This window comes from Nerophis lumbriciformis, linkage group LG15 (assembly GCF_033978685.3).
Source record: "Nerophis lumbriciformis linkage group LG15, RoL_Nlum_v2.1, whole genome shotgun sequence".
Taxonomy (NCBI): Eukaryota; Metazoa; Chordata; class Actinopteri; order Syngnathiformes; family Syngnathidae; genus Nerophis; species Nerophis lumbriciformis.
Window position 1 is genome coordinate 17,274,978 of NC_084562.2, and position 72,089 is coordinate 17,347,066.

At 39.1% G+C, this 72,089-nt stretch overlaps 2 protein-coding genes across 2 annotated transcripts; both read left to right on the plus strand.

Moving 5' to 3' along the window:
* The first annotated feature begins 3,076 nt into the window (after positions 1–3,076).
* On the plus strand, positions 3,077–31,899 carry e2f8 (E2F transcription factor 8). The gene is made up of 13 exons (XM_061975359.1): positions 3,077–3,233; positions 7,224–7,465; positions 7,561–7,714; positions 11,877–12,191; positions 12,266–12,427; positions 18,101–18,238; positions 19,675–19,890; positions 19,958–20,030; positions 23,421–23,907; positions 25,822–26,091; positions 26,166–26,295; positions 29,229–29,539; positions 30,981–31,899. The coding sequence occupies exons 2-13, from the start codon at positions 7,295–7,297 to the stop codon at positions 31,152–31,154; spliced, it is 2,601 nt and encodes an 866-aa protein (XP_061831343.1). The 5' UTR covers positions 3,077–3,233; positions 7,224–7,294; the 3' UTR covers positions 31,155–31,899.
* A 3,976-nt stretch (positions 31,900–35,875) lies between these two features.
* Positions 35,876–51,195, plus strand: csrp3 (cysteine and glycine-rich protein 3 (cardiac LIM protein)). Its single transcript, XM_061975358.2, has 6 exons — positions 35,876–35,980; positions 39,210–39,321; positions 44,872–45,043; positions 46,892–47,021; positions 50,895–50,988; positions 51,064–51,195. Exons 2-6 carry the CDS (start codon positions 39,210–39,212, stop codon positions 51,126–51,128), a joined length of 573 nt encoding a protein of 190 aa, XP_061831342.1. The 5' UTR covers positions 35,876–35,980; the 3' UTR covers positions 51,129–51,195.
* The last annotated feature ends 20,894 nt before the right edge of the window (positions 51,196–72,089 follow it).

Consider the following 72,089-nt stretch of genomic DNA (forward strand, 5'->3'; position numbering starts at 1 on the left):
ATATATATATATATATATATATATAGTAGCTAAAATAGCGAGAAGGGAGTAGTGAGCTATACTGCAGCATCCCTGCAGGAGAACCTGCAGAGCATGCTGAGCTTTCTAGAAACTGCCGTGAGAAAAAAAAACACGCACTATATACATTGAGGCAACAAAAGCACTAGTGAATGTCCTATTTTTTGTTAGTGAAAAAAAACACTCTTACCCAAAACTTGTCACTTGTTTCGTCCCCTCGTGGAGAAGATGCCTTGCCTGGACGCTGATGTCTCCGGTCTGTGAGCCCGAGCGAGTGGTGCATTCAGGGGCTGTGGGAAGAAATGGGTGGGCAGGGCTGCAAAACGTTTTTCTGATTGCAGTCATGCTGCACTTGGAACTAATCCATGCTTATACCCTGTTCTTTTCAATATAAGGCATTCAAGATCAATTCTTTTAAAGGGCGTGTACGGAATGAAATAAAATGGTTATACTGTGAACAACGAGTATAGAGCTTTTTATAGATTGTTCTGATCTAGATACCAATCTAGCCGAGAGTAATTTGCTAAATTCCGAGGTGTACCTAAAGTAACCATCGGTGTCCCGCACCTTCCCTCTAAAATGACGTCACTCTATGCTCTCGCTCAACATCCTGGAAGAAGCTCGTCCGTTTCCATGGAGACTCCGCGTAAAGCTGGCTTTTGCCGCCACTTAGCGCCCAAACAGAAACACGACAATGGAAACAAAAAAAGAAAATTAATAAACATGTTATATGCGTGTTAATACAGCTTTACGTTCATCGCGTACGTATTGTAAATAATGTAAATAATTCAATGTATATACTCTGATGATTAGCTTGTGTGATGACTGTATTATGTATATAGTGGACCCCGACTTAAACAAGTTGAAAAACTTATTCGGGTGTTACCATTTAGTGGTCAATTGTACGGAATATGTACTTCACTGTGCAATCTACTAATAAAAGTTTCAATCAATCAATCAAAATACTGTCAACAACTCGTGATCTGATCGGCTATATCCATACTTGCCAACCCTCCCGGATTTTCCGGGAGACTCCCGAAATTCAGCGCCTCTCCCAAAAACCTCCCGGGACAAATTTTCTCCCGAAATTCAGGCGGAGCTGGAGACCACGCCCCCTCCAGCTCCATGCGGACCTTGAGTGACGTGTTGACAGCCTGTTCTCACGTCCGCTTTCCCACAATATAAACAGCGTGCCTGCCCAATCACGTTATAACTGTAGAATGATCGAGGGCGAGTTCTTGGTTTCTTATGTGGGTTTATTGTAAGGCAGTTTCATTAACGTCCTCCCAGCGCGGTAACAACACACAACAACAACAGCAGTCAAGTTTTCGTCTACCGTAAAGCAGTTTGTCTGCCGTAAACAGCAATGTTGTGACACTTTTAAACAGGACAATACTGCCATCTACTGTACATGCATATGTGACCCACCCATAATGTGTCACATTTTTGTGTTGATTTATTTATTTTATTTTGTGGTTTGAATTCGTTTTTGGAGCTGTCATTACACATTTATCAGTATTCACATTGGTCAGTAGGGGGAAGTAGGGCGTTTCTTCCCAATTGAATGCTATCACCTGCAGACCGGAAGTGTCTTGTCATTCTGATGAGAGCGACCAGTCTGTGAACAATTTAAACGTCCTGTGTGCTTTTTCCTCCTGTATAACAGGTTAGTTTTGGTGAATCAACTCACTGAATAATATCCAGGTGATCTTTATAAGTTTAAGTACACATTCTGATGGTGGAGCCTAACTCTAAAGTGTTTGTGAGTTGTAGTTTGTATTTGTGAATGAATCCAGTGCACTGCTGCAGTAATCAATACAAAAAGGTGACGTGAGTGCGCAATGTTTGTATAGGAACTTCTGATCCTAATTCAGACTCCCAAATTAGAGCTCCCGTTTTCTTATTGATTTTATAATGTATAGTTGTATAATGTGTGTGTTCTGAAATAGTGACAGAGAATAGAACAAGGATGGACAATTCAACCCTTAACTCAACAATGAGTAGATGAGTGTTATGTGTGTGTATATGTGTAAATAAGTGAACACTGAAATTCAAATATTTTTTTTATTTATATAAAATAAAATATATATATATATTTAATAGCTAGAATTCACTGAAAGTCAAGTATTTCTTATATATATATATATATATATATATATATATATATATATATATATATATATATATATATATATATATATATATATATATATATATATATATATATATATATATATATGTCTTAATAAGGTTATCCAAAAAATAGTGCTCGATACCGTAGTAGAGCGCAATATATGTATGTGTGGGAAAAAAATCACAAGACTATTTCATCTCTACAGGCCTGTTTCATGAGGGTTTGATTGAGGAAACCCTCATGAAACAGGCCTGTAGAGATGAAATAGTCTTGTGATTTTTTTCCCACACATACATATATATATATATATATATATATATATATATATATATATATATATATATATATATATATATATATATATATATATATATATTAACCACGCCCCCGACCACGCCCCCCGCCCCCAACCCCCACCTCCCGAAATCGGAGGTCTCAAGGTTGGCAAGTATGGCTATATCGCATCTGTCTGTTAACCAGGCACTAATGTTGATTCAGAAGGCCTCCGGCAGAATTCGCACAGCGCTGGCAACAAGCAAGCTGAATACCGATTGGATAAAAAGCTCTAACTTAAAAACAGCAACACTGGAGCCTAATACGACATGAAGAGAATATGATGAATACTTTTACATATTTATGAAAAGTGCAGCAGAGATAGGCTCCAGTGACCTCCCGCGACCCCGAAAGGGACAAGCGGTAGAAAATGGATGGATGGAATTTAAAAATAAACTTTTATTAATGTATGGTCATGGTTTATGGTAGGCCAGCAGAGACGGCCTTTCCTGGCAAACCACTGGTGAAATCTTAGTAAGTGTAACTTGGGCATGTCCGGTACTTGTCTCTAGTCTTGACCCGCCCCGGGCGGAAGTGTCGTCAGTGCGCATGCTCAGTACGGGAGGGCCTAACGTTGCTACCCACACAACTTTGGAGGCGGCAATTTATTCGGAAGTTCTGTCGCTTAATAGCTGGTTCCCTTTTTTTTGTGTGTAAATTTATATTTCAAACCATCGGAATAATCTGTGGGAATAACTAGTAATGCTTCGCAACACATTTATGTGACCGGTTTCCCTCGCTGACTGTGGTAAGTCTTTAACGAGCTTGTGTATTGTTTTTTAATGAAATAACAATTACAAATTTAAATAACATCATTCGTTTTAATCGGTAACTAATCAAAACATGTCCGCTGTTTTACTCGCTGCTCTACGCGTTCAACAAAACCCTTTTTTTTAATAGCGGTTTGTATCTGGAATAACCGGTTTTACCGCGCGTTGGTGGCACAAATGGCTTTGTTTTCTTCTAGTGAAACACGTCGTTTTGTCTATAAGATTGTGTTAATGTATCCGCAGTATTATTCTGTGAAAAAGTGTAAATGTGTGTGCATTCCGCCACTGTGGACTTCGTTACCCGCCAAGGATTTCAAAAAATACTTACCGACGCGGGACGCCCGGCTCGCTTCCTGTTTGCTGCGCGCTCATTGGCTGGTTGAAACAAAGAGGGCGGGCGCTCTGCCTTGCGAGCCCCATGATTCGACAGATAGCACGTCACTTACCGCCAATATAAAAACTTGTGTTTTGATTTGTTTTTCTTTGATTTGTTTTTTTTTATTTCTCAGTTCGCTATCCTCTCTGGTGACAGTACTATTTTTGATAATATTTATGGCGTATGGTTTATTCCGAATTAAGCCAACAAAGTTAAATGACGTAATTAGTTTGTGCTGAATTATTAACACGTCTCTCTGTATATAGCAAGCCTGTTTAAGTGAAATGTGTGTCAATGCTTAATATATTTTCTAATGGATAATCATGTAAGTTGAGTTGCGTTTGAGTTTATTTGGAACAACATGACACATCACAATTTCCAGTGTCCCTATTCAACATCTTCGAAAAGGAGTAGGAAGAAGCAGAGCTTATTTAATCCTACCCCTTTTCCTTTACATAGCAGTTGCTAAAACTTTTGTTCACTTCCTGTTCTCAATTTTAGTCACAATATACTCCATAAATAATAACAATTAAAAAATACCGTATTTTTCGGACTATAAGTCGCAGTTTTTTTCATATTTTGGCCGGGGGTGAGACTTATACTCAGGAGCGACTTATGTGTGAAATTATTAACACATTACCGTGAAATATCAAATAATATTATTTCGCTCATTCACGTAAGAGACTAGACGTATACGATTTCATGGGATTTAGCGATTAGGAGTGACAGATTGTTTGGTAAACGTATAGCATGTTCTATATGTTATAGTTATTTGAATTAATCTTACCATAATATGTTACGTTAACATACCAGGCACGTTCTCAGTTGGTTATTTATGCCTCATATAACGTACACTTATTCAGCCTGTTGTTCACTATTCTTTATTTATTTTAAATAGCCTTTCAAATGTCTATTCTTGCTGTTGGCTTTCATCAAATAAATTTCCCCCAAAAGTGCGACTTATATATGTTTTTTTCCTTTTTTATTATGCATTTTCGGTCGGTGCGACTTACACTCCGAAAAATACGGTAAATAGTAATTGGTGAAGTAAGTTATATTTCCTATGGTGAGATGAGTAAGATTATCTTGAAATAAATAAATTCAGAAAGTTTTATCATTATTCTTCGTCTTTGTAATTTGTAAACACTTAAAGTTTGAAGAGTTTCTCGAAGTGGATCATATTAGTACATTGTTTGATTTCTTTGCTTAATCCATTCCATAATTTAATTCCACATACTGATATACTGAAGGTCTTAAGTGTTGTACGTGCGTACACATGTTTTAAATTACATTTTTCTCTAAGATTATATTTCTCCTCTTTTGTTGAGAAGAATTGTTGTATATTCTTGGGTAGCAGATTATAGTTTGCTTTGTGTATAATTTGCAAATTCACTATGTCGTGGAATTTCAGTATAAATAAAGGGTTTGTATGTTCTCTATATCCAACATTATGTATTATTCTAACTAAGTACATATAAGAGGAGTATATTGCGATGTGACTGAAAACTGTATCACGATATACGTGTTTTTTATAGGTCAATGTCGAAAATTATTGATATTTTTATGGCCTATCAAAAACAAGGACGAGGAAATAATATATTACGTGTAAATATTATTGCTATCAAGGCAGAAAGGAAAATACATGTCAACGTAACCATGGAAAACCATCAATGTAAACATTCTAAAATCATATGGAACTATTCGCAAAAAATAAGGAATATCCCAGCAGGTACAAGACATTAAAACGAAATTGAGAACTTGTTGAGTTAGGTCTTGACGTTAATCAACTCAAACCTAACGTTGGAACAACATGCTTTTCCGTTAATTTGACCATTGAATTTTAGTAATTTTCCGACCAATATTCTGCAACACAAATACAACGTTGAAACAACATGATTTTGACGACGTGTATTCAATGTCAGGTCGTGACGTTGACTTGACCATTGAAATTTGGTTATTTTCCAACCGACAACGTGGATCCAACATTATATGCTAACGTTGTCTCAATTTACAAATACAACTCTTTTACAAAGTTGTTTTAAAGGACATATAAGCATAATAAACGTTGTATCGATGTCTTGTGCCTGCTGGGATGTGCAAAATGCTTAGCAAAGTGTAACAAAATAGTGCAAAGTGTGAAAATGTAAACATTCAAAAACCGGAGAAGAACCAGGAAGTTTTGGATGTGTAACCTTTGATTTGGTCTGTTATACTTATTTAAGTATGGAAAGTAATTTATGTTGTGCAGTAATATTATTGGTCTAAATTACTATTATTTAAAAGTAGCAAATTTGTTTTATTTTTATATTCCTGGACTTAAGTTCAGACCTGTTTCTGTATACCCGAAAAGGGATCAAACTAGGGCTGCAACTAACGATTAATTTGATAATCGATTAATCTGTCGATTATTACTTCGATTAATCGATTAATAATCGGATAAAATAGACAAACTACATTTCTATCCTATCCAGTATTTTTTTGAAAAAAACAGCATACTGGCACCATACTTATTTTGATTATTGTTTCTCAGCTGTTTGTAAATGTTGCAGTTTATAAATAAAGGTTTATTTTTTTTAAAAATTAATTAAAAAAAAAACCTCTGCGCATAGCATAGATCCAACGAATCGATGACTAAATTAATCGGCAATTATTTTTATAATCGATTTTAATCGATTTCATCGATTAGTTGTTGCAGCCCAAGATCAAACGTGTGTTGAAAAGAAAATAATTCAGCGCGGTTAAGGACTAGGGTCCGTTTTAAAAATCCCAAGACTGCAATACTGTCGCGATAACTTCCTGTTTTGTCGACAATTTCTTCGCTCTCTGCAGCAATCGTTTTTTAGTTTCACTTATCACTCCATGCAGGGAATCAACAGCAGGATTGCGCAGGCAAACTTGATACTGTTACGTGATTGGCTGCTAGCGTGTCCCTCCCGTTGCTCAGTCATCACTTTCTGTTTTGCTAGGTTACCAGAATGCAAGTTTTTGTTTATGCAACCAACCTTGTTTTGTAACACACGGTATGGTCCGGCCAAAATATATATCTGAATATCAAATTTTTATTTAATATGTGTTTATCGTGATATACAGTACAGGCGAAAAGTTTGGACACACCTTCTCATTCAATGTGTTTTCTTTATTTTCATGACTATTTACATTGTAGATTGTCACTGAAGGCATCAAAACTATGAATGAACACATGTGGACTTATGTACTTAACAAAAAAAAGTGAGATAACTGAAAACATGTTTTATATTTTCTTCAAAATAGCCACCCTTTTCTCTGATTACTTTTTTGCACACCCTTGGCATTCTCTCGATGAGCTTCAAGAGGGTTTTCACTTCACAAGTGTCATAGTTTTGATGCCTTCAGTGACAATCTACAATGTAAATAGTCATGAAAATAACAAAAACGCATTGAACTGAGAATGTGTGTCCAAACTTTTGGCCTGTACTGTATATTGATATTGTTTTATCGGCCCAGCCCTCGTATATGTGTACATATTTCACTTACACAGGCTCTAATTGTTTCAATATATAACAATGAAAAAGCATGTAATAAAAATCTATTTTCTTCCCCGTTTTGTTAAAAGGCTGGTGATGGCTTTATAGCCTCTCTGGGTTTGATAAGTCCTTGAGAAGTGGCGAGCACACACAACTTATCATGGGCCCGCTCGCAACTCCAAAAAAAGGAAGAGAAACACGGTCTGTTGATCCATGGACGCCAACATCCAACCTCAAAATGCTCATCAGTGCTGCCAGTCCGGATATCAGGAACCGTGAGATGGAGCTATGTCCAGATCCCAAACTGCAAAAGGTTCCTGATTCAACTCAGGTAAAAACACATTTTAAACAGTTATTTGGATGCAGAATGTTCACAAACAGATGCTGATATGTTCTTCTCACCCGTTTGTCGTCATTTTCCTGTAGGACGTTGGAGACGGAGATGAGTCTGAGAGATTGATCAGCAGAAAGGAAAAAAGTCTGGGTTTGCTCTGTCACAAGTTCCTCGCCCGCTACCCGGATAGCCCTGACCCGACTCACAACATTGACATCTGCCTGGATGACGTGGCCACGGAACTGAGTATGTCAGCTGTAGGGATGGGTACCGAATTTGGTACTATTATAGGTACCGACCCAAGTCTGCCGAGTTCCGATTCGAATCAAATCAAACCGTGCTATATTTAGATACCTTTGTTGCCAGACTCCCCCTAGGTCAGGGGTTGGCAACCCGCGGCTCCGGAGCCGTATGCGGCTCTTTGATCACTCTGATGCGGCTCAGCAGCTTACTTGCTGAACCCCCCAATTTACCCGTGAGACTTCCGGATTTCAGTGCCTCTCGCAGAAAACTCCCGGGATTAATATTCACCGATTTTCACCCTTACGGCTATAATAAGGGCGTGCCATGATGGTACAACATTTGGCGCCCTCTAAAATCTGTATTAACAGCGTGCCAGCCCAACACTTGTTATACAATATACATCTTCTGCTTGAACACGTATTTGACAGCAAGGCATACTTGGTCAACAGCCACACAGGTTACACTGACGGTGGTCATATAAAACAACTTTAACACTCTTACTAATAATGCGCCACACTTTGAACCAAAACCAAACAAGAATGACAAACACATTTCGGGAGAACATCTGCACCTTAACACAACAGAACAAACACCCAGAATCCCATGCAGCCCTGACTCTTCCGGGCTACATTATACACTCCTGCTACCACCAAACCCCGCCCCCACCCCAACCCTGCTCCCTCACACATCAACCCCCCCCCAACCCTCTCTCTCTCTGTGCGTCGGTTGAAGTGGGCGGGGTTTGGTAGCGGGGGGTGTATAATGTATCCCGGAAGAGTTAGGGCTGCATGGGATTCTGGGTATTTATCCTGTTGTGTTTATGTTGTGTTACGGTGCAGATGTTCTCCCGAAATGTGTTTGTCATTCTTGTTTGGTGTGGGTTCACAGTGTGGCGCATTATTAGTAAGAGTGTTAAAGTTTTTTTTTATACCGCCACCGTCAGTGTGACCTGTGTGGTTGTTGACCAAGTATGCCTTGCTGTTACCTACGTGAGCAAGCGGAAACCCCATGCAATGTGTGGCTGATCAGTCACGCTGACTGTAGTGGGTGCTATATGCTGTACCATCACGGCACGCATGACGCTGACAAGCGCCATTCATCTAAAACCCGCATGCCGCACCAGCTTTCAAAGTCCACATAAAGGTGTGGGCAGCGTGTCTGAGACCCCTGGTCATACATAGCACAAAGCAAAAAAAAAATTTGTATGCAGTGTTATTTCATTTAAAATTTCCCAAAAAAATTGCGTCCCATTGTTTTCTATACCGTAATTTGTGAAACTGGTCAAAATGGCTCTTTGACTGGTAAAGGTTGCCGACCCCTGCTCTAGGTAGTGATAACTTTTTCAAAGCAAAAGGAAGTCGCTCAAAAATACAATACGGCTTTACTTTTCAAAATGCGCTAGCTCGATGCGAATTTATGTTGGATTTGTTACTGATTAGTAGGGGTGTAACGGTTCACAAAAAATTCGGGTCGGTACGTACCTCGGTTTAGAGGTCACGGTTCGGTTCATTTTCGGTACAGTAAGAAAACAAGAAAATATAAATTTGTTGGTTATTTATTTACCAAATTTGTAAACAATGGCTTTATCCTTTTAACATTGGGAACACTATAATAATTCTGCCCACGTTAATCAACATTAAACTGCCTCAAGTTGTTGCTCGGATTAAATAAAATGACAAAACTTTTCTTCTACATATAAAAAGTGCAACATTAAACAGTTTCAAGTCAACTCATCATGCTTAATTTATTACAGCGTTTGGGAAGCCTGTAGTGGATTTTTATTATGTAAATGTTATATTTTTATCAACGTGTGATAGCAGGGACCCTGCTATTCAAAACTAGCCTGCTACATTACTAATGATTACACACACACACACACACACCGCAAAATGAGCTAACGTTACGCTAAAAGCTAATTAGCCTTCACCTCAAGCCAGGACTGCGAGCGTGCTGAGCTGCAGTTTGTTTCTAGAAGGTCAACGGGCTCATAGTGATGTTACGAGTAGTTGACTGGGAGGTGTTTATTTTTATTTGGGGAGAGTCCGCTGTCTGATGCTAACCTGCTAAACACCTATCTGCTAACCCCACTGCAGAAGCACTGACTTCATGCGCTCTGAATACGCACTGCTGATTGGCTGTTACCGCCCTGAATACGCACTGCTGATAGGCTGTTACCGCTAAGGTTGTAACCAATCAGATGGTTGTGTGGGTAGGACAATGCTGGGTGCTGTGTAGGAGACAGAGGCAGAAAGCAGAGCAGCTTGTTAAGACTTAACTACTTAATATGTTCGTGTGGAAACTCGTTCGGTTTGCCACCGAACCGGAACCCCGTACCGAAACGGTTCAATACAAATACACGTACCGTTACACCCCTACTGATTAGTGATTTTCAACACCTCCAAATTTGGAAATCAAAACTACAACTAAGATGCACAATATTGTTTAAAGGGGAACATTATGACAATTTCAGAAGGGTTAAAACCATTAAAAATCAGTTCCCAGTGGCTTATTTTATTTTTCGAAGTTTTTTTCAAAATTTTACCCATCACGCAATATCCCTAAAAAAAGCTTCAAAGTGCCTGATTTTAACCATCGTTATATACACCCGTCCATTTTCCTGTGACGTCACACAGTGATGCCGATACAAACAAACATGGCGGAAAGAACAGCAAGCTATAGCGACATTAGCTCGGATTCAAACTCGGATTTCAGCGGCTTAAGCGATTCAACAGATTACGCATTTATTGAAACGGATGGTTGTAGTGTGGAGGCAAGTAGCGAAAACGAAATTGAAGAAGAAACTGAAGCTATTGAGCCATATCGGTTTGAACCGTATGCAAGCGAAACCGACGAAAACGACACGACAGCCAGCGACACGGGAGAAAGCGAGGACGAATTCGGCGATCGCCTTCTAACCAACGATTGGTATGTGTTTGTTTGGCATTAAAGGAAACTAACAACTATGAACTAGGTTTACAGCATTTGAAATACATTTGGCAACAACATGCACTTTGAGAGTGCAGACAGCCCAGTTTTCATCAATTAATATATTCTGTAGACATACCCTCATCTGCGCTCTTTTCCTGAAAGCTGATCTGTCCAGTTTTGGAGTTGATGTCCAATGCAGGCCAGGGAAGCTAGGGTCGATATTCTTCTCTTGATCATCTTCGGTGGCATAAGGGACGGTGTGAGCCAAGACATCCAGGAGGTTTAGCTCGCTCGTCTGCGTGAACAAACTGCCGCCATTGCTTGCCGTGCTACCGAGGTTTTTTGTCCCTGAATTGCTCACACACTCCGGCAGATTCAATGGGGGTCTGGCGGCAGATTTCTTTGACTTTATCGTTGGAAATGCATCTGCTTTGAGTGTCGCAGGATACCCACACATTCTTGCCATCTCTGTCGTAGCATAGCTTTCGTCGGTAAAGTGTGCGGAACAAACGTCCAATTTCTTGCCACTTTCGCATCTTTGGGCCACTGGTGCAACTTGAATCCGTCCCTGTTCGTGTTGTTACACCCTCCGACAACACACCGACGAGGCATGATGTCTCCAAGGTACGGAAAACAGTCGAAAAAACGGAAAATAACAGAGCTGATTTGACTCGGTGTTTGAGAAAATGGCGGATTGCTTCCCGATGTGACGTCACGTTGTGACGTCATCGCTCCGAGAGCGAATAATAGAAAGGCGTTTAATTCGCCAAAATTCACCCATTTAGAGTTCGGAAATCGGTTAAAAAAATATATGGTCTTTTTTCTGCAACATCAAGGTATATATTGACGCTTACATAGGTCTGGTGATAATGTTCCCCTTTAAACACTGTGCAGGCCTGGGCAATTATTATGGCTCGGGGGGGCAAATTTAGAGAAAAAAATGTACACCCCCCCCCAAAAAAAATTGCATTTATTAATATTGAACAAGTACCAAAAATTGGTACTTTCCAGGTACCGGCAATAGGTAGTGTCAATTCAAAAGTGACAGCTACCCACCCCTAGTTAGCAGGGTCTTACAATCCAACTGTATCCAGTCTTGTCATGTGTTCGTTATGGGATCTGAACCGAGGATGTCGTTGTGGCTTGTGCAGCCCTTTTGAGACACTTGTGATTTAGGGCTATATAAATAAACATTGATTGATTGATTGATTAGTTATACTATTATCTGTCTACACAGATGTGGAACGCCGCCGCATTTACGATATCATGAACGTGCTGGAGAGCTTGCACATGGTGAGCCGCTCGGCAAAGAACCGCTACATGTGGCACGGACGGACCAATCTGGCCCAGACGCTGGCCATCCTGAAGCGGGTGGGCGAGGAGCAGAAGTACGGCCAGCAGATGCAGCAGATCCGACAGCGCTTCCTGGATACGGAGTTTGATTTCGACATGGAGGAGAAGGAAAACAAAGAGGCGGCGGACTCGGAAAGTAGCGAGCACGGGCAGAAGGAGCTCTTCTTTGTCGAGCTTCCGGGGGTTGAGTTCAAAGCAGGTGAGAGGTCAAATATCCCCTTTCGCGGTGATGAATTATGATAACTACAACATTGTTTCTGTTTGCCACCCTAGCGTCCGTCAACAGTCGAAAGGACAAATCTCTGAGGGTAATGAGCCAGAAGTTTGTCATGCTCTTCCTGGTCTCCTGTCCTCCTGTGGTCAGCCTGGATGTAGCTGCTAAAATCTTGATCGGAGAGGACCAGGGTGCAGACCAAGACAAGAACAAATTCAAGAGTGAGTAGTTTGTGTGTTGCATGTTGCGGGACTGCAATCTATCTGCGGCGGGGTTTACAGCATGTCGTCTAATTTGCATAATTGGCCATGTCACATGTGCATGTAGTTTTGCGTAGTTGTAGTAAAAACAATACGTGAGAACAAAATACTAATGAATGTTGCTTCTTTTTGTTTTTTATGTCACAAGCCTTTCAGATATGTGTATATATATATACAAACCCCGTTTCCATATAAGTTGGGAAATTGTGTTAGATGTAAATATAAGCGGAATACAATGATTTGTAAATCATTTTCAACCCATATTCAGTTGAATATGCTACAAAGACAACATATTTGATGTTCAAACTGATAAATATTTTTTTGTGTGCAAATAATCATTAACTTTAGAATTTGATGCCAGCAACACGTGACAAAGAAGTTGGGAAAGGTGGCAATAAATACTGATAAAGTTGAGGAATGCTCATCAAACACTTATTTGGAACATCCCACAGGTGAACAGGCAAATTGGGAACAGGTGGGTGCCATGATTGGGTATAAAAGTAGATTCCATGAAATGCTCAGTCATTCACAAATAAGGATGGGGCGAGGATCACCACTTTGTCAACAAATGCGTGAGCAAATTGTTGAACAGTTTAAGAAAAACCTTTCTTAATCAGCTATTGCAAGGAATTTAGGGATTTCACCATCTACGGTCCGTAATATCATCAAAGGGTTCAGAGAATCTGGAGAAATCACCGCACGTAAGCAGCTAAGCCTGTGACCTTCGATCCCTCAGGCTGTACTGCATCAACAAGCGACATCAGTGTGTAAAGGATATCACCACATGGGCTCAGGAACACTTCAGAAACCCACTGTCAGTAACTACAGTTGGTCGCTACATCTGTAAGTGCAAGTTAAAACTCTCCTATGCAAGGCGAAAACCGTTTATCAACAACACCCAGGAACGCCGTCGGCTTCGCTGGGCCTGGGCTCATCTAAGTTGGACTGATACAAAGTGGAAAAGTGTACTGTGGTCTGACGAGTCCACATTTCAAATTGTTTTTGGAAACTGTGGACGTCGTGTCGTCCGGACCAAAGAGGAAAAGAACCATCCGGATTGTTATAGACGCAAAGTTGAAAAGCCAGCATCTGTGATGGTATGGGGGTGTATTAGTGCCCAAGACATGGGTAACTTACACATCTGTGAAGGAACCATTAATGCTGAAAGGTACATACAGGTTTTGGAGCAACATATGTTGCCATCCAAGCAACGTTACCATGGACGCCCCTGCTTATTTCAGTAAGACAATGCCAAGCCAGGTGTTACATCAACGTGGCTTCATAGTAAAAGAGTGCGGGTACTAGACTGGCCTGCCTGTAGTCCAGACCTGTCTCCCATTGAAAATGTGTGGCGCATTATGAAGCCTAAAATACTACAACGGAGATCCCCGGACTGTTGAACAACTTAAGCTGTACATCAAGCAAGAATGGGAAAGAATTCCACCTTAGAAGCTTAAAAAATGTGTCTCCTCAGTTCCCAAACGTTTACTGAGTGTTGTTAAAAGGAAAGGCCATGTAACACAGTGGTAAACATGCCCTTTCCCAACTACTTTGGCATGTGTTGCAGCCATGAAATTCTAAGTTAATTATTATTTGCAAAAAAAAAATAAAGTTTATGAGTTTGAACATCAAATATCTTGTCGTTGTAGTGCATTCAATTGAATATGGGTTGAAAAGGATTTGCAAATCATTGTATTCCGTTTATATTTACATATACCGTATTTTCCGCACTATAAGGCGCACCGGATTATTAGCCGCACCTTCTATGAATTACATATTTCATAATTTTGTCCACCAATAAGCCGCCCCGGACTAAAAGCCGCGCCTACGCTGCGCTAAAGTGAATGTCAAAAAAACGCTGCGCTAAAGTGAATGTCAAAAAAACAGTCAGATAGTTCAGTCAAACTTTAATAATATATTGAAAACCAGCGTTCTAACAACTCTGTCCCAAAATGTACGCAAATGTGCAATCACAAACATAGTAAAATTCAAAATGGTGTAGAGCAATAGTAACATAATGTTGCTCGAACGTTAATGTCACAACACACAAAATAAACATAGCGCTCACCTTCTGAAGTTATTCTTCATTCGTAAATCCTTCGAATTCTTCGTCTTCGGTGTCCGAATTGAAAAGTTGCGCTAGCGTGGGATCCAAAATGGCCGGTTCCGTCTCGTAGAAGTCATCGGGAGTCAGTGTCGCTGTTGTTCTGTGAATCCTGCCTTCCGGAAAGCTCGGACCACAGTTGTGACCGAAATATCTGCCCAAGCATTTACGATCCACTGGCAGATGTTGGCGTATGTCGTCCGAGGCTGTCTGCCCGTCTTAGTGAAGGTGTGTTCGCCTTCGGAGCTGTGTGAAAAAAGCCACCCGGCCTCTTCGCGTAAACTTCCCTTAACCACTCGCTCATCTTTTCTTCATCCATCCATCCCTTCGAGTTAGCTTTTATGATGACGCCGGCTGGAAAGGTCTCTTTTGGCAAGGTCTTCCTTTTGAATATCACCATGAGTGGAAGTTAGCATGGCAAGCTAGAACCACAGTGAAGGATGACTTCTCATTCCCTGTGGAGCGAATATTCACCGTACGTGCTCCCGTTCCACAGTGCGGTTCAGTTGCTGTGAAATACGGTAGTAATCCGTGTGCGGATGGAGAGATTGCGTCTTTTTATGACCCGGATCGTTTAGTAGGAGCCATTTTGTGGTCTTTACAGATGTAAACAGGAAATGAAACGTACGGTGATATCCGCGCGTTTTTTCTTCTTCTTCCGGGGGCGGGTGAAGCGCTTCCTGTTCTATGGGGGCGGGTGCTTTCCTTGGCGGTTGCTTGCGTAGAAGAAGAAGCGCTTCCTGTTCTACCGGGAAAAAAGATGGCGGCTGTTTACCGAAGTTGCGAGACCGAAACTTTATGAAAATGAATCGTAATAAAGCGCACCGGGTTATTAGGCGCACTGTCAGCTTTTGAGAAAAATTGTGGTTTTTAGGTGCGCCTTATAGTGCGGAAAATACGGTAACACAATTTCCCAACTCATATGGAAACGGGGTTTGTATATATATATATATATATATTTATACAATGTTGCCGTTAACGCACTTTTTGTGTCCTTTTATGCATTGAAATTAGAAAGGATGCATTTCCAGAAGTCTATGCGTCCAACAACAATTTTTACAGACTCTGCTTTTCCCATGTCAAAACTCCGGTTTGCATGGTTTTTTTTATCGATTATCGCTTTATGCCTTTGTTTTGTTTATATTTGCCGGTGTTGTGCCAAAATGTGATTGCCTGCCAAAAATTGATTTTCCTTGCTTGACTTCGTCTGTCCACAGCGGATTACTAGGTGTAAGACAAACACTTTATCTTTGTGGTTATTGTAACGCTACGTGTTTGACATTATTTAAGCCTTTGTCGTGTCCGGAAAATGACAGTTTGCCTTTTCTGTGGTATTGATGAGATTGAAAGGATTGTTGTTAGTTCGATGTTGATGTGATAAAACCTCTTTCTTGTTTAGAAGATACATACAATTGTAACTGTTTTTTCTTCGTGCACATAATACATATTTATAAAGTGTTTGGATGTATTCATCCATCCATCCATTTTCTACCGCTTGTCCCCTTTGGGGTCGCTCAGCTGCTTCGGGCGGAAGGCGGGGTACACCCTGGACAAGTTGCCACCTCATCGCAGGGCCAACACAGATAGACAGACAACATTCACACTCACATTCACACACTAGGGCCAATTTAGTGTTGTCAATCAACCTATCCCCAGGTAAAATTTTCATTAAATAATAATAATAATAATGGATTATATTTATATAGCGCTTTTCTAGACACTCAAAGCGCTTCACAGAGAAGTGAGAACCCATCATTCATTCACACCTGGTGGTGGTAAGCTACTTTCATAGCCACAACTGCATTGGAGTAGACTGACGGAAGCGTGGCTGCCAGTTTGCGCCTACCGCCCCTCCGACCACCACCAATCATTTATCATTCATTCACCAGTGTGAGCGGCACTGGGGGAAAGGGTGAAGTGTCCTGCCCAAGGACACAACGGCAGCGATTTGGATGTCAAGAGGCGGGGAGCGAACTTGCAACCCTCAGGTTTCTGGCACGGCCGCTCTACCCACTACGCCATACCGCCCCCAATGTAATATTGCCTGACAAAAAGTGATTCAACGTAATATTTTGATATTTACACGCGCACATTTTACTAGAATACCCTTATGAGCATTACATACATCAAAATCAAGTACCTAGTGTACCGTACTGTTTACTTGTTGAAATACCCTTTATAAAGCTAAAAATCTACCCAAACGACCACTTTGATGCTGCCAAAAATTGATTATAAGTAATATTTTGATACTGACACATCTTATCTCTGCATATTTTACTAGAATACCCTTATGGGCATTACATATATCCAAAATCAAGTACCTACTGTACTGTTTACTTGTTGAAATACCCTTAAAATCAATTTTTGGCAGCAGCAAAGTGGTCGTTAGGGTAGATATTTAGCTTTGTAAAGGGTATTTCAACAATTAAACACTACAGTAGGTACTTGATTGTGATATAAGTAATGCCCGTAAGGGTATTCCAGTCAAATATGCAGAGATAAGATGTGTCAGTGGTCCTCGTCAGCCAGATAACTTTGATTTTGAGGCGGCAGCGGTAAAGTTTAGATCCATGAAGGAAAGAAGAAAGTGAATGAATGTTTATCACTGAATACATTTACCGTATATTTTAGAGTATAGGTCGCTGCGGAGTATAAGTCGCACCGGCTGAAAATGCATAATAAAGAAGGAAAAAAACATATATAAGTCGCACTGGAGTATAAGTCGCATTTTTGGGGGAAATTTATTTGATAAAAGCCAACACCAAGAATAGACATTTGAAAGGCAATTTAAAATAAATAAAGAATAGTGAACAACAGGCTGAATAAGTGTACGTTATATGAGGCATAAATAACCAACTGAGAACGTGCCTGGTATGTTAACGTAACATATTATGGTAAGAGTCATTCAAATAACTATAACCTATAGAACATGCTATACGTTTACCAAACAATCTGTCACTCCTAATCGCTAAATCCCATGAAATCTTATACGTCTGGTCTCTTACGTGAATGAGCTAAATAATATTATTTGATATTTTACGCTAATGTGTTAATAATTTCACACATAAGTCACTCCTGAGTATAAGTCGCACCCCCGGCCAAACTATGAAAAAAACTGCGAATTATAGTCCGAAAAATACGGTACAAATGCATACAAATTTTACATATGCATAAAAAATTAAGTAACGTTTATGACAACTTTTTTTCCAAAACACAATGTAGAATGCAAGATACAACAAGATGATGCATACATTTAACATTGGTTTTCAAAATGGTTACAAAAAAGTGGGAGCCCATTTTTATGACTTGATTTGACATTTTAGAAAATTCCTAGCGCCAACACTGTCACATGTGCATGTAGTTTTGTGTGGTTGTAGTACAAACAAAAAGTGAGCACAAAGTACAAATGGATGTTGCTTTTTTTTGTCACAAACCTTTGAATGCTATATATATATATATATATATATATATATATATATATATATATATACATATATGTATATAATTTTCTATTTGTTTTATGTTTGCAGCTAAAGTGAGACGACTTTATGACATCGCTAATGTGCTGCGGAGCCTGAAGCTTATTGAAAAGGTCCATGTAACAGAAGAAAGAGGGAGGAAACCGGCATTTGAATGGGTCGGCCCAAACGACCTCCCTAAAGTGAAAGGTATAATACGTATTCATGATTGTGATTACATATAGAGTTATGGTAAACTCACGATTGATAACCGCACTCACAGACCGGTGATACTGATTATTTACTGGAGAAGCAAGCTTGTGCGCTAATGGCTGGCTAGCCACCTTAAATGCTACCATGAAAACAAGGGACATTAATGTATTTCCTCGTTATGAACGACATACCCCAATCTAAACTTTCAGTATATAAACACATTACTGTCTACGCAACTAAACGATTTAATTGTGGACATTGAACCTGTGCTCTCAGAACAATGATCATTCATTCATGTGTTTTTACGGTGTGTTCAAAGACCGCTGAACAGAGTAGGATGCCACAACAACAGCCAGAAATAATCATAATAGCTTTGATTTGTTACACACTTTTCATTTAAATTAATATTAAAGTGCTACAGTGTAAACCAATATTTAAAACAATAAGAGCTGAGCCAATAAAACATAAAATACTAAGACGAAAACACTATCAGTGAAGCATAAAAAACGCAAAACATGCAAAATATTGGGTTTTCGAACATCTATTTTTTTTTAGTCATTTAAAAAAATACTTGGTCAAAAGATTTCTGTGCGTGTATGTACTTTCAGAGCACATTCAACAGTTTTGCGATAATAATGATAATTGTGAGAATTTTGGTCACAATAACTGTGATATGAAATGTTCATATTGTTTCATCCCTAACTCAGATGAATAGGACACAAATTTGTCTACAACAGAAAGTGAACCGGACGTTCCTTTAGTTTTTAAAAATACTAAAAAGAAAGCAAATGAACATACAGTCAAATAATAAACAAATGGGTCTTCAGAATCAGAATCAGCTTTATTGTCATTACGCAAGGTAACGAGAGTAAGAAGTGAAGTGAATTACATTTATATAGCGCTTTTTCTCAAATGACTCAAAGCGCTTTACATTGTGAAACCCAATATCTAAGTTACATTTAAACCAGTGTGGGTGGCACTGGGAGCAGGTGGGTAAAGTGTCTTGCCCAAGGACACAACGGCAGTGACGAGGATGGCAGAAGCGGGGATCGAACCTGCAACCCTCAAGTTGATGGCATGGCCGCTCTACCAACCGAGCTATACCGCCCCAGAAGAAGCCAGAACAATAATTAATGTTTCTCCTGCCAAGATAGTTTATTTTTATTGTGTGTCTATTTGATTTTCTTTTTGAAATAAAACTTGATTAAAAGTGTGTGGAAGAAATTTTTGAGCCCATTCAACAATACTGGGATTTTCATATAGTTACATCCCTCAATATAATGCATAGTTGTTAATGTTCTCATCATAACAGAAGGTGCCACCTCTCCCACAATGCAATGTTCTGATTTTGGTGCTCCTACATTTGATATATTTCTTTCTAGATGACTAAATGTCAAATACTGTAACATTTCACCTGACTGTTTTTATTTCAGATATTGTGAGTTCCACTCCCACGTGTCCACCCAATAAGACAAATGTGCTGGAGTCCCGCTCTACTTTAGAAAACTGTGCCAAAAACCTCTTTTCGTCGCCCGGCACTAAGCGAAGCTTCACGCGACACCCGTCTCTAATGAAGCTGGCCAAGAGCATTCAGGATGACCGGCGCAAGATTAGCTCGGCGCCCAGTAGCCCCGCTAAGAGTGCCTTCAGTGAGTACACTTTGTGAAAATGTCTCATGTTTTGATCCGTTGTCTCATTTGTGCTCTTTGCTGTCAGGTGACAACGACTTCCCGAGCAAAATGGCCCAACTTGCTGCTATTTGTAAAATTCAACTTGACCAGGAGTCCGCGTAAGTTCATTCAAAACTGTGTTAAGTGCATGCCACGTTTAATTTGTCATTTTTTTTAACGCTTTTATGTAATTTTAAATTAGAACTATAAATAACGACTATTCTCATTGACGATAATCAACAAATGTTTCATTTACTCAGTGTCTCACAATTACTGTAAGTGTTATTGATGGGCGATATAGATATATATATATGTATATATATATATATATATATATATGTATGTGTATATGTATGCATATATATATATATATATTTATATATATTTGTATGTATAGATATACCGGTATATGTATGTATACATATATATGTATATACTGTATAAGTATGTATATGTACTGTGTATGTGTTTTATATATATATATATATATATATATATATTAGAGATGTCCGATAATATCGGCCTGCCGATATTATCGGCCGATAAATGCGTTAAAATGTAATATCGGAAATTATCGGTATTGTTGTTTTTTTTTATCGGTATCGTTTTTTTTTTTTTAAAGTTTTTTTTTTTGTTTTTTTATTAAATCAACATAAAAAACACAAGATACACTTACAATTAGTGCACCAACCCAAAAAACCTCCCTCCCCCATTTACACTCATTCACACTCATTCACACAAAAGGGTTGTTTCTTTCTGTTATTAATATTCTGGTTCCTACATTATATATCAATATATATCAATACAGTCTGCAAGGGATACAGTCCGTAAGCACACATGATTGTGCGTGCTGCTGGTCCACTAATAGTACTAACCTTTAACAGTTAATTTTACTAAATTTCATTAATTACTAGTTTCTATGTAACTGTTTTTATATTGTTTTACTTTCTTTTTTATTCAAGAAAATGTTTTTAATTTATTTATTTTATTTTATTATTTTTTCTTAAAAGTACCTTATCTTCACCATACCTGGTTGTCCAAATTAGGCATAATTATGTGTTAATTCCACGACTGTATGTATCGGTTGATATCGGTATCGGTAATTAAAGAGTTGGACAATATCGGATATCGGCAAAAAGCCATTATCGAACATCCCTAATATATATATATATATATATACACAGTATATATATATATATATATATATATATATATATATATATATATATACATTGCACATTTTGTAAATTGCTGTCCGTGGGTATATCTGGGATATATTAAAGTTACGTCCACATCGCAGACATGCTGACTATTGGCAATTGCATGCGTTTTGTTTACATCCGGTTTCGGAAGCGCGGTTATCCGTGATCAAAGTATCATTTTGGTGGCTGAGTTTTCACTTGTCAACAGTGCACACATAATAAGCTATATATATATATATCCATTCATACTGTCACGACCTGCCGGTGGTAATGTTTTATGTTCGTGTGGTTTTGTTAATTTGTCTGAAAGCGGATATAGGGGAAGAGGAATGAAGAAGTGTTGTTGTGTGTCCGGGGTAGCACAGAGACAAAAGTGTTTGCACGGAAGGTAAAACCTGTTGGAATTGTGCAGTTTGTTAGCTTAACATTGGCAATAAAAGTTAAAAAAAAAATAGCGTCAGACTTTGTGTGACTTCTTCTGAAGGCTTCAATACATTCTACCAATTGTTTACACGTAAAAAAAAAACACCTTATTTTCAAGGTGTAGCAACTACGATATTGCTCTGGCGGTGCACCACATTCAGTTGCATTAAGGGGAAACCCTATGTATGTGTGTGTTTATATTTATATATATATATACACATACATACATACATACATACATACATACATACATACATACATACATATATATATATATATATATATATACACATACATATACCGTATTTTCCGCACTATAAGGCGCACCGGATTATTAGCCGCACCTTCTATGAATTACATATTTCATAATTTTGTCCACCAATAAGCCGCCCCGGACTAAAAGCCGCGCCTACGCTGCGCTAAAGTGAATGTCAAAAAAACGCTGCGCTAAAGTGAATGTCAAAAAAACAGTCAGATAGTTCAGTCAAACTTTAATAATATATTGAAAACCAGCGTTCTAACAACTCTGTCCCAAAATGTACGCAAATGTGCAATCACAAACATAGTAAAATTCAAAATGGTGTAGAGCAATAAATAGCAACATAATGTTGCTCGAACGTTAATGTCACAACACACAAAATAAACATAGCGCTCACCTTCTGAAGTTATTCTTCATTCGTAAATCCTTCGAATTCTTCGTCTTCGGTGTCCGAATTGAAAAGTTGCGCAAGCGTGGGATCCAAAAATGGCCGGCTCCGCCTCGTCGAAGTCATCGGATTCAGTGTCGCTGTTGTTGTGCAGCAGTTCTGTGAATCCTGCCTTCCGGAAAGCTCGGACCACAGTTGTGACCGAAACTATCTGCCCAGGCATTTACGATCCACTGGCAGATGTTGGCGTATGTCGACCGGCGCTATCTGCCCGTCTTAGTGAAGGTGTGTTCGCCTTCGGAGCTGTGTGAAAAAAGCCACCCGGCCTCTTCGCGTAAACTTCCCTTAACCACTCGCTCATCTTTTCTTCATCCATCCATCCCTTCGAGTTAGCTTTTATGATGACGCCGGCTGGAAAGGTCTCTTTTGGCAAGGTCTTCCTTTTGAATATCACCATGGGAGGAAGTTTCTGGCCATTAGCATGGCAAGCTAGAACCACAGTGAAGGACGACTTATCATTCCCTGTGGTGCGAATATTCACCGTACGTGCTCCCGTTCCACAGGAATATCAGTTGCTGTGAAATACGGTAGTAATCCGTGTGCGGATGGAGAGATTGCGTCTTTTTATGAACCGGATCCTTGTCCTTTGTAGGAGCCATTTTGTGGTCTTTACAGATGTAAACAGGAAATGAAACGTACGGTGATATCCGCGCGTTTTTTCTTCTTCTTCCGGGGGCGGGTGGTTGCTTAAAGCGCTTCCTGTTCTATGGGGGCGGGTGCTTTCCTTGGCGGTTGCTTGCGTAGAAGAAGAAGCGCTTCCTGTTCTACCGGGAAAAAAGATGGCGGCTGTTTACCGAAGTTGCGAGATCGAAACTTTATGAAAATTAATCGTAATAAAGCGCACCGGGTTATAAGGCGCACTGTTAGCTTTTGAGAAAATTTGTGGTTTTTAGGTGCGCCTTATAGTGCGGAAAATACGGTATATATATTTATTTATGTTAGTGGCAGTCAGTCAGTCCGTGAGTTTCTAAGTGCAGTTATCTATCATGCTTTTTTGATCATTTTAATTTAACAGTTATACTAACGGTTTGTTATCATTGTTACCGTTTATCGTTGCATCGCTGGCGTCTACCAAATCAGTATCTTTCATGCCTTAACTTGTTCCTTTAGCAATTCCGCTCCCTGCATCTGGTATAATATATTATTCACTTTGTAATTTTCCGATATTCTATTCCAGAACCGGAGGCAAAGATTCAAAGGCAGTTCCTGCTGAGACCAAAACAATGCTTGTGAGGCTCCAACAGACCACTTCCAGCTCAGGGGAACCGCCTCAGGCATCGAGCTTAAATCCAATCGAGGATATTCACAGCACCCCGCTGGCATCCCAGCCCTCGGGCGGTGTAGCATACATCCCTGCACAATGCTCACCCTTCATCCCCGTCATTTTACCTCAGCAGCAGGGGGGCGGAGCCTACCCCGTCTATTTGCACGCAGCTTCTCTCAGGCCCAACCCTCTGACCAGACCACATCCGACGAGCTATGCCGTACGCTCGATGACTTTCGAAGAGAAGACCGGGCAGAGCCCGACCGGCCCGTTAGCTACCAAGAACCAGTCCACCTTAAAAGTGTTGGACGGGAGCCCTCTTCTGGTCAAACGAGCGTGTTCTGATCCAGCTGCAGAGAGCAGTCCTCCTAAAGCTAAGCGACTCAACTCTAACCTCAAGGTAAAGAAAACAAACAAATATACTTGAATGGATGCCTTACTTGTCAACGGTCCAAAAATCTGTAAAAATACATTCATATTTTACAAATATTTAATTAAGAAATATCGTAAATGCTTTATTATTGGTGGAGCAGCCACTAATAATGATAATTAAAAAGGCTGTTATTCTCAAAATAAAACATGTATTATATATGATTTTATATAGTGTTACCTTGATTCAGATTGCCATATAACTTGGTACATGTAGTCCACAATATGCAAACACAAATGAGGAATTGTTGTATGATTTGGCTGTCTCCATAAGTTTCACATTGCCATGACAGTTGTGCTAATTTTGTAACCCATTTCCTCAGCGTATCAGCATATTGAGAACAAAATAGGCACTGACACTACCCATATCAACATAGGGTTTGTTTGTCGAGAATATATTTTGCCCTGTCAGTAGGAATACCGGTACACATCGACGGGCATATATTTCCCCCGTTATCCTATATGTCAATGTGTCATTGACCGGGCTATTATGCCAAGCATACTAGTTTTGTTAGACATGGTCATAGACTCTATTGGACAATATTGTTTACCGGTACATACCAAATGTCCATTTCTATTACCGTATTTTTCGGACTATAAGTCGCAGTTTTTTTCATAGTTTGGCCGGGTGTGCGACTTATACTAAGGAGCGACTTATGTGTGAAATTATTAACACATTACCGTAAAATATCAAATAATATTATTTAGCTCATTCACGTAAGAGACTAGACGTATAAGATTTCATGGGATTTAGCGATTAGGAGTGACAGATTGTTTGGTAAACGTATAGCATGTTCTATATGTTATAGTTATTTGAATGACTCTTACCATAATATGTTACGTTAACATACCAGGCACGTTCTCAGTTGGTTATTTATGCCTCATATAACGTACACTTATTCAGCCTGTTGTTCACTATTCTTTATTTATTTTAAATTGCCTTTCAAATGTCTATTCTTGGTGTTGGGTTTTATCAAATAAATTTCCCCCCAAAATGCGACTTATACTCCAGTGCGACTTATATATGTTTTTTTCCTTCTTTATTATACATTTTTGGCAGGTGCGAAAAATACGGTAATTACAAGTAATAAGAAAACGTAAATGCCTTACTTACCTGTCAAGGAGGAAATGAGCAACTTTGGCGTCAGATGAAACAATCTTCTTCGCCTTCAATCGTCTCCGTCTTTCAAAGGCATCCCCGATACAAATCCTCGTTTTGTTCCTGGCTTGAGAATACACCATAAGGATTTATTAAGGTCTGACATGTTTAGTAACTTTACCGGTGGCAGTAGCTAGACAAATATGGCGGTGCGTAACTGGCAACCTAGATGTGACACACTCACTGAATTTCTAATTGGTCAAACGGTGGAGAGCGGGGCATCGAAATTAAAACAATAACAAGATTTCGGGGCTGTAAATCAAATTTTGAAATGAGCATATTCCGGCTGAACTACTGTTATCAATTATAGAGGTATTCAATAAGAACATGATTTATTAGTGGTATAGCTCGGTTGGTAGAGCGGCCGTGCCAGCAACTTGAGGGTTGCAAGTTCGATCCCTGCTTCCGTCATCCTAGTCACTGCCGTTGTGTCCTTGGGCAAGACACTTTACCCACCTGCTTCCAGTGCCACCCACACTGCTTTAAATGTAACTTAGATATTGGGTTTCACAATGTAAAGCGCTTTGAGTCACTTGAGAAAAAGCGCTATATAAATGTAATTCACTTCACTATTAATGCCTTTTGACATATCAGGGCCATTTAATGATGACTTCACATGAAATTTCTACATATGGCTCCTTTAAGTAGATCATTCGCATTGTATATAATTTCATCCTAATATTGTATAGTGTAATTTTCCAGTATTTTACATCTTTTATTTTCTAGGACCCTTCCCCAAATCAGTGCGACGTCCTTCAGGCTCGCCCCAAGAGCCGCCGCAGCTTTCAGCTCTCTAGCCGGCCCTCGCAGCGAGCCCTCCACCTGGATCCAGAGTTCATCAACACCCCCGGCGGCTGCGCCCAGGCGGCTCAGACGCTGGAGCAGAGTTTGGAGACCTTCTTGGAAAAGGACGACAAAGCGGCGACCTCTGACAGCGAGGCGGGTTTGACGCCCGTCAGAGCCGTCCCGCTCACACCTGGACAACCTAACGCCGAGGTAAGTCACCTCCCACCACGCGCTTAAGAAGAGGGACTTAAAATGTGGACGTTGATCATTTCTTCTCTGCACAGGCTTTCGTGCCAACAGGTTATCTGATCCCGCTCGCCCAGTCGGTAGTCGGCTACAAGGACAATCAAGGCTCAGCAGGAGACGGCAACAAAGCTTCTTCTCCTGCTTATATTTTCCAAACACCTACTGCAGGTAAATGTCAGCCATTGTGAGCACTGGGCTAGGAATACCTTTCCCATACATTCATTTATTGGTGGTAGACCGCCACAGATAAATGTGGCAGTATGTCGTTGTCCTCGCTCATAAACACAGTACCGGTATACCGCACCTGGTCTGCCAGAGAATAAGAAGACTGAGCAGAAGGGATCATTAGTGTTGCCTACTTAGCAACTTTGCGGTAGGGGTGTAACGGTACGTGTATTGAACTGTTTCGGGACGGGGGTTTCGGTTCGGTTCGTAGGTGTACCGAACAAGTTTCCACATGGACATATTAAGTAGCATAACGCACGTTGTGTAAACAATGCACACCGAGGCACAACATATGTCCTCTTTTCACCGGACATGTCCTCTTTTGCGGGGCTGTCCGGACGGAGTTTCTTAAAGGGGAACATTATCACAATTTCAGAAGGGTTAAAACCATTAAAAATCAGTTCCCAGTGGCTTATTTTATTTTTCGAAGTTTTTTTCAAAATTTTAGCCCATCACGCAATATCCCTAAAAAAGCTTCAAAGTGCCTGATTATAACCATAGTTATATACACCCGTCCATTTTCCTGTGACGTCACACAGTGATGCCAACACAAACAACAGCAAGGTATAGCGACATTAGCTCGGATTCAGACTCGGATTTCAGCGGCTTAAGCGATTCAACAGATTACGCATGTATTGAAACGGATGGTTGTAGTGTGGAGGCAGGTAGCGAAAACGAAATTGAAGAAGAAACTGAAGCTATTGAGCCATATCAGTTTGAACCGTATGCAAGCGAAAACGACACGACAGCCAGCGACACGGGAGAAAGCAAGGACGAATTCAGCGATCGCCTTCTAACCAACGATTGGTATGTGTTTGTTTGGCATTAAAGGAAACTAACAACTATGAACTAGGTTTACAGCATATGAAATACATTTGGCAACAACATGCACTTTGAGAGTGCAGACAGCCCAGTTTTCATCAATTAATATATTCTGTAGACATACGCTCATCAGCAGGCCAGGGAAGCTAGGGTCGATATTCTTCTGTTGATCATCTTCGGTGGCATAAGGGACGGTTTGAGCCAAGACATCCAGGGGGTTTAGCTCGCTCGTCTGCGGGAACAAACTGCCGCCATTGCTTGCCGTGCTACCGAGGTCCTTTGTCCCTGAATTGCTCACACACTCCGGCAGATTCAATGGGGGTCTGGCGGCAGATTTCTTTGACTTTATCGTTGGAAATGCATCTGCTTTGAGTGTCGCAGGATATCCACACATTCTTGCCATCTCTGTCGTAGCATAGCTTTCGTCGGTAAAGAGTGCGGAACAAACGTCCAATTTCTTGCCACTTTCGCATCTTTGGGCCACTGGTGCAACTTGAATCCGTCCCGACGAGGCATGATGTCTCCAAGGTACGGAAAACAGTCGAAAAAGCGGAAAATAATAGAGCTGATTTGACTCGGTGTTTGAGAAAATGGCGGATTGCTTCCCCATGTGACGTCACGTTGTGACGTCATCGCTCCGAGAGCGAATATTAGAAAGGCGTTTAATTCGCCAAAATTCACCCATTTAGAGTTCGGAAATCGGTTAAAAAATATATGGTCTTTTTTCTGCAACATCAAGGTATATATTGACGCTTACATAGGTCTGGTGATAATGTTCCCCTTTAAATGCCTCAAATGTACGGCATTTTGATTTAGGGTTGCGTGTATTTTCAATGTACGTTCAGGGTTAAGAAGGGGTTAAAAACAAAACAAATTGTGCGCGCAGCAGCATTCGTGAGGAAGAGGCAGAGACAAAGAGAGCGAGAGAGTTATGATAAACGCGCATGCGTCGCCAGTAGGGCTGCAACAACTAATCGATTATAAAAAATAGTTGGCGATTAATTTAGTCTTCGATTCGTTGGATCTATGCTATATGAGCAGAGGCTATTTATTTTTATTATTTTTATTTTTTTATAAACCTTTATTTATAAACTGCAACATTTACAAACAGCTAAGAAACAATAATCAAAATAAGTATGGTGCCAGTATGCTGTTTTTTTTTTTTCAATAAAATACTGGAAAGGATAGAAATTTAGTTTGTCTCTTTTATCCGATTATTAATAGATTAATCGAAGTAATAATCGACAGATTCATCGGTGATCAAATTAGTTGTTAGTTGCAGCCCTAGTCGCCAGGCTCTGCTTTTTATCCATAGATTTATCAGATTTAATTTTTTGTTATCTATAGCAGGGGTGTCAAAAGTGTGCCCCGGAGGCCATTTGCGGCCCACAGCTAATGTTTTAAAGGCCCACGGCACATTAAAAAAATACTATTAAAATAAACAAAAACATAACAAAAGTAAAATAAAAAAAAGGTTAAATGTAATTTAGAAAAAGTTGCAATGTTGACTAATAAAACAAAGCAGTTTTTTTTTTCTTTCAAACTGTTATTGCTCAAAACATAATATTGATTTAAAATCAATGTTATTATGAATTATTGACCTATCCATGGTTCCGATTACTTCACATCAAATATTCCACTAAGAAAAATATTTTTGGTGGAAGATTTGGTAAAAAAAATTAATTTGGTAAGTAAATAACCAAAAAATTTATATTTTGTTGTTTTCTTATTGTACCGAAAATGAACCGAACCGTGACCTCTCAACCGAGGTACGTACGTACCCAACCGAAACTTTTGTGTACCGTTGCACCCCTCGAGATGGGTACCGAATCCGGCACTTTTCTCGGCACCAGCCAAATCCCGTTGGGCCTACCGGTTATCGATTCACGTAAAATCCAACGGTGCCACATTTCTGTGCCTGGGCTGCGCGTGTGTTGCGCCCGTTTGCCGACCGTTTCTTTGCACTTCAGCACTTGCCGATCATACCAGCAGCACCGAGAGCGGAAACAATAGAAACAGAAATAACTGCAGTGTGTACGTCCGATCTCAAACAGGTTCCAGACCACCGTTCCAGGAAGTGACTCCTACCGGCCTCCGTCTTCACACTGCCGCCGCCATCTCCCCGCACTCGGCCCAGCAACCCCGTCGCCTCCACAGCCCGAGCCCCGCTATCATCAACTTCACCCTGCAGAACCTGGGCCTCATATCCAACCCCAGCCCGGGGAACCCCTTCACCTCGCTGCACACTCCCGAGCGCTGCAGTCCTCTGGCTCTGCAGCAGAGAGGGATGGTTTTCATCAAACCTTTGTCGCCTGTGACCGTGCAGCAGGCCCAGCACTCCATGGCCTTATTCAGCGTTCAACAGGTACCGACACACTTCGCTAGACTATATATTAAAGTTATTGCAGATAAACGATATTATCATCAGCATTATTTTGAACCAAGTTAAAGGGGAACATTATCACAATTTCAGAAGGGTTAAAACCATTAAAAATCAGTTCCCAGTGGCTTATTTTATTTTTCGAAAATTTTTCAAAATTTAACCCATCACGCAATATCCCTAAAAAAAGCTCCAAAGTGCCTGATTTTAACCATCGTTATATACACCCGTCCATTTTCCTGTGACGTCACACAGTGATGCCGATACAAACAAGCATGGCGCATAGAACAGCAAGGTATAGCGACATTAGCTCGGATTCAGACTCGGATTTCAGCGGCTTAAGCGATTCAACAGATTACGCATGTATTGAAACGGATGGTTGTAGTGTGGAGGCAGGTAGCGAAAACCAAATTGAAGAAGAAACTGAAGCTATTGAGCCATATCGGTTTGAACCGTATGCAAGCGAAACCGACGAAAGCGACACGGGAGAAAGCGAGGACGAATTCGGCGATCACCTTCTAACCAACGATTGGTATGTGTTTGTTTGGCATTAAAGGAAACTAACAACTATGAACTAGGTTTACAGCATATGAAATACATTTGGCAACAACATGCACTTTGAGAGTGCAGACAGCCAACATATATTTTTCCACAATTTCAGCACTCAGGTTAACCTTCCCTAAATAAACACAAAATACTGCATTACACAAGACTACCCGAATGTACTCGAATGATTGAAAAAAATAAATGTTTTTAAGCTAAATTATTGGTAAACACAGTTTATGTATAATAATTTACGTAAAACCGCGAGTAATGAATAAAGTTTTCATCAATTAATATATTCTGTAGACATACCCTCATCCGCTCTCTTTTCCTGAAAGCTGATCTGTCCAGTTTTGGAGTTGATGTCAGCATCTGCTTTGAGTGTCGCAGGATATCCACACATTCTTGCCATCTCTGTCGTAGCATAGCTTTCGTCGGTAAAGTGTGCGGAACAAACGACTGACCATTTCGTCGGCTTTCCCCACAACCTCGTATTTTGAACAAATTTCGTCCAATTTCTTGCCACTTTCGCATCTTTGGGCCACTGGTGCAACTTGAATCCGTCCCTGTTCGTGTTGTTACACCCTCCGACAACACACCGACGAAAGTGAGAAAATGGCGGATTGCTTCCCGATGTGACGTCTGCGGTCCTCTCCAAGGTTTCTCATAGTCATTCACATGGACGTCCCACAGGGTTGTGAGTTTTTCCTTGACCTTATGTGGGATCTGAACCGAGGATGTCGTTGTGGCTTGTGCAGCCCTTTGAGACACTTGTAATTTAGGGCTATATAAATAAACATTGATTGATTGATTGATACTGGTTTTGTTCAATTGAGTCGAATGATGCAAACTTAACCTGATCATTGTTGTCTTCTTGCTTTAGCCTCTACTGACCACCCCCAAAGGACCGGGGCTCCCCCAGCACAGCTATTTCCACACACCTGTCCCCGTCTCCCCTCTGGCCGCAGCAGCTGTCCCCCCCAGCGGACAACCGGCCACTAAAACTGTTTACATCCCTCAAAGGAAACTAGACGTCAGTACCGAAGAGGCATTTTGATGTTGAATGTGTGTTCTGGTGAAGGTGTGTGTGAGTGTGTGTGTTTTACCAAGCATTTTCCTTAATTTCCTTGTTTCAATATTTGACAGTACCGTATTTTTCGGAGTATAAGTCGCACCGGCCGAAAATGCATAATAAAGAAGGAAAAAAACATATATAAGTCGCATTTTGGGGGGAAATTTATTTGATAAAAGCCAACACCAAGAATAGACATTTGAAAGGCAATTTAAAATAAATAAAGAATAGTGAACAACAGGCTGAATAAGTGTACGTTATATGAGGCATAAATAACCAACTGAGAACGTGCCTGGTATGTTAACGTAACATATTATGGTAAGAGTCATTCAAATAACTATAACATATAGAACATGCTATATGTTTACCAAACAATCTGTCACTCCTAATCGCTAAATCCCATGAAATCTTATACGTCTAGTCCAGGGGTCTGCAACCCGCGGCTCCGGAGCCGCATGCGGCTCTTTGATCACTCTGATGCGGCTCAGCTGCATACTTGCCGAGACTTCCGGATTTCAGTGCCTCTCGCAGAAAATTACCGGGATTAATATTCTCCGATTTTCACCCTTACAATAATATTAAAGGCGTGCCATAATGGTACAGCATTTAGCACCCTCTACAATCTATATTAACTGCGTGCCAGCCCAGTCTCTTGTTTTATGCATCTTCTGCTTGCACACGTAAGTGACCTTGCTCAACAGCCACACAGGTTACACTGACGGTGGCCATATAAAACAACTTTAACACTCTTACTAATAATGCGCCACACTTTGAACCAAAACCAAACAAGAATGCCAACCACATTTTGGGAGAACATCTGCACCTTAACACGACATAAACACGACAGAACAAATACCCAGAATCCCATGCAGCCCTAACTCTTCCGGGCTACATTATACACCCCTGCTACCACCAAACCCCGCACCCACCCCAACCCTGCTCCCTCACACATCAACCCTCCCTTCCGTGCGTCGGTTGAGGTGGGCGGGGGTGTATAATGTAGCCGGGAAGAGTTAGGGCTGCATGGGATTCTGGGTATTTGTTCTGTTACGGTGCAGATGTTTTCCCGAAATGTGTTTGTCATTCTTGTTTGGTGTGGGTTCGCAGTGTGGCGCATTATTAGTAAGAGTGTTAAAGTTTTTTATACCGCCACCGTCAGTGTAACCTGTGTGGTTGTTGACCAAGTATGCCTTGCTGTCACTTATGTGAGCAAGCAGAAGCCCCATAAAAACGTCTGGCACGCTGGTTGTAGTGGGCGCTAAATGCTGTACCATCACGGCACGTCCGAGAGAATAGTTGCCCCGAAATTCGTAGTCTGCCCGAAAAATCGGAAGGGTTGACAAGAATGACGCTGTCAAGCGCCATTCATATAAAACTTGCGGGCCGCACTAACATTCAATTATCATATTAAGGTGTGCGCCGCGTGTCTGAGACCCTTGGTTTATACATAGCACAAAGCAAAAAAAAAATTTGAATGCAGCGTCATTTCATTTTAAATTTCAAAAGATTTTTGTGGCTCCCATTGTTTTCTTTAATTTGTAAAACTGGTCAAAATGGCTCTTTGACTGATAAAGGTTGCCGACCCCTGGTCTAGTCTCTTACGTGAATGAGCTAAATAATATTATTTGATATTTTACGGTAATGTGTTAATAATTTCACACATAAGTCACTCCTGAGTATAAGTCACACCAAACTATGAAAAAAACTGCGACTTATAGTCCGAAAAATACGGTATTCATTACCTCTGAATATTTTACAGCAAGCTGTAGAATGTAAATGAGATTTTAAAGCCATTCAGCAGATTGTCGTTCCAGTAAGCAAACCGTTTTCTTCTCAGTCGTTTTATTGTGGTTATTTTTATTATTATTTTTTGTAATCAATTCTTAATGATTTTTGAAATTGTTAAGCGTAGGACAGTTTGGACCCCTTCCTGATTTAGATGCGTTTTGACTGGAAGTTGATTGATCTATTAATATAAAGTCATGAGAAGACCTTTGCACATATGTACATGTTTACCTTTTTTTTAAAAAAAAGTCATATTTCTGCTGCATTCTATGTGATGTTAATCAAACCTTTTTGACTGGGCTTAATTTAAAAAAGAAATTGCCTTCATTTTTGATATCCTGCTTTATGTGAAATGATAAATAACTTTTAAAAAATATTTTCGAAAAAAAACAAAAACACCTGTGTCTTTTTTTGTGGTCCGCATTCTCGTTAAAAGACCTCTTATAATACACTGGCGTAGTATGCCTAAGTATTCATTAAAAACAAGTTGTTTTTTAAACATTACACACAGTTTAAACTGTAACACGACTACCATCAAGTTACTCTCACGCACCACTTTATTACGGGGTGTAGTTTGAGCGTGGTCATGTGACAGCCAGGCTCCGTTTGATTGGTGAAACGGAGACAAAGGTCACTTTGTGCTTACGTTAGATGGGTGAGACACAGTCATGTGAGAAAAGGCTCTCTAACGAGCCATGGAATCAATATATTATAAATAAACATAATGACCGGTCACTTTGGGTCCCTGCTAGTCGGTAGGGTAAATATTACAAGAACAATAATTAATTAGTACTTTTTTGTCTTGAAGGGGGAATTGCCAACTTCCTGTTGATTTCTGCCCGATGATATACAATTATGAAAACTAGGTCTAAGTCAGACCTACATAGAGGTTTTTGTTTCATGTCTCTCCGATCTTCCTAGTGGGAGATATAGGCAGTCTAGTGTTTTTTTTTCCTAGGGGGCGCTAGAGCGCAATTTTGAGTTTTGGGGTTCGTTTTTTTTTTTTTAAAGACAATTTTCGCAGGTCCTGATGGGTGGGTCAAATATGGTGAGTTTTGAAGCATGTTAGTGCTCAAAGAGGCGGCGGAAGAATAATAATAATAAAGAATAAAACGTTACAAATTCAATAGGTCCTTATGTCCCATTGCATAAAGGGAGTCCTTATGCAATGGGCCATGCGGTCCCTAATTAATATGACATGAGTGACACTCCCACCCGGAGAATGACCAACAGACCTCTCTCTTCAGCCTTTCATCCTGCAGCATTGGACATTTTCTAGCATCCAACATCAAACAACTCTCCCCTCAACCACAAGGCCACGACCACCGTCGCTCGCCTGCGACAGGAAGCTAACAAGCCAAATACTAGAGTCCGTGAACATTGCTCCAAAGTACGGACTTTGTGTTGATTTGTTGTGAATACAAAAGCAAGCATCGGCATGTTCAAAGGCAGTAATATATGATAAAACAAGGCGGCAGCTAAAAGAAGGACTTCCCCGTTTATCCCCTATTATACAAACAGGATAAACCCGCCAGGTGAACGACGGATTTTACGACTTCCAGCGCTGAAGTACGACAACCACGTGACTCGTGTCCCATATGTAATCATTGGATGAACCATTATAGTACAGTACTAAGACTATAGTGGCCATAAATAATTAACTTCTACAGCATGGGTGCCCAAAGTGCAGCACAGGGGCCATCTGGGTCTCGTGACTCGTTTGTCATTGGCCCTAAGCACTTTACAAAAAACTACAATTGGGAAAACAGCAAAAACGCTGAGAAAAATGTTGACATCAGCCAATAATAACAACAAAGTTTTGGCTTTGAAAAACAACAAAAAATGTATGTATATATATATGTATATAATGTGTGTGTGTGTGTATATATATATATATATATCTGAGATAGGCTCCAGCACCCCCCGTGACCCCAAAAGGGACAAGCGGTAGAAAATGGATGGATATATATATAATATGTATATATCTATATATATAATATGTATGTGTATGTACTGTATATATGTATATGTTAGAGTGTCCGTCGTGAGTTCAAACCACGGCCGAGTCGTACCAAAGACTATATAAAATGGGACCCATTACCTCCCTGCTTGACACTCAGCATCAAGGGTTGGAATTGGGGGTTAGATCACCAAAAATGATTCCCGAGCGTGGCCACCGCTGCTGCTCACTGCTCCCCTCACCTCCCAGGGGGTGATCAAGGGTGATGGGTCAAATGCAGAGAATAATTTCGCCACACCTAGTGTGTGTGTGACAATCATTGGTACTTTAACTTAACTTTAATATATGTATATATGTGTGTATATATATATATGTATGTATGTATGTGTATATATATATATATATATATATGTATGTATATATATATGTAAATGTATACATAGTATATATATATATATATGTATGTACAGTATGTACATAATAAATTCATAAAAGAACCAAACTTCATGAATGTTTTTTGTGACCAACAAGTATGTGCTCCAATCACTCTATGACCAAAAAAAACAGTATTTTTTCTCTAGTATTGATATTGATATTGTTATTTTCTTCTTTGAGGTAGAGTACCACTGAAAACTCTCTGACACGACTAACCGTCGTTCTAATAGAACTTTGATGTCATTACGATGTCTGTCACTTGGACACGTAAACACAAAGTGTTTTCCTGCTTTAAAAATAGCAGTTTGTTGTCACAACGCCATCCGCACGGCTCATATCGGGACGTGAGCAATGCGTCCGGTCAGTACCCATCTGGGAGTGCCCGCCGTTTATTGTGCCTACTTAATCCCCCAGCATGCGGTGACTGTGGCCCCCTGTAAGCCCACAACAAATGTCCCTGTGACCGACGTTTCAAGGCCTGTGGTGAAGGGTGAGAGGGCTGGGCAACCGTCAGAGGTTATTTTAGGAGGATACTTTCATTGAGACGTCACTGATGATGGCGAGACAGACCTTATTTAAGCCGTCCCGGAGTGTCCATTGTGGGACAGAAGCATCAGGAGAGTGAATCAAGGTAAGCGTTCATTTACTCTGAGATATTTCATATCATCAAACAATCACGTATTGTGTTATGCTGAGATTCAACTTGAATTATTGTATTCTTGGCCTTATTGTAACGTCTTTATAAAGTTTCTATTCATAGAACCTCACATACCAGAGCTGTGAGGTGGGCAATGATACCAACAGTAGTGATGTGCGATACCACTCATTTTCTTTCCGATCCAATGCCAAGTAAAATGTTGATGATTAGGGATGTCCGATAATGGCTTTTTGCCGATATTCCGATATTGCCCAACTCTTTAATTACCGATACCGATATCAACCGATATATACAGTCGTGGAATTAACACATTATGATGCCTAATTTGGACAACCAGGTATGGTGAAGATAAGGTACTTATAATAATAAAATAAGATAAATGAATTAAAAACATTTTCTTGAATAAAAAAGAGAGTAAAACAATATAAAAACAGTTACATAGAAACTAGTAATTAATGAAAATGAGTCAAATTAACTGCTAAAGGTTAGTACTATTAGTGGACCAGCAGCACGCACAATCATGTGTGCTTACGGACTGTATCCCTTGCAGACTGTATTGATATATATTGATATATAATGTAGGAACCAGAATATTAATAACAGAAAGAAACAACCCTTTTGTGTGAATTACTGTAAATGGGGAAGGAAGGTTTTTTTGGGTTGGTGCACTAATTGTATGTGTATCTTGTGTTTTTTATGTTGATTTAATACAAAATAAACGGTACCGATAATAATAAAAAACGATACCGATAATTTCCGATATTACATTTTAACACATTTATCGGACATCCCTATTGATAATGATACTGATACTGTGTCCAAATATACCTGATGAGTCTGGTCCAATTTAGAACGTAGTGTATTTCTAGTGCTGCTGCTTCACCACTTTAGTCATCATTTTTGCGGAAACTTCTTCATGACTTTACATCTAGACTTCTTCTGTTCGGCGCGAGACATTGATACAACGTTGACTATATGTACATGTCCTTTAAAAACTGACTTTGAAACAACGTTGCAAAATATTTGTGTTTGTAAATTGAGACAACGTTGGTGTCTTAACGTTGGATCCACGTTGTTGGTTGGGAAATGACCAAATTTCAATGGTCAAATCAACGTCAGAACCTGACATTGAATAAACGTCGTCAAATAGCATGTTGTTTCAACGTTGTATTTGTGTTGTAAAATATTGGTTGGAAAATGACCAAATTTCAATGGTCAAATCAACGTCAGAAGCAAACATTGATTAAGCGTCGTCACAAAGCATGTTGTTTCAACGTTGTATATGTGTTGGAAAATGACCAAATTTCAATGGTCAAATCAACGTCAGAACCTGACATTGAATAAACGTCGTCAAAAAGCACGTTGTTTCAACGTTGTATTTGTGTTGTAAAATATTGGTTGGGAAATGACCAAATTTCAACGGTCAAATCAACGTCAGAAGCAAACATTGATTAAGCGTCGTCACAAAGCATGTTGTTTCAACGTTGTATATGTGTTGGAAAATGACCAAATTTCAATGGTCAAATCAACGTCAGAACCCAACATTGATTAAACGTTGTCAAAAAGCATGTTGATTCAACGTTGTATTTGTGTTGTAAAATATTGGTTGGAAAATGGCCAAATTTCAATGGTCAAATCATCGTCAGACGCCAACATTGATTAAACGTCGTCAAAAAGCATGTTGTTTCAACGTTGTATTTGTGTTGTAGAATATTGGTTGGAAAATGGCCAAATTTCAATGGTCAAATCAACGTCAGAAGCCGACATTGATTAAACGTCATCAAAAAGCATGTTGTTTCAACGTTGGGTTTGAGTCGCTCAACGTCAGAACCTAATTCAACAAGTTATCTTGTGTCTGCTGGGTGCTGCCCCATGTGGTAGAAAAGTGTATTTCAACTGAGTACCGCCGAGTCCAAGACGGACCACTGCCGAGAAACAGATATCTTTTGGCGGCCAAACAGCGGTTAAGAAACACAGATTTAGACAATATCTCAATGATTTAGTTACTTTACACTCTGTTCTTGGTAATGCTATGCATTATCTCAAATGACTTAGGTGTCAAAAGTATAAATATTTTGATTAGAGAATCAATACTAGAGCAAAAATACCTGGTATTGGCGGTATCACTATTTCAGTATCGACACCACCAACACCAGAACGAGCAGCCATGGAAAAGACTTAAAACAGTAAACAAAGTTGTTGAACTTGATTAGTTTCGGTGTTTTTTACAGTACAGTAGGTTGTCAAGAAGTATTTATACTTCGATACCAAGTTGAAACCAACACGCACAAAATACATTCATACCTGCTAGTTCTAAGTATTGTGAGTACCAAAGACAAAAACTATTCCCAGGTGTCCATATTTTTACTTATTAGTGTCATAAATGTAGATTTTCCACCTCCAGTCCGTCCTCGCTCATAAACAAATGATAATGGAAGAGTGGCAGTTATTAACTATCTGCAAAGTACAGTTATGTTAAATACTTAATACTTTGAAACAGTTGTATATTATTATCGGTAAAGATGTGACTTTAAAAGTACATCGATTCATTTTTTTATTATTAAGACTGAAGGAAGTTCATTGATATCAGTAACCTTAGTGCACAGTACAGTATCATAGACAGTTGCGAAAAAATGGACACTGTCTTGAAAAGAACAAACAGTTTTACCAACATTCTTTTAATCCGTGTGTTGAGCAAGAACTCGTCTGAATCTTAACAATGTTTTTCACCAAAATCTGCAGGGGTATTCGTTATGTAGGACTTTGCGGAACAGTTTAGGGAAGGCCTTTTTCTGTTGCAGCTGTGCCTCGACGCACAAATCCGGGTCACGGCACCGAAGTAACCATCCTAGGTATTTCCGAATGACAATCGAGTGCACTAAGCACCGAACTGATAGCTCGGCTGGCACAGCCGCACTGGCTAGCCGATGTTACACCCCCGAAACCTCACCAACATCCGGGTCACGGCACCAGAGTAACGGGGCTGGCCCGGCCGCGTGCCTCCCTTGCACGTGCTTGAAAGTACATTAAACCTCTGATTCCTACAGGAATCCTAAAAGTGGAGACCGTAAGTGTCCCAGTACCGTTGTCCATGCCTCGTACGCGTTCAGACAAAGTCATATTTAGACCAGAATCCCTTCCAAACAAACAGTCAGTCACACGACATTTATCGTGTTTCATCATGAATGTGTTCTGGTCTCAGATGCCAAACTGGGGAGGCGGTGCAAAGTGTGCAGCCTGTGACAAGAGCGTCTACCATGCAGAGGAGATCCAATGTAATGGCAGGAGCTTCCATAAAACATGCTTCATCTGCAGTAAGAACACTTTTTCCTTCCTCTCATTCCCCTGACGTGAAACAAATCAAATGTCAACCTTACTTTGCATGCCTGGTGCGTGCTAACTGAAATCATGTGTTGCGTCAGTGCAGTATATCTTTATAGTTGTATTTTTGGACTGATAATTGACCAAATACTGCGATGAGGTGGCGACTTGTCCAGGGTGTACCCCGCCTTCCGCCCGATTGTAGCTGAGATAGGCTCCAGCGCCCCCCGCGACCCCAAAGGGAATAAGCGGTAGAAAATGGATGGATGGATGGAATTGACCAAATAGCCAGTAAGTTCCTAGTAGGATCGCCAACTTCCTGACAAGTCGTGTTCCCCTCATGCACCCCCTGCATCTGCACGTGTGTATGAATCCAAGGAACACGGAAATGTAGCTGCGCATTGAAGGACTCTTTCACCGAACTACAAACATCACACGAAATAACGCTATGCTTTTGAGTTTTGTCTTTCAATATACACGACACTACCGGTACCAAAATGTATTTTGATACGTCTCAAAATAAAGGGGACCACAAAAATTTTTATTTTTTGGCTTTATTTTAACAGAAAATTTTAGGCTACAATAAACATATCATATGTTTTTTTTATTGCAATCAAAGAAAAAAAATTGTCATTAAATAAAATAGTGAACATACTAGACCAGTGTTTTTCAACCACTAGTGTGCCGTGGGAGATTATGCAGTTTCACCTATTTGGGTTAAAAATATTTTTTGCAAACCAGAAATTATAATCTGCAAATAGTGTGCCGTTGTTAAGTGTCGGTGCTGTAAAGTACAAAATAAACAAAAACAAAATGCTGGACGACAGCAAAGACTTGCAGCGTGTGGAGCAGAGACAGCGTCCACGAATTACATCTGTGCATGACATGACAATGAACAATGTCCACACAAAAAAAGATAACTTAAATATTCTTGATTGCTACATCAAAGCAGGTGCGGGGAATAGCGCTCAAAGGAAGACATAAAACTGCAACCGGAAAATACCAACAAAACAGGAAAAGCCACCAAAATAGGAGCGCAAGACAAGAACTAAAACTATGTATACGGGAAAACACCACAAAACTCAAAAGAAGCCACGGCGTGATGTGACAGGTGGTGACAGTACACCCACTTTGAGACAAGAGCTATACTGATGTTTAAAGTCATAAAGGTTGTCACAAAGCATGCTGTATCAACGTTATAGTGATATATAGTGTTATTAGTGAGAATATACTTATTTTAAGGTATTTTTGGGTTCATTGAGGTTAGCTAATTTGACTTGTTTTGGAAAGTCTTGACAAGCCAAATTTTCTTGTTCTATTGGCAGATAATTTTGCTTGGTTCAAATAAAATACCCCTAATGTTTGTATTTTTTCCCCCTTGTTTTTGAACACTGACTTTTTGCAGTGTACCAAAGGGATGTCCGATAATGGCTTTTTGCCGATATTCGATATTCCGATATTGTCCAACTCTTTAATTACCGATACCGATATCAACCGATATATTCAGTCGTGGAATTAACACATTATTATGCCTAATTTGGACAACCAGGTATGGTGAAGATAAGGTACTTTAAAAAAAAAATTATAAAATAAAATAAGATAAATAAATTGAAAACATTTTCTTGAATAAAAAAGAAAGTAAAACAATATAAAAACAGTTACATTGAAACTAGTAATTAATGAAAATGAGTAAAATGAACTGTTAAAGGTTAGTACTATTAGTGGACCAGCAGCACGCACAATCATGTGTGCTTACGGACTGGACTGTATCCCTTGCAGACTGTATTGATATATATTGATATATAATGTAAGAACCAGAATATTAATAACAGAAATGGGGAAGGAACGTTTTTTGGGTTGGTGCACTAATTGTAAGTGTATCTTGTGTTTTTTATGTTGATTTAATAAAAAAAAATTTTTTTTTTAAATATATATAAAAATACTGATACCGTTAATAAAAAAAACGATACCGATAATTTCCGATATTACATTTTAACGCATTTATCGGCCGATAATATCGGCAGGCCGATATTATCGGACATCCCTACCAAAGACTATAAAAATGGGACCCGTTACCTCCCTGCTTGGCACTCAGCATCAAGGGTTGGAATTGGGGGGGGTTAAATCACCAAAAATTATTCCCGGGCGTGGCCACTGCTGATGCTCACTGCTCCCCTCACCTCCCGGGGGGTGAACAAGGGGATGGGTCAAATGCAGAGGGGTAATTCACCACACCTAGTGTGTGTGTGACAATAATTTTAACTTTTTAACAAATATCCTGACAAATATCATTCTTTGTTTAGCACAAAGAATGATGACTATTTTTACCCCCTCTTCTTTGGGGCGCCCCTTATTTATCTAAAACCGCCACTGAGTAGAGTAAGCAAACGTCCGCCTGTTGATGTATGCATGCATGTTTGGAGAGCAGCTGCCGCTGTCCACCATAGTGGACGCCCGGCGGAGTTAACCTATATCAGGGGTCACCAACCTTTTTGAAACCAAGAGCTACTTCTTGGGTACGGATTAATAAGAAGGGCTACCAGTTTGATACACACTTAAATAAATTGCCAGAAATAGCCAATTTGCTCAATTTACCTTTAACTCTGTTATTATTAATAATTAATGATATTTATCTTAGTGGAAACACTGATCATCTTTATGATTTTTCACAATAAATATATATAGAAACAGATAAATATCAATATGCAAGACTTTATTTTTATATTTCCTCTAAGTGCACATTTTTCAAATAGAATCTTTTTGAAAAAAAAAAAAAAAAATTTATGGAACATCATTAGTAATTTTTCCTGATTAAGATTCATTTTTAGAATTTTGATGACATGTTTTAAATAGGTTAAAATTCAATCTGCAGTTTGTTAAAATATATAACAAATTGGACCAAGCTATATTTCTAACAAAGACAAATCATTATTCCTTCTACATTTGCCAGAACAAAAATTTTAAAAGAAATTCAAAAGACTTTGAAATAAGATTGTCTATATTTGCCAGAATTATTTTTTTGAATTTTAATCATAATAAGTTTGAAGAAATATTTCACAAATATTCTTCGTCGAAAAAACAGAAGCTAAAATGAAGAATTAAATCAAAATCTATTTATTATTCTTTACATTAAAAAAAAATAATTTACTTGAACATTGATTTAAATTGTCAGGAAAGAAGAGGAAGGAATTTAAAAGGTGAAAAGGTATATGTGTTTAAAAATCCTAAAATCATTTTTAAGGTTGTATTTTTTTCTCTAAAATTGTCTTTCTGAAAGTTATAAGAAGCAAAGTAAAAAAAAAAAGAAAAAAGAATTTATTTAAACAAGTGAAGACCAAGTCTTTAAAATATTTTCTTGGATTTTCAAATTCTATTTGAGTTTTGTCTCAGAATTAAAAATGTCGAGCAAAGCGAGACCAGCTTGCTAGTATCGTACTTTTCGGAGTATAAGTCGCACCGGAGTATAAGTCGCACCTGCCGAAAATGCATAATAAAGAAAGAAAAAAACATATATAAGTCGCACTGGAGCCCGGCCAAACTATGAAAATAACTGCGACTTATAGTCCGAAAAATACAGTAAATAAATACAATTTAAAAAATAGAGGCAGCTCACAGGTAAGTGATGCTTTTTGAGCTATTTTTAGAACAGGCCAGCGGGCTACTCATCTGGTCCTTACGGGCGACCTGGTGCCCGTGGGCACCGTGTTGGTGACCCCTGCCCTATATGATTATGTGGCACGCAGGCAAGCGGTTGGCAATCAGAGTCCTGTGCAGTGACGCCTTTGTTCCAGTGGGAGCGTCTGAGATAAGCTGCTGAGTGTTCATCTTTTCTCCGAGCTTCACCTCACACTCCCACCTCTTGCTATAAATAGAAGGTCAACACATGGGACTGCTTGTAATGTCTCTGCTGACTGATAAAAGCTGCAAGCTGCTGCCTTTATTTAACCACACAACACTAACAGTTTCATAGTCAAACTCTCACACTGCAAAAAGTCAGTGTTCAAAAACAAGAAAAAAAAATACAAAAATGAGGGGTATTTTATTTGAACTAAGCAAAATTATCTGCCAATAAAACAAGAAAATTTGGCTTGTCAAGACTTTCCAAAACAAGTAAAATTAGCTAATCTCAATGAACCCAAAAATACCTTAAAATAAGTACATTCTCACTAATAATAACAAGTGCACTTTTCTTGGTAGAAAAAAAAGACCTTTTTGCTCAATATATTGAAAAATATTCTTAAATTAAGTAAATGCTAGTGCCATTATCTTGACATAATGATATGCACTCGGCATCATGATTTTTTTTTTCATGCTTGAAGTAAGAAATAATTACTTTAAAAAAGCAGTTTTATACTTGTGAGTGTTGATGACACAGCTTTGCAACAGTTGATATTCTAGTTTCAAGCATGTTTTACTCAATATAGGTCATAACATCACAACTACAAACTGTAATATCTTACTGAGATCCATTGGCTTTGTTAGGCCTATTTTAGGGGGTGCTCAAGCCCCCCTAAAATATTCTTAAGCCCCCCTAAATAATTTGGTGTTTTTTTGTTTTGTTTTTTACAATTAAATGCCGACATATTCATTATAAAGTGGCCCAAATATGAGTTTAAATAAATAATCATATAACCTGTTATTATTCACTCAGTTTCCCCTCACTTCGTAGCGTAAGGTAGAGAGCCCCTTTAGTGCGTCGGTATCCAATCCATTCCACTTGTTCATATAGAAAATGCTCACATCACTCAAATTCCAGCCCGCATTTTCTCTGCGACCTTGCTTGCGGTCCTGCAGGTGTACGAAGCACATTATCTTCCTTTACAATGAGTGAAGCTGCACAAAACCTTGTGTGTGCAATTGTAAATCATTTATTTTTTAAGTTTTGTGTTTCTTGTAGAATCTATATAAAGTAATATACATTAGCCTATTGTTAAAATAATGAAAAAAACATCATTACATATATTTGTTTTATTGTATTGTTACATTAATAGCTGTTTTATTATTATAGGATGGCCTGTTAAACATTTAATAGGATTTTCAGAGGGAGGAAAAACCAAGACATTTAATATAAAATGTAAAATGAATATACATAAAAAGAAAAAGAAAATATATGGTTAAAAGCCATCGTCCGGGGAGCATTTCATTTCGTCCCGTGCATTTAAAAAAATAAAAAATAATAACAATGAATAATTTCTAAGTCTTTGTTAGCCGTTTGTGAAGTTTTGTGCTCGTGCGTAACATTCGCTCGCATCCTGTGCATCTCCTGGGGGCAAAGCCCCCCCTGTCCTTAAAAGCTAGTGACGCCCCTGCTGAGATCATTTAGGACCAAAACCCTTAAAACAAGTAAAACACTCTAACATAAAATCTGCTTCGTGAGAAGAATGATCTTATCAGACAGAAAATAAGCAAATATCACCCTTATTTGAGATATTTCATCTTACTTAGATTTCAGTTTTTGCAGTGCAAATAAGAACGCTAAATAATGTTGCGAGTCGGAGCTTTTCTTCCGTAACGCTCCCCCCCCCCCCATGTCCTCTGTCCAGTGAGCTGCAGGAAGGCATTGGACAGCACCACGGTCGGGGCGCATGAGTCGGAGATTTACTGCAAGTCGTGCTACGGCAAGAAGTACGGGCCAAAAGGTTACGGGTACGGACAAGGAGCCGGAGCCCTGAGCTCCGATCCCGTCGGGCCGCTCAAAAACGCGCCGTCTGATGGGTACGTTGGCAACGTGGAAATTGTACCAATGCAACATACTTGTTACGCTTATTTTGTGAAAAAAATACTTTTACTCTGGTATTTACAAAACCCAAAACCAGTGAAGTTGGCACGTTGTGTAAACGGTAAATAAAAACAGAATATAATGATTTGCAAATCCTTTTCAACTTATATTCTATTGAATAGACTGCAAAGACAAGATATTTAATGTTCGAACTGGAAAACTTAATTATTTTTTTGCAAATATTAGCTCATTTGGAATTTGATGCCTGCAACATGTTTAAAAACAGCTGGCACAAGTGGCAAAAAAGACTGAGAAAGTTGAGGAATGCTCATCAAACACTTATTTGGAACATCCCACAGGTGAACAGGCTAATTGGGAACAGGTGGGTGCCATGATTGGGTATAGAAGCAGCTTCCATGAAATGCTCAGTCATTCACAAACAAGGATGGGGCGAGGGTCAGCACTTTGTCAACAAATGCGTGAGCAAATTGTCAAACAGTTTAAGAACAACATTTCTCAACCAGCTATTGCAAGGAATTCAGGGATTCCCCCATCTACGGTCCGTAATATCATCAAAAGGTTCAGAGAATCTGGTGAAATCACTACACGTAAGCGATGATAATACGGACCTTCGATCCCTCAGGCGGTACTGCATCAAAAACCGACATCAGTGTGTAAAGGATATCACCACTCAGGAACACTTCAGAAAACCACTGTCAGTAACTACAGTTTGTCGCTACAAGTTAAAACTCTACTATGCAAAGCGAAAGCCATTTATCAACAACACCCAGAAACGCCACCGGCTTCGCAGGGCCCGAGCTCATCTAAGATGAACTGATACAAAGTGGAAAAGTGTTCTGCGGTCTAACGAGTCCATATTTCTAATTGATTTTGGAAACTGTGGACGTTGTGTCCTCCGGACCAAAGAGGAAAAGAACCATCCGGACTGTTATAGGCGCAATGTTGAAAAGCCAGCATCTGTGATGGTATGGGGGTGTATTAGTGCCCAAGGCATGGGTAACTTACACATCTGTGAAGGCGCCATTGATGCTGAAAGGTACATACAGGTTTTGGAACAACATATGTTGCCATCCAAGCAACGTTATCATGGACGCCCCTGCAAGATAATGCCAAGCCACGAGTTACAACAGCGTGGCTTCATAGTAAAAGAGTGCGGGTACTAGACTGGCCTGCTTGTAATCCAGACCTGTCTCCCATTGAAAATGTGTGGCGCATTATGAAGCCTAAAATACCACAACGGAGACTTAAGCTGTACATCAAGCAAGAATGGGAAAGAATTCCACCTGAAAAACTTCAAAAATTGGTCTCCTCAGTTCCCAAACGTTTACTGAGTGTTGTTAAAAGGAAAGGCCATGTAACACAGTGGTTAAAATGCCCCCGTGCCAACTTTTTTGCAATGTGTTGCTGCCATTAAATTCTAAGTTAATGATTATTTGCAAAAAAAGATGACATTTCTCATTTAGATCATTTAAATATCTTGTCTTTGCAGTCTATTCAATTGAATATAAGTTGAAAAGGATTTGCAAATCATTGTATTCTGTTTTTATTGACAAATTACACAATGTGCCAACTTCACTGGTTTTGTGTAATTATTTATAATTATTTGGATGTCTACTTTTTACTTTTACTTGTCATATTACTCAAAAGTACTTGAGTACAATTGTATGCTACTCTACCACTTCCACTCATGTAGCAGTCTGTAAAAGTGTGTTCCTTTAATTTTTTTTTAATTTACATCTCCTAGTGTCCCTAATGTAGTGGCCAATGACAGTGCAATGCTCTCTTATGCCAAAATGTGTGTGTGCCGCCTTACTCCCACCCAGGTCTAAACCATGGACGCCCTCCGCCAACACCACTTCCAATAAGTTTTCCCAGAGTTACGGAGGGTCCGACCGCTGCCCTCGCTGCTCCAAAGCGGTGTACGCCGCAGAGAAGGTGATGGGAGGAGGGAAGGTGAGGCCAACACCACAACTACAACAACAGTTCCGTAGATTGTAGAACGGGGCTTCGAAAAAAGGGATCGAAAGATGCAAACCGACAGATGGCGCCAAACCACTTCTTCCTAGGCTTTTCTTCCCGTCATTCACTCACTCACACACACACACACACAGACACACGCACATCATGTGCTCGGGCATTTTGAAAAGTGCAAACATTTTTTTGAAATATATATATATCTTTATATATATGTACATATATATATATATATATATATATATATATATATATATATATATATATATATCTTTATATATACATATATACTGTATATATATATATATATATATATATATATACAGTATATATGTATATATATATACACATATATAAAGATATATATATATATGCACATATATATAAAGATATATATATATATATATATATATATATATATATATATATATATATATATATATATATATATATATATATATATATATATCTCAAATTTTTTTGTGTAATAAAAATAAAAACAACAATTTTTGAAATATATATATATATACATATATATATATATATATTTCAAAAAAATACATATGTACATATATATATATATATATATATATATATATATATATATATATATATATATATATATATATTTCAAAAATGTTTTTGTATAATAAAAATAAAAATAAAATTGTTTGAAATATATATATATATATATATATATATATATATATATATATATATATATATATATATATATATATATATAAACAAATGTTTAATGGCCTAGCTTTGTGTTTACTTTTTAGTTTCTTCTAAACAGACATCATTTTGAAATAATATGTGAAATATTTTAGCTTAATATGTTTTAAGGTAACAAAACGTGTTTTAAATCATGTCTGATGAGAATAAATTGAAAAGTATGTTCAACAAGAAGGCATAATGAAACTTTTAGACATTATTAGATATTTACCATTTCAGCGTTTCCTCTTTACAGTGGGACTTTTTGCTCTATTTTTCAAAATGTTGCTGTTTTTTTGCTGATTTATTTAATTTAATTTTAACAATGTTCCACTTGCGCCGCAAGATTATGGTGATGAATGAAACATGTGACATTGCTGTTTCATGCATTTATATATATTTATTTTATTCAAAAAATATATACATCAAACATTATAATACACAAATAATAAATAAAACATTTTAAAAAAATTATATCAATATTAAAGATATTTTTTAATCCTAAATTTTCAATATTTTTCAAGAAGAAAAACGATTGTCACACTGTGAAAAAGAAAAGTCACTACATTTTACGCAATGAAACTGGCAGCTCGGTCTTTACAGTTTTACAAAAAAAAGAAAAGTGGTACTGTTTTTCTATTAACAGTAATGCACTGTAAAAACAGTGGCCGTAGCTTTTACCTTGTAAATAACGGTAGCCCCGAATTTTCAATTTACAGTAACTCACAAATTTTACGGTAAAATTCCATAAAATTATGTCGTTTTTTTTTACAGTAAAATTTACAGACGTCAGAAAAATCACAGTGCTACCTTTATTAAATTTTCCAGTATTGCACAGTTAAATCGATAACCAAAGGTTTTACGATAAAAAACAAAACTGGTAGCTCAATCGTAGATTTTTTTACGTAAAGAAATAGTGGTACCATATTTCTATTTACAGTAATTCACTGTAAAAACAGTGACTGTCGGTTTTACAGTGAAAAACTGGCAGCTCAGTTGCCAGAATTTTACTGTAAAAATAACAATGGCACAAATTTTCAAATACAGCAAACACAGATAATTTTTGGGTAAAATTCCATAAAATTCTGTCGTTTTCTACCGTAAAATTTACAGTTGTCAGAAAATTCACAGTGCTACCATTATTCAATTTTCCAGTATTGCACAGTTAAATTGCAACCGTAGTTTTTATGATAAAAAAAAGTGTTAGCTCAGTCGCCAGAATTTTTTACGAAAAAATAACCGTGGAATAGTATTTCCTTTTACAGTAATGCACTGTAAAATTAGTAACCGTCAATTTTACGGTTAAAAACTGGCAGCTCAGTTGCCATAATTTTACCATAAAAATAAAAATGGCAGGAATTTTCAATTTACAGCAGTTTGGAGTAAAAAAAAACACAGAAAATTTTACGGTAAAATTCCATACAATTCTGTCATTTTTTACCATAAAATTTACGGTTGTCAGAAAATTCACAGTGCTATCGTTATTCAATATTACAGCATTGCACAGTTAAATTGACGACCATAATTTTTACGATAAAAAAAGTGGTAGCTCAGTCGCCAGAATTGTTTACGAAAAATAACAGTGGTACAGTTTTTCCATTTACAGTAATGCACTGTAAAAGCAGTGACCATTGGTTTTACAGTTAAAAACTGGCCAGATTTTTACTGTAAAAATTTTCATTCTACAGTAATTTGTAGCGCAAATTTTTTTTTAAATTTTTTTGGTAAAATTCCATAAAATTATGTCTTTTATTTTTTTACCGTAAAATTTACAGACATCAGAAAAATCACAGTGCTATCGTTATTCAATTTTACAATATCGACAACCATAGGTTTTACGATTAAAAAAAACAAACCTGGTAGCTCAGTCGCCAGAATGCTTTACGTAAAAATAACAGTGGGACCGTTTTTCCATTTACCGGTACAGTAATGCACTGTAAAAACAGTGATTGTCGGTTTTACGGTTAAAAACTGGCGTCTCAGTTGCCAGAATTTTACCATAAAATAACAATGGCAGTGATTTTCAATTTACAGCAATTTGGGGTAAACCACCCCCCCCCCCCCCAAAAATAGAAAATATTACGGCAAAATTCCATAGAATTCTGTCATTTTTTACCGTGAAATTTACAGTTGTCAGAAAATTCCTAGAGCTATCGTTATTAAATGTTCCAGTATTGCACAGTTAAATTGACGACCATAGTTTTTACGCAAAAAAAAAAAAAATGGTAGCTCAGTCGCCAGAATTTTTTACGTAAAAATAACAGTGGGACAGTTTTTCCATTTACAGTAATGCACTGTAAAAACACTGACTATAAGTTTTACAGTTAAAAACTGGCCATAATTCTACCGTAAAAATAACAATGGTGACAATTTTTATTTTACAGTAATTTGGGGGTAAAAAACACCTTAAATTTTAAAGTAAAATTCTATTCAATTCTGCCAGGTTTTTTACCATGAAATCTACAGAAGTCAGAAAAAAAAATAAAAAATTCAGTTCAGTCAACAGAGTTTTTAACGTAAAAATCGGTGTGGTAACGTCTTTCCATGTACAATAATTATGTCTAAACCGTAAATGTTACAATAAAATCTGGCAGCTCAGTCGCCAAAATTTAAACGTCAAGATAACAGTGGTACCGTTTTTCAACTTACAGTAATTTGGTGTAAACACCATTGCCAATTTTACGGTAATTTTTCCGGCAAAGGATCTGCCAGTTTTTTACTGAAAAATCTACAAAAAATGTTCACAGTGCACTGTAAAAACATTTATGGTAAAAACTGGCTTCTCTGTCACCAGAATTTGACAGTAGAATTTGAAGTAACCGACTGTAAAAAAAATTGCGAGAAAAACCAGCAGCTCAGCCGCCAGATTTTTACCGTAAAAATAATGGTGGTACTGTTTTTCTATTTACAGTCATGTGCATTGTAAAAAAAACTGTAGATTTCACAGTAAAATTTATTTATTTTGCCGGTTTTTGACCGTAAAATCGACATAATTGTGGTTGACAGTTCAGGGAGGCCTTGTATTGACCCAATAGGTTATTGAACAAAATGCAATAATACAGTAATTCCCAGCATTTATATGAGGAAATTCTACTTATTTACAGTGTACATGATTGTATATGTTTCTGTTGGCAGCCTTGGCATAAAACATGTTTCCGCTGTGCCTTTTGTGGTAAAAGTCTGGAGTCGACCACAGTAACCGACAAGGATGGGGAAATCTACTGCAAAGGTACAACTCGGCCTTTTTATGGCACGCGCTTCATTCTAAAAGTCCGTTGTTGATTGATGTCATTTGTCTCTGCAGTCTGCTACGCCAAAAACTTTGGGCCGAAAGGGTTCGGTCTGGGGAACGCGGCCATGTTGGAGTGAACGTTGTCACACCGCCCATGTTGCTCTGGTTTATCATTGAATAAACAACATTTGTATCAAAAGTAAAGAGGCTGAATGTTTTAAAAAAAAATATTATTAATATTATAGTTTCAAAAAAAGGAAAGAATTATAGGTATATAAAGTACATCGTCTAATACAGGGATGTACAAAATGATTCCACTGAGGGTCGCACACTGAAAAATCAAAGCTCGCAGAGGCTGTTTGGATATTTTAAATTTTCAGATTCAATACAATTTATAGTTTTTTTTTTAACCTTAAGGGCTCCTCTCAAGGGGCCAACAAGGGTCTCAGTCATAAAAAAATTCTAAATAAGTTATATATTTTATTATTTTTATTTACTATTATTCAACATATACTGTAAATCTCTAGATCAACTTCAAGTCTGTCGATATTAATTTTTTAAATTTTTTTTATTCTATGGCCCTTTTGTCAAAATGCTGTTTTTAATAGGAAAAATACAAAATATGCAACGCTGAATTTTTTTTTTTTACTGGAATATAAGTATTTGGAGCCTTAAATAGTTCAATAATTCATAAGTACATAATATTCTATATATAAAACACAGTTAAAATGCATAAAAATAGTGCATATACATAAACATACATATGTACACATATATACATATACATATGTACACATATAAATATACATATAGATATATCCATATATATATATTTAAATATATAGACACAAACACACATGTGTATATATATATATATATATATATATATATATATATATATATATGTATATATATATATATATATATATATATATATATATATATATATATACATATATATATATATATATATATATATATATATATATATATATATACTGTGTATATATATATATATATATATATATATATATATATATATATATATATATCGATATTATGTTAATCTAGAGACTTTTTATATATATAAATATATTTATATTTTTATATATATATAAATATATATATATATATATATATATATATATATATAAATATATTTATATATATATATATATATATATATATATATATATATATATATATATATATATATATATATATATATATATCGATATTATGTTAATCTAGAGACTTATTATATATATAAATATATTTATATTTTTATATACCGGTATATATAAATATATTTATATTTATATATATATATATATATATATATATATATATATATATATATATATATATATATATATAAATATATTTATATATATAATAAGTCTCTAGATTAACATAATATCGATCCATAGATTATAACTTTTTATTATTTTGTTTATGATTTTTTATGATTTTTGTTTGTTTGTTTAAAGACCTCATGTCAATATAAAAAAACTTAACGTTTATATAAATATATATATATATATATATATATATATATATATATATATATATATATATATATATATATATATATATATATGTCAAAGTGGTCATTTTGATGTAAAGTAAAGTAAAGTACACCGTTGAATAGGTCAATAATAAATCAAAATCAATGTTATGAACTGTTATTTTTGAGCAATGACACCTTTAAAGAAAAAAAACAGCCTGCATAGCAACTTTGTGTTATTAGAATCATTATTATTATTATTATTATTATTATTGTAACTTTTTCTCGTAACATTTCACCTGTTTGCTTTTTAATTCCACTTTTTACAGTTTTTAAAAAAAGTATTTTTAGACTATGTTCCGAGCCGTCAAAACATTAGCTGAGGACCACAAATGGTCCCCTGAGCCACACTTTGGCTAATAGCTTCTCATTTTTTCAGGGGTCATTGCCCCTTGACCTTTACACAATGGAACAAATGCACCAAACAGTAAAGAAACTTAAACGGATTCAGTCATGTGCTTGAACATGTAATAACCCTACTTGTCCGCTAGGTGGCAGAAAAAGCTTAAATATATCAAGGTAAAGCATTATGAGCAGACATATGAACCTTCACTACATACAAACAAAATACATATATAGAATATATCTGACATTTGTATTATTAATGTTACACACACGTGTACTGCATGAATAATGCTAAATATACAGTCTGCAGACACCATTACATATTTTGTAAACATGTATACCGACAAATGGAATAACTTTAATAACGGACTCAAACTTAAATCTTCTGTCGTGAATAAAATACTTCTGTAAATTAAAAAAATAAACATTTATTCATATAATCATTATATTTTTTAATCATCTATTAATTACTGATTGCAAACATTCATTTGGCTTGTTAGAGAGACTGTAAGCACCAGTGACCTTTGACTCCATTCCACCAATCAAATGGAGCCTGGCAGTCACATGACCGCACCCAAACTACACACTGTAAAAAGTGACATGACGTCATAACTCCTCAATGTTAATTTACAAACTTTGAAAAATAACATTTTACACTATCATGTGTGTGTCAGTAGAAATGTTCACATTTCAGCCTCCAAGAATTCTACTTCCAACTAAAGAAAACATGTTTTTGGTGAGTTGTAGACGGTTTTTTTTTCATGTTTTAGCTAGCATATGCTAACATTAGCCCTGTTGTGACGTCATAAGTGACTGTAAAAGGTGCATCGTTTGCACACACACACGCACACACACACACACACACACGCACACACACACGCACGCCCACGTACTAATAAAAAATAGAGACTAAATAAATCAGAAGTTAACCAGCAGTTACTCAGTACCAAATAAAACTGTTTCGAGGTCGATAAGCACAACCAGAATTATGCCGTACATTAAAATAAAGTATTTTAAGCATACTTGCCAACCCTCCCGGATTTTCCGGGAGACTCCCGAAATTCAGCGCCTCTCCCGAAAACCTCCCGGGACAAATTTTCTCCCGAAAATCTCCCGAAATTCAGGCGGAGCTGGAGGCCACGCCCCCTCCAGCTCCATGCAGACCTGAGTGACGTGTTGACAGCCTGTTCTCACGTCCGCTTTCCCACAATATAAACAGCTAATGATCGAGGGCGAGTTCTTGATTTCTTATGTGTGTTCATTGTTAGGCAGTTTCATTAACGTCCTCCCAGCATGGTGACAACACACAACAACAGCAGTCAAGTTTCCGTCCCCCGTAAAGCAGTTCGTCTGCCGTAAACAGCAATGTTGTGACACTTTTAAACAAGTCAATAATGCCATCTACTGTACATGCATATGTGACCCACCCATAATGTGTCACATTTTTGTGTTGATTTATTTATTTTATTTTGTGGTTTGAATTCGTTTTTGGAGCTGTCATTACACATTTATCAGTATTCACATTGGTCAGTAGGGGGCAGTAGGGCGTTTCTTCCCAATTGAATGCTATCACCTGCAGACCGGAAGTGTCTTGTCATTCTGATGAGCGCGACCAGTCTGTGAACAACTGAAACGTCTTGTGTGCTTTTTCCTCCTGTATAACAGGTTAGTTTTGGTGAATCAACTCACTGAATAAAATCCATGTGATCTTTATAAGTTTAAGTACACATTCTGATGGTGGAGCCTAACTCTAAAGTGTTTGTGAGTTGTAGTTTGTATTTGTGAATGAATCCAGTGCACAGCTGCAGTAATCAATACAAAATGGCGACGTGAGTGCGCAATGTTTATATAGGAACTTCTGATCCTAATTCAGACTCCCAAATTAGAGCTCCTGTTTTCTTATTGATTTTATAATGTATATTTGTATAATGTGTGTGTTCTGAAATAGTGACAGAGAATAGAACAAGGATGGACAATTCAACGCTCAACTCCGGCTTATTAGTGATTCCCAGAGCCCAAAAAAAGTCTGCGGGCTGTAGAACGTTTTCTATTCGGGCTCCAGCACTATGGAATGCCCTCCCGGTAACAGTTAGAGATGCTACCTCAGTAGAAACATTTAAGTCCCATCTCAAAACTCATTTGTATACTCTAGCCTTTGAATAGCCCCCCTTTTTTTAGACCAGTTGATCTGCCGTTTCTTTTCTTTTCTCCTCTGCTCCCCCCTATCCCTTGTGGAAGGGGAGACACACAGATCCGGTGGCCATGGATGGGGTGCTGGCTGTCCGGGGTCGGGACCCGGGGTGGACCGCTCGCCTGTATATCGGTTGGGAACATCTCTGCGCTGCTGACCCGTCTCCGCTCGGGATGGTTTCCTGCTGACCCCACTGTGGACTGGACTCTTACTGTTATGCTGGATCCACTATGGACTGGACTCTCACAATATTATGTTAGACCCACTCGACATCCATTGCATTCGGTCTCCCTAGAGGGGGTGGGGGGTTACCCACATATGCGGTCCTCTCCAAGGTTTCTCATAGTCATTCACATCGACGTCCCACTGGGGTGAGTTTTTCCTTGCCCTTATGTGGGCTATACCGAGGATGTCGTTGTGGCTTGTGCAGCCCTTTGAGACACTTGTGATTTAGGGCTATATAAATAAACATTGATTGATTGATTGATTGATGATGTGTGTGTAAATGTGTAAATAAATGAACACTGAAATTCAAGTATTTCTTTTATTTATTTATATATATATATATATATATATATATATATGTATACATATATATATATATATATATATATATATATATATATATATATATATATATATATATATATATATATATATATATATATATATATGTAATAATATATATATATATATAGCTAGAATTCACTGAAAGTCAAGTATTTCTTATATATATATATATCTTAACCACGCCCCCAACCACGCCCCCCGCCCCACCCCCGACCACGCCCCCCACGCCCCCACCTCCCGAAATCGGAGGTCTCAAGGTTGGCAAGTATGATTTTAAGTGCGCCTTATAGTCCGAAAAATACGGTGTATATTTTGTTATGTGGTATAAAAACTAAAGTTGGAGTCGAGAAGGACGCCCAGATGTCTCACTGTTTGTGATGGAGTTGAAGAAAAATGCTTGTACTTTCGATATGTTTCCCTCTCCGGCCCTGCATGACAGTGCACTGAATGATTGATGAGCTCTAACCCACTTGCAGTGTAAGGAATGTTTTGGGTTTTTTGCCTTTAAACACATTTAAACTGAGTAGAAAGGCATCCAAAGACTGCAGCCATGTGCCACCTTGCATCAGGATCCAACCCAGGCTGAATTTAATCAAGTCCTCTTCCATTTTTCACCCAGCTGGAAAATTAAAGAGATCACACGTGTCAATGGTAACCGCATCGGGGACCATCCTCATCGCCCCCCCTTCATCCATTTCCCCGGTAACTTACACCTCTCACTGGAGGATAGCCATGTGGTTTGGGCGGTAATGCGTTTCTATTGCTCCTTCTCGTGATGCCCTGCGGCATGGTCGTGGAGGGCTTTGGAGGGCCTCATTTGACTCCGCAATCTCGTACAGTCGTGGCGCAACGTATACGCGGGATATGTCGAAAACGGTCCCGAGTGCGAGGCGGATTAACATAGTGAAGACGACGCATTATGCAAATGTGTTAGGCTTCCTCTCTCTGACAGAGCTGCTAAATTGGATGATGTAAGAGAGAGATCTCATGTATGGAGCCTAATGCTTCCAACGTGGCTCAGAGACGTTTCCACATGTCGGCATGCTTGCCATCACCCCGGCTGAGGAGACAAAGGGACAGTAAAACAGTGCGGGATTATCTTGCAGATGAACATGGGATGAGGCCGTTAAAGCTTACCAAGGGAAGGGGGGGATACACACGACACCATGGGTCCAAAGTGCGTCCCCGGGGCCATTTGCAGCTAATTTTTTTTTAAACGTTCTAAAAATACTGTTGAAAAAAAATACACTAAAAAGTGGAATTAAAGAGCAAAACGGTGAAAAGTAACAAGAAAGAGTTGCCATGTTGCATACTTGCCAACCTTGAGACCTCCGATTTCGGGAGGTGGGGGCGGGGGGCGTGGTTAAGAGTGGAGGAGTATATTTACAGCTAGAATTCACCAAGTCAAGTATTTCATATATATATATATATATATCAAGTAAGTCAAGTATTTCATATATATATATATATATATATGAAATACTTGACTTAGTATATATATATATATATATATATATATATATATATATATATATATATACATATATATACATATAAAAAATACTTGACTTTCAGTGACTTCTAGCTATAAATATATATTTATTTTATTATTGTTATTATTATATATATAAATATATATATATATATATATATATATATATATATAAGAAATACTTGACGAAATACTAAGTCAAGTATTTTATACATACATATACATACATATATATATATATATAAGAAATACTTGACTTTCAGTGACTTCTAGCTATAAATATATATTTATTTTATTATATATATATATATATATATATATATATATATATATATATATATATATATATATATATATATATATATATATATATATATAAGAAATACTTGACGAAATACTAAGTCAAGTATTTTATATATATATATATATATATATATATATATATATATATAAGAAATACTTGACTTTCTGTGAATTCTAGCTATAAATATATATTTATTTTATTATATATATATATATATATATATATATATATATATATATAAAAGAAATACTTGACTTTCTGTGAATTCTAGCTATAAATATATATTTATTTTATTATATATATATATATATATATATATATATATATAAAATAAATACTTGAATTTCAGTGTTCATTTATTTACACATATACACACACATAACACTCATCTACTCAGTAGGGTTGAATTGTCCATCCTTGTTCTATTCTCTGTCACTATTTTTCTAACCATGCTGAACATCCTCTCTGATGATGCATTGCTGTGTGGCACGCACAAAAGTGCTTTCATCAAATGCACTAGATGGCAGTATTGTCCTGTTTAAGAGTGTCACAACATTGCTGTTTACGGCAGACGAACTGCTTTACGGTAGACAAAAATGTGACTGCTGTTGTTGTGTGTTGTTACCGCGCTGGGAGGACGTTAATGAAACTGTCTAACAATAAACCCACATAAGAAACCAAGAACTCGCCCTCGATCATTCTACAGTTATAACGTGATTGGGCAGGTACGCTGTTTATATTGAATTTCGGGAGATTTTCGGGAGAAAATTTGTCCCGGGAGGTTTTCGGGAGAGCCTCTGAATTTTGGGAGTCTCCCGGAAAATCCGGGAGGGTTGGCAAGTATGCATGTTGGCTCTAAAAAAACAAAGCATGAATAAAGTTTTTTTTAAATTGTCTTTGCTCCAAAATAATAGTTAAACAAAACCAATGCAATGTTGTTATGAATTATTGACCAATTGAAGGCTCCAATTACCATATTTTTCAGACTATAAGGCGCACTTAAAAGTCTTTCATTTTCTCAAAAATCGACAGTGCGCCTTATAGAATTATGCCTAAAGTACGGCATAATTCTGGTTGTGCTTACTGACCTCGAAGCAATTGTACTTGGTACATGGTGTAATGATAAGTGTGACCAGTAGATGGCAGTCATACATAAGAGATACGTGCAGACTGCAATATGATGGCAGTAAACAACACCAAAACGTTAAGTGTTCCATTGAGAATATAGAACATTACACACGGTGCTCAAAAATCTGTCAAAATGTTTTGGTAGGACTTCGGTAAACTATGAAGCCGCACCGCTTGATGGATTGTCGGCGCATTAAACATACGAGTATTATTATGGTGTGTGTGTATAAGGACTGCAAAATGGCACCTATTAGCAGACATATTACCTGGCGTTTTGTTTTTCAATAATAAGATTTCCGAACTCTAAATGGGTGAATTTTGGCGAATTAAACGTTTTTCTATTATTCGCTCTCGGAGCGATGACGTCACGTTGTGACGTCACATCGGGAAGCAATCCGTCATTTTCTCACTTTCGTCGGTGTGTTGTCGGAGGGTGTAACAACACGAACAAATACGAGGCTGTGGGGAAAGCCGACGAAATGGTCAGTCGTTTGTTCCGCACACTTTACCGACGGAAGCGATGCTACGACAGAGATGGCAAGAATGTGTGGATATCCTGCGACACTCAAAGCAGATGCTGACATCAACTCCAGAACTGGACGGATCAGCTTTCAGGAAAAGAGAGCGGATGAGGGTATGTCTACAGAATATATTAATTGATGAAAACTTTATTCATTACTCGCGGTTTTACGTAAATTATTATACATAAACTGTGTTTACCAATAATTTAGCTTAAAAACATTTATTTTTTTCAATCATTCGAGTACAAACCCCGTTTCCATATGAGTTGGGAAATTGTGTTAGATGTAAATATAAACGGAATACAATGATTTGCAAATCCTTTTCAACCCATATTCAATTGAATGCACTACAAAGACAACATATTTGATGTTCAAACTCATAAACTTTATTTTTTTTTTGCAAATATTAATTAACTTAGAATTTCATGGCTGCAACACGTGCCAAAGTAGTTGGGAAAGGGCATGTTCACCACTGTGTTACATGGCCTTTCCTTTTAACAACAGTCAGTAAACATTTGGGAACTGAGGAGACACATTTTTTAAGCTTCTCAGGTGGAATTATTTCCCATTCTTGCTTGATGTACAGCTTAAGTTGTTCAACAGTCCGGGGGTCTCCGTTGTACTATTTTAGGCTTCATAATGCGCCACACATTTTCAATGGGAGACAGGTCTGGACTACAGGCAGGCCAGTCTAGTACCCACACTCTTTTACTATGAAGCCATGTTGATGTAACACGTGGCTTGGCATTGTCTTGCTGAAATAAGCAGGGGCGTCCATGGTAACGTTGCTTGGATAGCAACATATGTTGCTCCAAAACCTGTATGTACCTTTCAGCATTAATGGTGCCTTCACAGATGTGTAAGTTACCCATGTCTTGGGCACTAATACACTCCCATACCATCACAGATGCTGGCTTTTACACTTTGCGCCTAGAACAATCCGGATGGTTCTTTTCCTCTTTGGTCCGGAGGACACGACGTCCACAGTTTCGAAAAACAATTTGAAATGTGGACTCGTCAGACCACAGAACACTTTTCCACTTTGTATCAGTCCATCTTAGATGAGCTCAGGCCCAGCGAAGCCGACGGCGTTTCTGGGTGTTGTTGATAAATAGCTTTCGCCTTGCATAGGAGAGTTTTAACTTGCACTTACAGAGGTAGCGACAAACTGTAGTTACTGACAGTGGATTTCTGAAGTGTTCCTGAGCCCATGTGGTGATATCCTTTACACACTGATGTCGCTTGTTGATGCAGTACAGCCTGAGTGATGGAAGGTCACGGGCTTAGCTGCTTACGTGCAGTGATTTCTCCAGATTTTCTGAACCCATTGAAGATATTACGGACCGTAGATGGTGAAATCCCTAAATTCCTTGCAATAGCTGGTTGAGAAAGGTTTTTCTTAAACTGTTCAACAATTTGCTCACGCATTTGTTGACAAAGTGGTGACCCTCGCCCCATCCTTGTTTGCGAATTCATAGAATCTACTTTTATACCCAATCATGGCACCCACCTGTTCCCAATTAGCCTGTTCACCTGTAGGGATGTTCCAAATAAGTGTTTGATGAGCATTCCTCAACTTTATCAGTATTTATTGACACCTTTCCCAACTTCTTTGTCACGTGTTGCTGGCATCAAATTCTAAAGTTAATGATTATTTGCAAAAAAATTTTTTTTTATCAGTTTGAACATCAAATATGTTGTCTTTGTAGCATATTCAACTGAATATGGGTTGAAAATGATTTGCAAATCATTATATTCCATTTATATTTACATCTAACACAATTTCCCAACTCATATGGAAACGGGGTTTGTACATTCGGGTAGTCTTGTGTAATGCAGTCTATTTAGGTATGGTTAACCTGAGTGATGAAATCGTGGAAAAATATATGTTCTTAGCGCGCCTGAATTGGGCTGTCTGCACTCTCAAAGTGCATGTTGTTGCCAAATGTATTTCATATGCTGTAAACCTAGTTCATAGTTGTTAGTTTCCTTTAATGCCAAACAAACACATACCAATCGTTGGTTAGAAGGCGATCGCCGAATTCGTCCTCGCTTTCTCCCGTGTCGCTGGCTGTCGTGTCGTTTTCGTCGGTTTCGCTTGCATACGGTTCAAACCGATATGGCTCAATAGCTTCAGTTTCTTCTTCAATTTCGTTTTCGCTACCTGCCTCCACACTACAACCATCCGTTTCAATACATGCGTAATCTGTTGAATCGCTTAAGCCGCTGAAATCCGAGTCTGAATCCAGGCTAATGTCGCTATAGCTTGCTGTTCTATCCACCATGTTTGTTTGTATTGGCATCACTGTGTGACGTCACAGGAAAATGGACGGGTGTATATAACGATGGTTAAAATCAGGCACTTCGAAGCTTTTTTTAGAGATATCGCGTGATGGGTAAATTTTAGAAAAAAACGTCGAAAAATAAAATAAGCCACTGGGAACTGATTTTTAATGGTTTCAACCCTTCTGAAATTGTGATAATGTTCCCCTTTAAGGCTCAAACTACTCTACATCAAATGGTTCACTTTGAAAAATATGTTTTGGGAAAATGTTGCATATTTTCTGTTTTTTCCCTTAAAGAGTTTATTTTTAACAAAAAGGACATAAAAAATTAAAAATAATAATTAATCCAAAGTGGGGCCCGAGGCAAATTTTTTAACGACTTGCGGCTCATTCTAAAATGACTATTACAAAAAAAAAAGATGAAAAGTTTTAAAAAAAGAGCAAACAGGTGATCCTGGGACCAAACTTGAGGGGAGCCCTAAAAGTTGAAAAAAATGATATATTATATTGGCTTTGAAGATAAAAAATATGAAATAGATTGTGCAGTGTGCAGCTCTGAGGAGTGAAAGTCTGCACCCTCCTGCACTAAACTACGAAGGGACTGAGGACTGAGGATCGAGCACGCCGACTGGTCACACCTTTAAAACGAATGTGTGCTTTTTGGAGACACATCGAGGAGAACTCGGGACCGTCAGCAAGGTCGGACGTTTGGAAATAAACAAGAATAAATCCTGTTAGAGTGGCGAAGGCTGAGTGAAATAGGAGTATTGCGATCACACACACACCAGACCACGGCCTTGGATTTGTTCTAAAGCTCTTTTCTTAGAGTTACACCAGCTCCATTTACTCCTGATTGCCTGTGACTGCTGACCTTTGACCCCAATCCACACAGGTACAGCAGGAGGAACCATCAAGGCTGGCAGCGGGGTTGTTTTTATGCCTCCAGGCGGCTGGATAAATGACGCCCTTGGTGGACATACACGTCCAGGGAGGAACACAAACACAAGTGCGCTCCGGGAAAGACAAAGAAGGACACAATTCAAACATTTCCTACCAACTCACTTATCCCAAATAGATTACACTTCACAAATAATAGCTCTCTTACTGCACCTAAGCACCCCTTTTGCTGTATACACTGTACATGTGTCCGTCTGTCTTTACCTCTTATTGAATTAAAGACGCACAAAATAGACCCCCTCATCTTGCCTGATAAGGTACAAAATCAGCAAATGTTGTTATGGCAACTTTGCATCCAATGACATTCCACTGTACACTGTGAATAAAGTTAGTAGATTTTATGGTTAAAAAAATGGCAGCTCAGTTGCCATAAAAAAAAAAGGACCAACATTTTTTCATTTTCCATGTAACGCAGCAGAAAAATCCCGACAGTAGATTTTACAGTAAAAAATGGCACCTTATTCGCCATAATTTTGCTGTAAAAAACGAAGTACTGTAGTACAGTTTTCCCATTTACAGTAATGCACTGTAAAGAAAATGATCAATAGCCGTTGACTTTTATGTAAAAAAAAAAAAAAAGAAAAAAGTTGTTAAATTTAGAGTAATTTGGTGTATTACTGTTTTTCCATTTTTATAATAATGCACTGTATGAACAAAGATTTTACGGTATAAAAACCTGGCAGGTCAGTCGCCAGAATTTTACTGTAAAAATAACAGTTTTACAGTAATGCACCGTAGTGCTGAATTTCCCCCAGGGATCAATAAAGTACTTTCTATTATATTCTATTCTAATGCACTGTAAATAAAATGATCGTAGATTTTACGGTAAAAAACTGGCAGTGGTACCATCCATCCATCCATCTGTCCATCTTCTTCCGCTTATCCGAGGTCGGGTCGCGGGGGCAGCAGCTTAAGCAGGGAAGCCCAGACTTCCCTCTCCCCAGCCACTTCGTCCAGCTCCTCCCGGGGGATCCCGAGGCGTTCCCAGGCCAGCCGGGAGAGATAGTCTTCCCAGCGTGTCCTGGGTCTTCCCCGTGGCCTCCTACCGGTTGGACGTGCCCGAAACACCTTCCTAGGGAGGCGTTCGGGTGGCATCCTGACCAGATGTCCGAACCACCTCATCTGGCTCCTCTCGATGTGGAGGAGCAGCGGCTTTACTTTGAGCTCCCCCCGAATGACAGAGCTTCTCACCCTATCTCTAAGGGAGAGCCCCGCCACTCGGAGGAAACTCATTTCGGCCGCTTGTACCCGTGATCTTGTCCTTTCGGTCATGACCCAAAGCTCATGACCATAGGTGAGGATGGGAACGTAGATCGACCGGTAAATGGAGAGCTTTGCCTTCCGGCTCAGCTCTTTCTTCACCACAACGGATCGATACAGCGTCCGCATTACTGAAGACGCCGCACCGATCCGCCTGTCGATCTCACGATCCACTCTTCCCCCACTCGTGAACAAGACTCCGAGGTACTTGAACTCCTCCACTTGGGGCAAGATCTCCTCCCCAACCCGGAGATGGCACTCCACCCTTTTCCGGGAGAGAACCATGGACTCGGACTTGGAGGTGCTGATTCCCATCCCAGTCGCTTCACACTCGGCTGCGAACCGATCCAGTGAGAGCTGAAGATCTTGGCCGGAGGAAGCCATCAGGACCACATCATCTGCAAATAGCAGTGACCTAATCCTGCAGCCACCAAACCAGATCCCATCAACGCCCGGACTGCGCCTAGAAATTCTGTCCATAAAGGTTATGAACAGAATCGGTGACAAAGGGCAGCCTTGGCGGAGTCCAACCCTCACTGGAAACGTGTCCGACTTACTGCCGGCAATGCGGACCAAGCTCTGACACTGATTATACAGGGAGCGAACTGCCACAATAAGACAGTCCGTTACCCCATACTCTCTGAGCACTCCCCACAGGACTTCCAGGGGTACACGGTTGAATGCCTTCTCCAAGTCCACAAAGCACATGTAGACTGGTTGGTCAAACTCCCATGCACCCTCAAGGACCCTGCCGAGAGTATAGAGCTGGTCCACAGTTCCACGACCAGGACGAAAACCACACTGTTCCTCCTGAATCCGAGGTTCGACTATCCGGCGTAGCCTCCTCTCCAGTACACCTGAATAGACCTTACCGGGAAGGCTGAGGAGTGTGATCCCACGATAGTTGGAACACACCCTCCGGTTCCCCTTCTTAAAGAGAGGAACTACCACCCCGGTCTGCCAATCCAGAGGTACCGCCCCCGATGTCCACGCGATGTTGCAGAGTCTTGTCAACCAAGACAGCCCCACAACATCCAGAGCCTTAAGGAACTCCGGGCGGATCTCATCCACCCCCGGGGCCTTGCCACCGAGGAGCTTTTTAACTACCTCGGCAACCTCAGCCCCAGAAATAGGAGAGCCCACCACAGATTCCCCAGGCCCTGCTTCCTTATAGGAAGACGTGCTGGTAGGATTGAGGAGGTCTTCGAAGTATTCCCTCCACCGATCCACAACATCCGCAGTCGAGGTCAGCAGAGCACCATCCCCACCATACACGGTGTTGACACTGCACTGCTTCCCCTTCCCGAGGCGGCGGATGGTGGTCCAGAATTGCTTCGAAGCCGTCCGGAAGTCTTTTTCCAAGGCCTCCCCGAACTCCTCCCATGTCCGAGTTTTTGCCTCCGCGACCGCTGAAGCCGCACACCGCTTGGCCTGTCGGTACCTGTCTGCTGCCTCAGGAGTCCCATTAGCCAAAAGAACCCGACAGGACTCCTTCTTCAGCCTGACGGCATCCCTCACCGCCGGCGTCCCCCAACGGGTTCTAGGATTACCGCCACGACAGGCACCAACTACCTTGCGGCCACAGCTCCAATCGGCCGCCTCGACAATAGAGGTACGGAACATTGTCCACTCGGACTCAATGTCCTGCACCTCCCTCGTGACATGTTCAAAGTTCTTCCGGAGGTGGGAATTGAAACTCTCTCTGACAGGAGACTCTGCCAGGCGTTCCCAGCAAACCCTCACAATGCGTTTGGGCCTGCCAGGTCTGTCCGGCATCGAAGACCTCGATGAAGAACACAAACCAAGGACCCAGATTTCCCTCGCCCGGACGCGGGTCACCGGGGCCCCCCTCTGGAGCCAGGCCCGGAGGTGGGGCACGATGGCGAGCGCCTGGTGCCCGGGCCTGTCCCCATGGGGCCCGGCCGGGCACAGCCCGAAGAGGCAACGTGGGTCCCCCCTCCAATGGGCTCACCACCCATAGCAGGGGCCATAGAGGTCGGGTGCAGTGTGAGCTGGGCGGAAGCCGACGGCAGGGCACTTGGCGGTCCGATCCTCGGCTACATAAGCTGGCTCTTGGGACGTGGAACGTCACTTCGCTGGGGGGGAAGGAGCCTGAGCTAGTGCGTGAGGTGGAGAAGTTCCGGCTAGATATAGTCGGACTCACTTCGACGCACAGCAAGGGCTCTGGAACCACTTCTCTTGAGAGGGGCTGGACTCTCTTCCACTCTGGCGTTGCCGGCAGTGAGAGGCGACGGGCTGGGGTGGCAATTCTTGTTGCCCCTCGGCTCAAAGCCTGCACGTTGGAGTTCAACCCGGTAGACGAGAGGGTAGCTTCCCTCTGCCTTCGGGTGGGGGGACGGGTCCTGACTGTTGTTTGCGTTTACGCGCCAAACAGCAGCTCAGAGTACCCACCCTTTTTGGATTCACTCGAGGGAGTACTGGAGAGTGCTCCCCCGGGTGATTCCCTCGTTCTACTGGGGGACTTCAACGCTCATGTTGGCAGCGACAGTGAAACCTGGAGAGGTGTGATTGGGAGGCATGGCCGCCCGGATCTGAACCCGAGTGGTGTTCTGTTATTGGACTTTTGTGCTCGTCACAGATTGTCGATAACAAACACCATGTTCAAACATAAGGGTGTCCATATGTGCACTTGGCACCAGGACACCCTAGGCCGCAGTTCCATGATCGACTTTGTAGTTGTGTCATCGGATTTGCGGCCTCATGTTTTGGACACTCGGGTGAAGAGAGGGGCGGAGCTTTCTACCGATCACCAGTTGGCTGCGATGGTGGGGGAGGATGCCGGACAGGCAGTGGTACCGTTTTTCCATTTTACAGTAATGCATTGTAAAAACCACAACAGTAGATTTGATGATTAAAAACAAAAAATGGCAACAGTCGTTGATTTTTATGCAAAAAAAATACAAAACATATGTTTTTCAATTTACAGTAATTTTGGTGCGTTACTGTTTTTCCATTTTTTAAATAATGCACTGTATGAAGAGAATTTTTTACGGTATAAAAACCTGGCAGGTCAGTCGCCAGAGTTTTACTGTAAAAACAATAGTTTTACAGTAATGCACCGTAAAAACCACGACTATAGATTTTACGGTAAAAAATGGCAGCTTATTCGACAGAATTTTGCTGTAAAAAAAGAAGTAGTACAGTTTTCCCATTTACAGTAATGCACTGCAAAGAAAATGATCGTAGATTTTACAATAAAAAAATGGAAGCTAAGTTACCAGAATTTTTACCGTAAAAATAGAAGTATTGCAGTACAGATTTCCCATTTACAGTAATGCACTGTGAATAAAATGATCGTAGATTTTACAGTAAAAAACTGGCAGCTCAGTTGGCGGAATTCTACTGTAAAAATAACAGCGGTACCCTTTTTCCATTTTACAGTAATGCATTGTAAGAACTTTGACAGTAGATTTTACCATTAAAAATAAAAAATGGCAACAGCCGTTGATTTTTATGCAAAAAAAAAAAAAAAAAGAAAAAAGTTTTACAATTTACAGTAATTTGGTGTATTACTGTTTTTCCATTTTCACAATAATGCACTGTAAGAACAGAGATTTTACGGTATAAAAACCTGGCAGGTCAGTCGCCAGAATTTGACTGTAAAAATAATATTTTTACAGTAATGCACCGTATAAACCACGACTCTAGGTTTTACGGTAAAAAAAGTGGCAGCTTGTTCGCCAGAATTTTGCTGTAAAAAAAGTATTGCAGTACAGTTTTCCCATTTACAGTAATGCACTGTAAAGACAATGATCGTAGATTTTACAATAAAAAACTGGAAGCTAAGTTACCAGAATTTTTACCGTAAAAATAGAAGTATTGCAGTACAGATTTCCCATTTACAGTAATGCACTGTAAATAAAATGATCGTAGATTTTACAATAAAAAACTGGCAGCTCAGTTGGCAGAATTCTACCGTAAAAATAACAGCGGTACTCTTTTTCCATTTTACAGTAATGCATTGTAAAACATTGACAGTAGATTTTACCATAAAAAATAAAAAATGGCAACAGCCGTTGATTTTTATTCAAAAAAAAAAAGTTTTTTCAATTTACAGTAATTTGGTGTATTATTGTTTTTCCATTTTTACAATAATGCACTGTATGAACAGAGATTTTACGGTATAAAAACCTGGCAGGTCAGTCACCAGAATTTTACTGTAAAAATAACAGTTTTACAGTAATGCACCGTACAAACCACGACTATAGATTTTACGGTAAAAAATGGCAGCTTGTTCGCCAGAATTTTGCTGTAAAAAAAGAAGTACTGTAGTACAGTTTTCCCATTTACAGTAATGCACTGTAAAAAGCAGCGGTGCACGTAATTTATTTCTGTAAGTAAAACTATAATTATTATCTCTACAATCTCTTTACGTTAATATTTTTGGGACAAATTAATTGGATTTAAATGATTTCTTATATGCAATGTTTTTTTAGGGTGCGTACAATTGGGTATTTGCCAGAATTTTGGAATGGATTACTGGTTAAAAAACGGAAGTGCGTACTACTCTATTAAACAGCAGAGGTTTTTGACCTTTTTGACCCCGGGGCCCAACTTTTTATAGACGGAGCCGGGGCCCACTCAAATATTAATACTGAATTACTATAATTAATTTTATTCTTAATTTTAATCATATTCAATAATTACATCTCACCTACTTACAGTGTACAACCATGTCAAATAATATGAAAACGTGTGAATCACAAAGATTATTATCAAGGCTTAGGTCAGGCTGATTATAAAAATTAGTACTAATCAAATATGCTGCACCAAGGGACTCATAAAAACTGTTATTTACATACACTTATGCAGTGCTAAAATTAATACATTTCAAATAAATTAATAAAATTAGCAGTAATATAAATGTGTTTGTAAAAAAACTGTGAATAAAATTTAAGTGCAAATGAAAATACAGCTTCACCACTTTAGTCATACTTTTTGCGCTTAAAAAACCTTAACGTCCATGGTTCTCGCCCAGAAAAGGGTGGAGTGCCAACTCCTGGATGGGGAGGAGATCTTGCCCCAAGGGGAGGAGTTCAAGTACCTGGGAGTCTTGTTCACGAGTGAGGGAAGAGTGGATCGTGAGATCGACAGGCGGATCGGTGCGGCGTCTTCAGTAATGCGGACGCTGTATCAATCCGTTGTGGTGAAGAAGGAGCTGAGCCGGAAGGCAAAGCTCTCAATTAACCTATCAATCTATGCTCCCATCCTCACTAGAGATGCCGATAAATGTGTTAAAATGTAATATTGGAAATTATCGGTATCGTTTTTTTTATTATCGGTATCGTTTTTTTTATTTTTATTTTTTATTACTTTTATTTTTTTTTTATTAAATCAACATGAAAAACACAAGATACACTTACAATTAGTGCACCAACCCAAAAAACTTCCCTCCCCCATTCACACTCATTCACACAAAAGGGTTGTTTCTTTCTGTTATTAATATTCTGGTTCCTACATTATATATCAATATATATCAATACAGTCTGCAAGGGATACAGTCCGTAAGCACACATGATTGTGCGTGCTGCTGGTCCACTAATAGTACTAACCTTTAACAGTTAATTTTACTCATTTTCATTAATTACTAGTTTCTATGTAACTGTTTTAATATATTGTTTTACTTTCTTTTTTATTCAAGAAATTGTTTTTAATTTATTTATCTTATTTTATTTTATTAATTTTTTATAAAAAGTATCTTATCTTCACCATACATGGTTGTCCAAATTAGGCATAATAATGTGTTAATTCCACGACTGTATATATCGGTTGATATCGGTAATTAAAGAGTTGGACAATATCGGAATATCGGATATCGGCAAAAAGCCATTATCGGACATCCCTACTTTCTCCTTTTCAAATTCGATCTCAACCCTGTACACTGCTGATGGAATTTTAATTTTCCTGAGGGAACTCTCCTCTCTCTCTCCTGAAGGAATCAATAAAGTACTACCTATTTATCTACTACTAATGAATTAAAAAATGTACTATACTGGCTTTGAAAAATACCGGTACTTTTTTTTTTTTTTTTCATGGACATGATGGCAGTGACATTGCTGGTAATAAGAGCCGATGGCCCGTGTGAGTCAACACACACACAGAGCACCGACAAGCGCAAACACTGTGGAGACAGAAGGGGGAGACCGGACGTACAAAACCCAAAACTGGTGAAGTTGGCACCTTGTGTAATTCGCAAATAAAAACAGAATGCAATGATTTTTGCAGATCCTTTTCCACTTATATTCAATTGAATAGACTACAAAGACAAGATATTTAATGTTTGAATTGAGAAACGTAATCATTAACTCATTAATTTAATGGCAGCAACACATTGCAAAAAAAGTTGGCACAAGGGAATTTTTACCACTGTGTTACATGGCCTTTCCTTTTAACAACACTCAGTTAATTTTACTCATTTTCACTAATTACTAGTTTCTATGTAACTGTTTTAATATATTGTTTTACTTTCTTTTTTATTCAAGAAAATGTTTTTAATTTATTTATCTTATTTTATTTTATTAATTTTCTTTTTAAAGTACCTTATCTTCACCATACCTGGTTGTCCAAATTAGGCATAATAATGTGTTAATTCCACGACTGCATATATCGGTTGATATCCGTATCGGTTGATATCCATATCGGTAATTAAAAGGTTGGACAATATCGGAATATCGGATATGGGCAAAAAGACATTATCGGACATCCCTAATCCTCACCTATGGTCATGAGCTTTGGGTCATGACCGAAAGGACAAGATCACGGGTACAAGCGGCCGAAATGAGTTTCCTCCACCGGGTGGCGGGGCTCTCCCTTAGAGATAGGGTGAGAAGCTCTGTCATCCGGGAGGAGCTCAAAGTAAAGCTGCTGCTCCTCCACTTGGAAAGGAGCCAGATGAGGTGGTTCGGGCATCTGGTCAGGATGCCCGAACCACCCTAGGGAGGTGTTTAGGGCACGTCCGACCGGTAGGAGGCCACGGGGAAGACCCAGGACACGTTGGGAAGACTATGTCACCTGGCTGGCCTGGGAACGCCTCGGGATCCCCCGGGAGGAGCTGGACGAAGTGGCTGGGGAGAGGGAAGTCTGGGTTTCCCTGCTTAGGCTGCTGCCCCCGCGACCCGACCCCGGATAAGCGGAAGAAGATGGATGGATGGATGGATGAATTCTAACAAAAACAAACAAAAAAATATATATATTTCAATCGACTTTTGAAAATTATAAATTGATTGAGAGTGAATGTTGTCTATCTATCAGTGTTGGCCCTGTGATGAGGTGGCGACTTGTCCAGGGTGTACCCCGCCTTCCGCCCGAATGCAGCATTCCCCCCCCGCCGCCCCGAAAGGGACAAGCGGTAGAAAAATGGATGGATGGATGGAATTCTTAACACAAGCTGTGATTTCTGTGCAGTGGTTTGCCAAGCCCAAACCTGTAGTACTCTATAGTCACCGCTAGATGCTACTAAAGAGCCTATGAAAATTGCATCGGTGTTGTCCCTCTGAGCAGATGATCACCAAACAAGTTCAAACAGAATATATGTGCTGTGCATATAAAGGGAAATGAGGTGGTCTGCAGAGGGGGAAGGGGCGCCATGCAGGGTGAAGGACTGCTGGGATGATTACATGCCGCAAACCCCCCCCCATGCAATAGTGCCCCTTCTTGCCACGGGAAGTGTTTTACATTGCAGGCGTCAGATGTACAGGAAGGCGCTTCCACCCGAGTCCGCTTAATTAAGCACATCAGTTTCTTAATGTGATCGGTTTTAATTAAAAGGGAATTTAATCGGGAGCGGTAACAGGAGGCTAGTCGCGGTGACAGTCGAGGGAGTGGGGGGGGTGCGAGGAGGTCACGCCACAGTGGGCAGGTAGTGTGCATATGTGTGTGTGTGTGTGTGTGTGTGTGTGTGTGTGTGCGTGTGTGTGTGTGTGAGCGCCAAAAGCTCGGGCAGTGGTTTCCCTCACTTCACATTTGTGGGCGTCTAATTAATATGGATGAAGCATTAAGCCTTTTGGACTCTGGTGCCTCTCATTTCATGACTATTAATGATTTTAATGAACTGGGCTAATAAGGCCGTTTTTCTCCGTCGAGCTGGAGAAGGGCCGTCGGACGCACGCCGGGGTCAGGGGCGCCTCTCCCCCCGCCTTCACATGGGAAATTAAAAGCAGCACTCACAAAGCCATTAACGCCACGTCGTCTGTTGGCGGGCATCAGCCGGGAGCGCAGTGTTTTTTGTTTTTTTTGTCGTTTGTTGCAACGGCGTGGCGGGGACCGGAATAAAGACGTTTAACCGCGTCGGACGTGCGTGTTTAACAATGCGTGATCTGGCTCGTGTCAATAGGCCGCGAGGTTTGCATTTCCTATCGACTCAAAAGCACACAATGTTGAAGGGGATGAGATGGAAACATGTCGGCCATTGATTTTTTTGCCCCCTCACACTTATTTTTGCATGTCTGAACATATTTT

Coding starts and splice junctions, on each gene's coding strand:
- e2f8 (XM_061975359.1), top strand. CDS start 7,295: ATGGGCCCGCTCGCAACTCCAAAAAAAGGAAGAGAAACACGGTCTGTT. Junction 12,192..12,265: donor GGGGGTTGAGTTCAAAGCAG/GTGAGAGGTCAA, acceptor TTGCCACCCTAG/CGTCCGTCAACAGTCGAAAG. Junction 26,092..26,165: donor CTGGACAACCTAACGCCGAG/GTAAGTCACCTC, acceptor TTCTCTGCACAG/GCTTTCGTGCCAACAGGTTA.
- csrp3 (XM_061975358.2), top strand. CDS start 39,210: ATGCCAAACTGGGGAGGCGGTGCAAAGTGTGCAGCCTGTGACAAGAGC. Junction 45,044..46,891: donor AAAAACGCGCCGTCTGATGG/GTACGTTGGCAA, acceptor ACTCCCACCCAG/GTCTAAACCATGGACGCCCT. Junction 47,022..50,894: donor AGGTGATGGGAGGAGGGAAG/GTGAGGCCAACA, acceptor TTCTGTTGGCAG/CCTTGGCATAAAACATGTTT.